General features: G+C 45.6%; 3 protein-coding genes across 12 annotated transcripts; 2 read left to right on the plus strand and 1 right to left on the minus strand.

Moving 5' to 3' along the window:
* The first annotated feature begins 4,205 nt into the window (after nt 1-4,205).
* On the plus strand, nt 4,206-16,938 carry thrap3a (thyroid hormone receptor associated protein 3a). 8 transcript variants are annotated; one of them, XM_076050943.1, is made up of 12 exons: nt 6,042-6,165; nt 8,077-8,188; nt 8,326-8,470; nt 10,444-11,325; nt 11,632-12,282; nt 12,417-12,589; nt 13,149-13,260; nt 13,574-13,658; nt 14,670-14,851; nt 14,951-15,125; nt 15,198-15,344; nt 15,557-16,938. In XM_076050943.1, the coding sequence occupies exons 3-12, from the start codon at nt 8,349-8,351 to the stop codon at nt 15,788-15,790; spliced, it is 2,763 nt and encodes a 920-aa protein (XP_075907058.1). In that variant the 5' UTR covers nt 6,042-6,165; nt 8,077-8,188; nt 8,326-8,348; the 3' UTR covers nt 15,791-16,938. The 8 variants fall into 8 exon arrangements, with proteins under 8 accessions (XP_075907057.1, XP_075907060.1, XP_075907058.1 ...); XM_076050942.1 differs by lacking the exons at nt 6,042-6,165; nt 8,077-8,188 and adding an exon at nt 4,206-4,269; XM_076050945.1 differs by lacking the exons at nt 6,042-6,165; nt 8,077-8,188 and adding an exon at nt 4,206-4,269 and having other exon boundaries at nt 15,201-15,344.
* A 1,184-nt stretch (nt 16,939-18,122) lies between these two features.
* sh3d21 (SH3 domain containing 21) lies at nt 18,123-27,560 on the plus strand. 2 transcript variants are annotated; one of them, XM_076050977.1, is made up of 17 exons: nt 18,123-18,298; nt 18,846-19,003; nt 19,116-19,173; nt 19,395-19,504; nt 19,850-19,940; nt 20,043-20,104; nt 20,209-20,248; nt 20,628-20,722; nt 21,103-21,204; nt 21,512-21,563; nt 23,482-23,532; nt 23,618-23,735; nt 24,465-24,633; nt 25,492-25,557; nt 25,670-25,863; nt 26,201-26,264; nt 26,373-27,560. In XM_076050977.1, exons 1-17 carry the CDS (start codon nt 18,295-18,297, stop codon nt 26,403-26,405), a joined length of 1,467 nt encoding a protein of 488 aa, XP_075907092.1. In that variant the 5' UTR covers nt 18,123-18,294; the 3' UTR covers nt 26,406-27,560. The 2 variants fall into 2 exon arrangements, with proteins under 2 accessions (XP_075907092.1, XP_075907094.1); XM_076050979.1 differs by having other exon boundaries at nt 18,124-18,302.
* A 1,389-nt stretch (nt 27,561-28,949) lies between these two features.
* Nucleotides 28,950-40,730, minus strand: eva1ba (eva-1 homolog Ba (C. elegans)). Of its 2 annotated transcripts, none has more exons than XM_076050966.1 (4): nt 40,382-40,730; nt 31,877-32,038; nt 30,009-30,123; nt 28,950-29,922 (listed from the first exon to the last, which is right to left on the minus strand). In XM_076050966.1, the coding sequence occupies exons 3-4, from the start codon at nt 30,073-30,075 to the stop codon at nt 29,486-29,488; spliced, it is 504 nt and encodes a 167-aa protein (XP_075907081.1). In that variant the 5' UTR covers nt 30,076-30,123; nt 31,877-32,038; nt 40,382-40,730; the 3' UTR covers nt 28,950-29,485. The 2 variants fall into 2 exon arrangements, with proteins under 2 accessions (XP_075907081.1, XP_075907079.1); XM_076050964.1 differs by having other exon boundaries at nt 31,886-32,038; nt 40,382-40,729.
* Between the last annotated feature and the right edge of the window lie 16,101 nt (nt 40,731-56,831).

Here is a 56,831-nt window from a genome sequence, read left to right on the forward strand (position 1 = left end):
CTGGCCCATTCGGTGCGTTTTTCCTTTTTTTGAGTGGGAAACTTCTCTTTCACAATCTGATCCCAAGCCAGAGGGTGCTTGGTTTCAAAAAACTGAACAGACTATCTCCTCAAAGACTAACTTACTGAGCGCTGACTTCTATTTTAGGTTACTGGAACTGTAATTTGGAAATTCAAAAATATGTTTGGAGGTCCTCACAGAATGTACTTTCTAATATTCTTTGATAGGTGGCTGAATGGAAAAAAAGAAATCTGCTCACTCACAACTGGAAAGTGCAACGTATCCCCACATGGATCATTATTCACTGCAGTCTAGACACAGACAAGAGCAATGGGAAGAAGTTTAAAAGGGATTTTACTCCCCTTTTGGATTCTCCTTCTGCTTTTAAGTACAAATCTTATCTCTAAAGCACACATAGGATCTCTGTCCCAAAACATGTTTTATGTGTTTATTTAAGCTAGTTGACGAGTTGATTCCTATCTTATTCAATTAAATAGAGGCCCAAATACCAATTTGATGTTTTCCATCTGACCTGATTAGACGAAAGGCCGCTTTAAATTATAGTTAATGTAAATCATATACTCAATTTAAGCTCAATACAAAATAAATAGTGATGTTCTGTAAGCAATTTAAAGGCAAATTTGTGATCACTATTTCCGACTCACTCACTACTATCTGAATATGGATAAATTGGTTACGTTACAAGTTGGGCCTCACAGGCTTTATTTATTTATGTTGAATTTTGCGGTTGTCACTGTCATTTGTCAATAGCAGGCCTTGATATTATCATAGCAGTCAGACCATAAGATGAAATCCACATCCCCACAAAACAGCTACTCATGGTGAATCTACAAGTGAATCTAAAAACCTGAGTTGTCGTGTCGAGCCAGGGACGTTGTGTTCTTTCTAAAAACTACACCGCGCTCCATTTTAACAAGTTTTGGGCTCCTTAAATCGTCGGCTAATCACCGCGCGCCCACAATCGTAACATTTAAAGCTGCTGCGGAGCCAGTTCTCACCTTTCTCTTGTATCGCTGACACCGTGTCTAAGGGGAACTGGGCTTGGAGCCCTGCAGGATCCAGGGGGTGATAATAGGCTCTGGACAGGGGGGTCATGGAACCCTTTGGAGGCCCTCGAGGGCAGCTGTCTTCTCAGATCCGGCCAGGGCGGCTCGATTGGCAATACAGAGGACCAGAGAGACACTTGTCCAGTGTCGGTTTAGCTGATATGCAAGTTGATGGGCAGCATGTATCTACTGTGGGTGGTGGGAGCGGAGTGAATGGAAGCACCAGAGTGACCTGAGCATTAAAACCAAAAATATAACGCTCGTAAACACGCTGTGGTTTTGACAGCGACACAGGAACACCAGGATTTACAGGTCTTGGTATGAAAAACAACAATGTTTTCCATGAGCCTGTTCCCCACTGATGGCGACAATCGAGAGTATTTTCTTGGCAGTTTGTGAAACAAGAGCGCTGTACAGGGAGGAATCGGATCTGAAAAGCTTGACAAATTCGGAATCATTCGAGGGATTGTGAGACTTTGAGGATCCTCGGGAGCGTCTCCAAGGCGGCTCTTCAAAAGAGTTTTCCACATTTAAATCTTTGATGTGTGATGTTGTTCCAGTCTGTGATTATAATATAGTGTAATATTTCCTTATATGTGGATTAAACAGCTGTGCAGCCACCATGCCCAGTTTTGATTCTTGACTGCGGACAACCCTGAGAATTCCTGACGCTCAGTCATTCCAAACCCTGCCGTCACCTGCTGCCCCTCATGCATTTCTTTACAAGCAGTAATTGGACGTTAGGTGCAAGCTCTGCGAGGGCGGGCAGCATGACAGCGTGAACAGGTGGGGCAGATACGAAGAAAGGTTGGTGGTGGTGGATGTGGTGTTGGTGGCGGCGGAGGGGGAGTGGGGCAGAAACTCTTTCATCCCGGCACAGTGGCAAAAAGTCCTGTCAGAGGGATTTCCCAAAATAACTCGGCTGGTGCGCGGAGAGCGGCAAGAGAGATGGATGGGGAGGGGTCACGGGGGCCAGCGACCGCCGTGCCAAAGAAAGGCCACCAGGCCGGCAGAGACGGCGTCAAGGTTATGAACACAACGTGACAAACGTTCCACTCTGTTCTCCGTCCGCTCGCCGTCCTCCCTCCACCGTTCCCACGTTCACTTTGCCTACAGCAGCTGAGGCGTGTTCTCTGACCTGTCCACATCCTGCTAATCATCGTTTGAATAAATCAAATAAGCACCTCGGAGGCCCGCCTAGGATGTATCCGCGGTGCGTGTACGTTTGGGCTGTGACCATGTCGGGTTATTGTCGTTTCCAATCTAAATGTTTGGTTTGCCTTGAGAGACGGAAAGAGGTACGAGACACGTTTCCTTGTCGCGGGGGAATTGTGCAAGTGCTACATAAATACTGCAGCTGCAAAAGCAACAAAACCAACCAACAATGAAGGCGTTTTTTTTTACTTTAAATGAGGATTGACTCAGTTGGGATGTTTCAAATTTACCCGTTGTGATGCAAATAAGAGACCTCAAAGGCAAGAGCAGGTTGGGACAACTCGGAGCAGAGTGGACGCTGTGCTTCCGTAGAGAACACTGACACATAGACTCACTGGCCACTTTATTAGGTACATCTAAGGGGAGAACAGAAGCAGTGCAATTCCAGGACAGGGATAAATCCCCAGCACCCCCCCCCCCCCCCCCCCCCAAAAAAAAAAATAAATCCTACAAAAATCTCAATAAAACCTTTGTTATACCAACAGGGACCTTAACTTTCAACAGTATTATCACCCCGTAAATTCTTTCTCGGACACTGAGAATTATGTTAATGGAGGATGGAAAATTACAAACTGAACAGGATGTCTCGTTTGGAGTCCGGTAAAACCCAAAGCATGTTGTTTTTCTTTCTTAGTTTGGCTACCCTGTGTGCATAAAGTTAGTCAGGAAGATGTGATTGTTGTTCTAATATAACTGTTTCATCCGTTAAAATGACAAAAAAAAAAAAAAAAACCACCCAAAAAACAGGAGATCCTGGAGTCACGCCTTGCTCAGTTTCCAGCAAACAGACGCCTCAAAATAAATAAACGGTGGAGGGAGGTTGATGGACCTGCCTTCACGAAACAATCATATGAGTTGCACCAGCAACAGTGACGTGTGTACTTTTAATAAGTAGACAGAGTGACCATGTGCTTCAACTGCATCCACACACTGGTTCATGCGTGTATAAAAATAAATGGTTGATATACACGACCAGTAAAAAGTTTGGACACACTTTCTGTAATGGAAAATAAGTATTCTTGTATTATTCTTTTATTCTGTTTAGCGTATGTTATCCACATACTCATTCCTAGTGCAAATAGCCTGTTGAGTTCACAAGTATAACAATGAGATCATCACCCTTTTGACCTTTGTCTCTTCTCGCTTGCACTCGCATTCACTTGAGCGCCTGCACTTGTTCCATCTGTTTGGTTGCTTGTACTGTGCCTGTGTCTCGGAGCTCCAATCATTTATTCTTTTTCATTAAAATGCTTATTTACTCAGTATTTCTGCATCAGTATCTTTACTCTTTTCCACAACACTTTCTCAAGCAATTTTTGTTTTTATCTTTAAAACTTTCTACACAGCAGACAGATACTGAAGACATCAAGTATACGAGCAAGATATATGTAATTAGGTAGCAAAGAAAAACATATTGTTATTATTGTTTCCTACATAATTCGATGTGTAATCATATGTAGTTTTGATGCCTTCAGTGGGAAACTGCAATGTCAAAAGTCATGAGAATGAAAGAAAAGATTAATTTAATGCATGTGTCCAAACTTATGACTGGTAGGTAGTGTATGCTGTTTTGGTTTTGGAGCTTTAATAAAAGTGAGCCATCACGGCACCCGTACTCATGACAGAAACTTTTTCCTTTCTTTTTTTTAAACTTACGGATTAGATTTTTCTGTCGTGCAGGGGTTCTCCCTGTCCTGTGAGGAGTAGAAGGAGGAGGGGGAGGAGGAAGAGGAGGGAGAGGAGGAGGACGGCGTTTTCCTGTAAATAAGGAAACGCGAGCCTCGGGTCGGAAAGGGCCACGCCCACCGACTCGCTCTAGCTCCCCATCCGCGCCTCCCTCTGCACGCGCCGAGCACACCGGACAAGCCGGCACGGGCACACGCGTGCAGGAGCTCGCGGCGAAAGTGTTTTTTTTTTTTGGGAAGGATCGCGGCGCTGCTGCTGCTGATGGATGTGAGGCGACAAGACTGAACCGCGACGTCAAACGGTGAGTTTGGGACTTGTCATCCTTCTTTTAGTTTCTTTCCTTCATCTTTTTTTTCTTTTAAACGAAAAGACGCAATTTATCAGCTGTTTATGTTGGGGTGGATGTGTTGGAAGGTTCTTAAAAAAAAAAAAAAAAAAAAAAACACAAAAAAAACCACACAAAAAAACCCAAAGTATGACGGTTCTGTTGTCACTTGGAAAATGGAGTGAATCGCGTGAAAACGGCCGTTGTGCGAAACGAATGTTCTATTAATAGTTTTAATTCTTCTATTATTTATGTCGCTTCCTCTGTGGACCCTCTCCACTCTCCATCAGTCTAGTGGTTCATTCATTCCGGAAGTCACCTTCCCTCCCCAAACACACACAAGTTTAAATGCCTGCTACGCTAAATTAGAACGCCACATCAAATCTAAATGTATTAATCAGCTAAAGATACAAAACGACTCGCCTGCCTAAGAATAAAGTATGTTGCCGTGTTTCTGAAAGCAAGTTTACGTTGAAGTTGAATACTAAAAAAAAAAAATCTGACTCAGGATATCCCTACAATCACTGGAACCAACTGTGTGTTTGTGTTGTTGGAGCTCTGCTGGTGGAGATTGTGTGGTCCTAGACCTCCAGCTTTGCTCTCATTATTATTACAAGTGGTGTTTCTGTTGAGAGCAGTGCACTTAGGCTGCTGGGATGTAGCTTGGCAGCCCGTGGTCCTGATGAGGGGACGTCGCTGAAAAGTCCTCTCACTGTTATTGCCGGTTCAGCACTTTCTGACCCGCCTCTGTCATCCGCCAGCAGTATCTGTCGCACCGCAGCCAGTTCTCTGATTTCACCGCTTGTTTGTTTGGCGGCTGTCTACAGCGGGTGGCTCAGTGACAGACTGACCATGGCTGGTTGATAAAGTCGTACCTCCACCCTGTTAAAATGGCAACATCATGAAACTAAGTCTCGCTTGTATCCAGCCTGACAAGAGCTTCCTGTAGAGTTTTTCCAAATTGTTAATTGTTTTTTGTGCGCGTGGTTGTGAATGGATCTCCAAAGGTTGCAGAGTTTGAGCAAGGCGGGGGTAAACATAATAATTGGATAAGTAAGAAAACATTATCACACAATTTCCTGTATGGCTGCCGGATCCTGGCTGGAGTCCATTCTCTTTAACAAACACCAGCTGCACCAAAGTACACACTGAGTGAAAAGTTGTGCCGATGATGCTGATGAAGACGCACATTAAGTCGATTTACTTAGCATTTGCATTGGACTGCTGTTTTTTCTGCCAACGTGGCTCACTTGTGTCTGTCATTTTGGGCAACCTCACAAATAACAACAACTGCTTACTGGGCCAAAAAAAAAAAAGGATGTATTCTGGTTCTAAATATGTCCACTGAGACATATACACCAACTGTGTTTCTGCCCCCCAAGTGAGACCCAACGTTTGTGACGAACTAAACATTCGCAAGACTGTTTGTCAGCTGACCGAAATAGAGCGGACCTTAAGCCGGTGACCAGATAACCGCGAGCAGCAGTGTTACTCAGACCTGGTGATGACAGACGGCCTAGCAGCAGGTCGATGTGCAGATGCCACTCAACAGTTTGTCGTTTTCCACACAGCCGGGCTGTGGTAGACGTCTCACTGCAGCAGCTGAGGCGAGTGATAAGAGGATGAATTGGCCTTTTTCAAAGAAGAAGAGTTTTTTTTCTCTCTCGTTCTTTTAATAACTCCACAGAGGAAGCCCGGGAAGGTTTATCCCATCTCAAAACAGCTCTTTGGGCAGCAGCTCCCATTAGGCGGAGTGGCTGGAAGTGTCTTTGGGGGATACTGAGAAGGACCCGCTGCGTTTCAATAACCTCACTTTGAGCCAGTGGCAGTTGCTGCGGCTTTTCTGAAATAGCAAGAAGGCTGTCTCGGGGGGTACGTATAGATAGCAAATGTGATTCCAGCTGCCACTGTGGCATCTCTGTCTTAATGATAGGCCTCTTGATTGAGTAGTGTTGGGGGTCCGAGCTGTGTATCGAGTTGCTGGTCCATTGTTGATAGAAGCTACTATTGCTGTTGCAAAAGAGAGGGGGAGGAAAAAAACAACAACAGGTGACGAGGCTGATGTGGGTGTCGTGCAGCTCTTTGAGACGGACTTTGAGTGCTTTTTTTTTTTTCTTTTTTTTTTTAATTGATTGTTTCTTTAGTTTTTTTTTTAATTTTATGTCAGCCTTCCAAGGAGCATTTGGCTACATTTTTCTTTTGAAGTACAAGATAAACTGCCAGTAAGTGTGAAATTCACAGGCTGAAAGCAGAAAAAGTGTCTTTAAAAGAGGGAAAGATTGCCCTAGTGCTGTGTGCGACCACTTACACCTCGTGTAGGATTTGATGAAGAAGCAGAACTTGGAAACAACAGTAGCCGTTTTGCTCTGCTGCCTCACAGGCAGACTGAGGGGACTTCAGCAGAGGGGATTGTCCACATCAGCACGTAGCACAGAGGGGGGGCGGACAACGCTCAATTAAACCATCGCAGGCGTATCAGGCCGAAGTTTGTGTTTGCATGCACGTATGTCAGCGGCTGCGTGTGCGTCGGCAAATCGAGTGGCGAGTGATTAAGGGCTGCGCGGGCTTACCACAACCTTTTAAAGGGGCTGGAATCCCGGTGATTAGGATCACCGACCCGAGGACAGCTGCAGCTGGTTATCAAGGCTGCCTTCAGAAAGAGGCTGTCTAAACACAGCCTACTGTTCAGCTCCTCCAAATACAGGTCATCGGCACATACGCAGCAAGAGCAGCCTGGGGAACGCGTCCTTAACACGCACATTTCTATTTCTCCTATAGTCGAGCAACACCACGGTCGGCAGCTCCCTGCTCACACTTATTGCTCACAGTTTCATGGAAACTATTTTCAGCCATGTAAAAATGTCCGAAACACAGATGTGGTAGCGTTTGAACCGTTTCTGTGCGACTAACATGGAAACTTACTCAACTCACAAGGCACTGAAAGCCAACCAGTTCAGTAATAATGTTTCTTGATTGACCCCATTCTCACATGTGGCAAAGGGAAAACCAAAGGGACATAAAAAATAAATTAATTTAAAAAATCCACATAATCTTTTCTTTTTTATCTGATGCCAGTAATTGAACTAGGAAAAGTGGAATAGTTAGAGAGGAAGTGGAAGATCTCTTTTAATTCTCTTGAGAAACACTGAAGCGCCTTGTGAAGGCTTGCGCTGCCTCTGCAATCTCTCACGCATTGACTTTAATTTCCTTCTGCCTCAAACTGTCTGAAGATGCCTTTCTCGTGAAGAATGATCAATTATATGATCCTTCTCTTGGAAGAAGAGAGACTCTTTCTCGAGGACTGTAATAATATTGCAACAAGCACTCAGTGTCATCCAACTGTAATGTCAAAGTACTAGGACGCTGATGAAGTTCACATGCGAGCAGTCCCAAGAGAGCGTCATTTCGGGTAACCAGTTCACACCACAAACAGATGCAGTTCAGTGAAGCAGTTAAAATAGGAAATAAACATGAAACCAATAGTGCAACAGTGAAAAAAGGCTTAAAAAGTTTTCATCTTGGATTTAAAGATCTTAATCATGCCCCCAGTTTCACATCAAGTTTTTTGTGTGTGTTTTTTATTTCTTTCTAGACTCTGAAATACGATAATAAAACAATGTGCTGCTAAGTCTTCCTCACGACTGTGTCGAGGTGTCGGCATTAGCAATCTAATGACCGACGATTTGAGACGGCCCCTCTATGCAAATGACGAGCGACTAAATAAAAGTGCTTGTGTTCAGATGTCGACACTTCCACACAGATTGCCTCCTGCCTTTTCCACAGCTGCTTTCCTTCTTCACTCTCACTCCTCTGGAAATGCATCTCGGACGGCTCATCTCCTTCTGGATATTGTGTTACGGTTCTTTGTAGCTCCCGGTTAAACAAGCTGCCGATGGTGCGGAAGCGACTACGCACTGAATAGTTTAAGACAATGATTCGGTGACTTGCTATTTTGTCACAAACTTCTCTCCGGTTTTCCAGCTAGTTCCTGAATCCCTAACTGGAGAGTTGACCCTCATTTTTGTGTGGCAGTTTGCCATTGGCCGGCTGAAGTGATGTCCAGATCCTTGAAGTCGTCGTCAAAGTCCCGGAGCCGCTCCAGGTCCCGGTCCAGATCCCGCTCTTCTTCTCGCTCTAGAAGCAGGTCCAGGTCCCGGTCCAGGAAGCACCGTTACAGGTAAGTGTTGCCCTTCACGTAGCCTGAAGGGGCTTTCATATTGGCAACAGTGGATGGCAGGACCTTTTTAAATAATTGTGTTATTTCAAAGAGGCTAAGAATGAATATTCTTGGCTGCTTTGGCTGTGATTTAACATCAGCATTGAAAGCAGCTGGAGCAGATTTTGTGCTTCCTTTGCACAAAAACATCTGTTTTGAAGTGAAAAATCGGCGTCATAAGCGAGTCGATTATCAATATAACTGTGTGGTTTCAATTTGCCTTGACAGACGATGTGATTAATGAGTGCATTGCTAATACATATGCAACAGGTGATATTTTTCGATGCATGCATTATACAACATTTGATTTTCATTTGCAAAGTGCCCACAGCTTCCGTGGGATTGCATTGACTCACTTTTTTTTTTTTTTTTTTTTTTTTTCCTAAACTCTGAGGTAAACAGACCCTGAGTTCAGCATCCAGAGGAAATTGATGTTTGCAAAAGAGTTCGGATGCAGGTTAGAAGACTTTACTTGAGGCAAAGTTAATATTATTGCAGTTTGCTTTTTGCGTACGCAGCAATTTTGAGAGCCGTCCAACCCAGTGGCACATGACGCCACTTTATGTGGCGTTCGAAACGACAGCAGGGCACGTCAGAATGCGGTGTGGATTTAAATACAAATAAAAATAAAGGACGCTTCCCCCTTCTGATGCTTCACTGTTGTTTCTGGCAGAGCCACCGTGGCAATCATGGCAATAAAATATCAGGGCGGCTTATTTCCTGGAAGCAGTGTGCCATGTGTTAACTAGCATGAAAAAGAGCCATGGATGGAATCCAGTGGTCCACTCTTTTTGAAGTCACCGCGGACAATGTGGTGGAAAAAACCTGGCATGTCTGGGTGCTCTTCTTCTTCTTCTTCTTCTTCTTCTTCTTCTTTGTTTTTAAAGCACACACTTTAAAAAACAAATGTACAGAAAATGTTATGGAAAGGGCTTTGGACCAACTAAAGACTGTCTGTGTGCACAGTGTGCTGAAGCCGAGCCCTTAGGAAACTCTTGGGCAGCACATGTAACCACAGCCTCAGTGCTGTTCCAGCCCCATTTCCCCACCTACCTCTCCTGCGGTCCATGTGACTGTTGCTCCACCAGGGCTGGCCAGAGGAGATGTAGTGTGTGCATTGCGCGTTGCGAGTGTGCAGTGCGAGCCGGAGCGCTGCCGCTTTTTTTTTTTAACTCTGTATTCCAATGAAAAGACATTATCGGTGAGTCTTGCGCTTTTTCTGCTCCTTCTCCATTAAGATTGTGCAGCGTGCCTGCAAGAGTGACTTGTCTTTTGCTCTTAGTTAATGATTAACTTGTTTATCTTATTTTGATGGAAATTGATTCGCAATGCTGTCTCCTGGTTCAGCTATCAAACCGTTGTTTAATACATTGTTTACTGTTCTAGAAAAGTTGCTCGGAGTTTAGTGGAATGCACTTGAAGCAAACTTGTTCGAGGTCTGCACTTGGCAACCGTGATCTTGACGCTGTGCGAAAGGAAAAGAAAAATGGGAACGTACTCATTAAATTCAGATACATGCTTTGCCTTAAAAGCCTGATACTGTGATTGTGCCATTGATTCGAGGAGATTTTACCGTGTCATGGATCTTATTTAAAGACATTGCGAGGGCTCAGGCTGAGCCGCACAGGAGATGAAGCGCAGGAGACCCACCCTGTGGTGAAACGCCGGCCTTGCAACCTGGCCCAGTGCCAGATCTCTGTGGGACGTTTCCGTGTACAAGCACATTAATTTGCAATGCTCTCTCACTTCACGTGGACGACGAATACAACATGCACACAACACATGGTTTTTGGTATTGTGACATTTACCTTGAAAATGATGACGATTCAGAAGCAGTTGTGTAAATAAAGTGCACTAATATTTAATATCAGCATTCATGAGTTGGGAGGTAAATGAACATATGTTCCGTATTCCCGCTGCTTTTGCCCCTGAAGCTCAAGATCACGCTCACGCTCCAGATCAAGATCTAATTCTCCGCCTCACAGCCGGGAAAAGAAGTATCCGAGGGGCTACCAGAACGACCGGGAGTTCCGGGGCTACCACCGCGGCTTCCGGAGGCCGTACAACTTCAGAGGTCGAGGGCGGGGCTACTTTCAGCGGGGGCGGTACCAGCGTGGTGGCGGCGGCGGCGGCGGAGGCCGGGGAGGATCCTACAACAATTACAACAACAACAACTTCCGGCCATACTGGAAGAATCACAAGCAGAACCTGCACAAAAAGCAGCGACAGCAACAGCAGAACTGGCCGCAGGCCCGGTGTAACAATCCCCAGAAGGTCTCAGGAAGTCCCTCTCATGGCCCCTCTCACCACTCGGACAAATCCCCCTCGCCTCAGTCCAGGCTCTCCCATCATTCGTCCTCCTCCTCGCACTCGCCCTCCCCCAAAAGCAAGCCGCCCCTGCTGTCGGTTTACCGTAACGCCAAAGATGTGAAAGAGGGCCGCTCAGCTTCTGCTCAGGTCCAAGATGGGGAGGTGGAAAATGGGGCCGTGGAGGAGCTGGCGGGGGCGACGGTGGGAGACACCAAAGAGGGAGGAAGCGGCGATGGGAAGCCGGAAGGGAAGTGGCGGAGCTTGACGGCCTGCAGCAGCCCAAAGAGGAAGAGTCCTCAGGCTGTGAGTGCAGAGCAGAGCAGCCAGAGCGCCACCCGGTCCAGTCCCTCCCCTAAAAACAGCAGCAATGGCGCCCCCTCCTGGCAGGCATTATGTGGTTTGTCCTCCCAGGAGGGTCTTAACGCCATGCTGTCCAGCTTTGACTTCTTCTCTAACGAGGAATACCCCGATGGAGATAAAACTGCAATCTCCATCGCCTTTGGAAAGTAAGAAAGACTGTTCATACCGCCTTAAATCAGTCATGACACTTATTGAGTAGCTGTATATGATTCATAATTCAGAAATGAATTCATACTGTAATGCTCTTGGTTGTATCATTTTCCTCACAACTACTTGTATTTTAAAACGTGTCTCAGATGTTTTCTGTAGATAAATTACTCTATAGACAAAAAAATGATTTCGTTTTTCAATGATATTATTTTGACATTGTGTTATGTGACAATGTTACATGAAATTGTCTTGAAATATTCAAGTGTAATATAACTTTTCTTGTTTTTTTCACGTTTTTTCAGGTTTCTAGAGGAGCAATCTAAAAAAGCCAAAGGTCGAGAAAATGGCAAGAAAACACAAACAAGTAATGATGACCAGGGACGAGTCAATGGGCAGGATTGCGAGGTGTCTCTTAGCAGCCTTTTGAAAATGTCCCCGTTTCTGTCTACTGATGGGGGAGAGGAGGAAGAGAAGGAGGAGGAGGTGGGCGAGGAGGGCGAGGAGGAGGAAATGGCCATCAAGCCCCAGTTAAAAGTGCAGGACAAAGGTTGGCAAAATGAGGAAGAGCTAGCCAAGCTAAAGAGGGCTAGCTGCTCGGCACGCCAGCTGTTTGAGGAACGCTCTGCAAAGAGTCAGAAAGCAGCCGTCTCGCTGGGAGCGACGGAGGAGGATCCCTATCTCAGTCGAAAGCTGAATTACCCAGCTTCCATTGCTGCCACCGCCCCCGCCCTCTCCAGGAGAGAGCTGGTAGAAAAGTTTGAGGACGCGGCTCTCAGCACCAGGAAGATGGAGAAGTCTTCCCCCTCCTCCGTGCTTCCTGCCGCTGCAGCAGGCAGGAACTCCGACAGAGATATGTTTGTGATTCGGAGCGAGGATTCGCCACTAACAGGCTCCAGGAAGCAGGAAGCAAAAGTGAACGTCAGAATGGATTTTCTCAGAGACAGCCTGCTGAGGTGAGCATCACCTATAGGTTTCACACAGCTCTTGACCTGTAGCGATGTACAAGTTTAGTAACAATGCTCTTATTTTGTATCTAATCTGATTTTGTGAGGTACTTAATTTCTTTCATTCTGGATTTTGATTGCAGCTCTGCCGACATCCTGGCTGCGGAGCGGCAGCTGTCTCATGACCTCGGGCAGACCTCCAGGAGGGACAGTGAGTTCCGCTCCATCTTTCACCATGTTCAGAACGCTCAGCCACAGAGGAGTCCCTCAGAGCTGTTCGCTCAGCACATTGTCACCATCGTTCACCACATTAAAGGTGAGTCTGCCAGACAACAGAGTCGGTATCCAGTTGTCAGAGTCAGTTAAAAAAAAAAAATCTTGGAAAAAATGTATTATGTCTGTTTGTTGGGTACAGAGGTGATATATAAAACACAAAAGCATGCCCAATATTCAGCATAATTAAGGCAACAAAGCTTCCAATTCAGGTAAATTGTAATTGAATTGAATGGTTGAATATATACAGTGTATATATGTATATATGTATATACATATATACATATATACATATATATATATACATACATGTACACGTTTGTCACACTTTTGTGTTTCTCACACACATGACGTCAAGATAGAAAAACATTTCTACAATTAATTTTACCTTTATACTTTTTGGGGATGTTGTTTCAGGTGGTGTTGGAATAACAGACATGTTGTCCTTTTCTGACGTGTTTTTTACATTTCGCACACTCAAATAATCTTTAGTCAAATCAAATGTAAGAAATTAATCGATAGATTAATCGATCACCGAAAATAATCGTTGGCCACGGCTCCCAAACTCACCAGCGGCTCCGCTGCACCTTCCTCTCTGACAGCTCAGCACTTTCCGTCCTGTGGAATGACACTGAACGAGCGATTCACCCTCTACCAGCGACGAGCCGCAGAGAAGGAAACAGCGAAGCCCAGGAAGAGCCCGGAGATACACAGGTAGAGTTGCCCATCATGTGACCCCATCCCCCTCAACTTCAGTGTGCTGTGGCTTAACATTCTCTTCAACAGCTTCCTGGTTTTTATTTTTATTCATGCGCTCTCTCGCCTTGTTTTTTGGTTCTGGTGCTTGGTGGTGGTCAGGTATTGGGTTTTTTTCACCTATGCTTCTCTATTTCGCCTCATTTTTCTCATTGCTGTCTTTGCAGCTGCTGTCACCTGTCGCTCACGGCTGACGCGTCCTGACACCTGTCCTTTGTTCTGGTTTTGTCACACACACACGTAATGGTTTTCTGCTTTCTTCCTCTCTCAGGAGAATCGATGTTTCGCCCAGAGCTTTTAAGAAACACGCTCAACTTTTTGACGCAGTAAAAAACTCAGAGGATGGCACTTACAAGGTGACTGAACACTTTGCCGAATGAAGTATGTCGGACAGAACAAACAGCGAATGAGTGAGCCACATGCCTTTTAGACTGCCCTCTCTTGACGCGCGTTGGCGTTCCTCGACGAGAGAGAGAGAGGTGCTCAAAGTCTAAGCAATGCAAGCGCAAACTAAGGCATTTTGAACTCGTTACATATCACCCTCACACATGGTTTTAGTCTGTGGGCACAAGCCTGAGAAAGGCTGATGAATCTCGTGAGCTCTGAAAAAGGAAGCCACTGTGCCGAGGAACTCTAAGAAAGGATCTTTGTAAGTATTCTTCAGAAGATGCGCAACGGAAATAACCCACAGCAAGCACCTAATGCACCCGCGCTTTCATGCTATCCAAGTCAACCCCTGCAAGACGTTTTTTTATGTTGATGTGCATGGAAACAATACAGCGAAGCACTTGCAGATCTTAGATATAAGAAAAAAACAAACAAACACAAAAACGGTTCTAATGAAACCCTGCCAAAGCAAAATCTGCATGTCGTTGAGGAACAACTCTTGTGGTATTGCCACAGTTCTACTTAACAAGGAAAAATGTGACGTTCGTTCTTCACAGCTACTCCACAAATCATAACACAATTTCTGTCAGTCATTTCTAGGCTCCAGGGCAACTGTTGCTTTGAGTTCATGTCATGTGTAGTATTCCAATCAGTTCCCGCTGGTTTAAAACCTGAAGCTGGTCATTGAACACAGCATGATGGTCGCATATGGACGACAGGCTAGAAACATTTTTATTTTTTTGAATAACAAATGGAAAAAAAAAGCTGCCCAAAAGACAGAAAATAATTTCTCTGAAAACACATTGTCGAGATTTTCAATCTACTTGTTTAGCCCTTTAACTAATGGAGAAAATGTCTGTCGTATATACAGAGGGTTTGGGTATTTTTGCAAGTGAATCTAGTAGATGACGGAATGAGGGAAAGTGAACGCTAGTCCAGATTCTATCCACGACATTTGTGTCTTCTTCCAAATTGCTCAGGACAACGGAGAAAAAACAAAGGGGGACCCCATGGACCTTCGTTTGGATATCGAACACCGTAAAAAGTACTGCTGTCAAGCTAGTCACTGCAATCACGATCATGACAGAGACAGGGGCGATTCCCAGGCCTGTGGCAGAGAGAAACCCGCAGAGAACTTGTCCACGTCCCACGAAAGAGCAAAGTGCGTTGACCTCCCACTCCTATCAATCCAATCTGACCGGCCACCGACCCTCGGTGGTAACCCATCGATTTTGTCGGCGTCACCTGTCGTCTCTTCTAGGAAAAGTAAGAAGAAGCGTTCTCGATCAAGTTCTTCCTCGAGCTCCTCTTCATCCGAGCCCCAGCAAGAGGATTCCTTCGCCGCCAAGTCTAACCCTGAAGACAAAAGCTTCCACGTGGCCCGAGCTGGTCAGAACGAGCCGTCGCTAGAGAGAGGAAAGCCACACGGAGGAATAGTAAGTCCGCCAGTGGATGTGTTCAGTGTAATTGTTCAGAGAGGTGTTGAAGCCCTAATTATCAAATCGCAGCAGGTTCGAGTTCGCGGAAGGGGATGGAACAGAATCAGTTTCCAAGGGAACTCCTCACATAGTAACAACGTGACAAACATGTCAGCGAATCCAAGCAAAGTGGAATGGGATCCAGAATACACGCCCAAGAGCAGGAATTACTACCTGGTACAATCCATCTCTTCTCCATCGAATTTTACGCATTGTTATTTTTTGCATTGTTTTTAGTGCTACAACCACGTAGTTTCCCTATTTGGGATCAATAAAGTACATCTATTCTACTCTATTATAAATGTTGCTAAAAGGGAAATGTTGTCCAAGAGTGTCTGTCATTTTTTTGTTTTCTTTCATTCTTTCTTATTTATTTATTTTTTTACAAGCATGACGACAGAGAGGACGAGAAGGACCTGACCTGGGGGGAGAACCGAGGGCGAGGAAGAGGAACGTTCTTGCGTGGGAGGGCGCGATTCATCATCCGTAAAGCCACTGGAGGCCCCAACAACGCCAGTCATAAATGGGCCCACGACAAGATCCAGGTCGCTGGGAACCAGGGGGCCATAAAAGCGACCGGGCAGGACCACAGAGAAGGGGGAACTGTTGGAAAGCACACTTGACAAGTTGTCTGAACCTTTGTATGTGTGGGTTTTTGGTTGTTTGTATTTTTTTTTGCATTGCTCTGTGTTCGTAAAGGTTTGGAGTTTTATCCGTCAACAGGATTCAAACAGCCAGCTGGTAGAATTGTGCTTCTATGTCACTTCACGTTGCTCCTTTTCTTTGTTTTTAAATTCACAACTAACACGAATTAAAACAAACAAACAAAACAAAACAAAAAAACAAAAAAAACACTGTTTCAGAATGAACTGCTGTTAAAAAAGGAATTCACATGATTTTCTATGTACACTTTAAAGTTTAAAGTTTTTTATTTAGGGAAACTTTTATGGCATTTAAATATTTGTGTATGTAGTTTAAGTCGCACAATCAACTTTAAAAACTTTGTGACTGTGTGAAGGGGTAACAATTAGCAGTGCTGTGGTTTTTAATGCAAAATATATCAATATTAATAACGTTAATGATGAAAAGAATTCAAAATACCGAGTTTCAAAAATCAGCATTTTGTGTCTTTTTTTTTTTTTTTCAACTGTGTGGTTTCAGGGTTAAAATAACAGCAATAAATACACTGTAGTCTGCAAATGACCCTCAACTGAAGATGGGACCAAACTATTCAGGGTCAAAGGTGATGCTTCTCCACTCTCGCTAGGGCAACAATTAAGTGATCTCTAGCACTTGGACGCTCTTAAAATTTTCATCAGTTTAGTACCACTTATTGTATAATATTTTAAAATGTTCCTTTTAGTTGAGTTTTTTTTTTTTTTTTTTTTTTTACCTTCCTTGGCGTTCTGTTTCATACAATGGTCTTGAACTATGGTGTGTTTCACTTGTGAAATGGTTGCAAAACTCTGCAGCTAACTGTGTGGATTTGGCCAAATATGTGATGGAGGAATAAGATTAAAATAAATGGTGTAAAGTGTAACATGTATTTTCCTTTTGCTAGAGAGAAAATGTGCATTTTGGCCACGTTATTCAGCAGCCACTGTGTACCTTGCAGTGCACTGGGGACTTCATGGTACAGGCCTGCAGAATGAAGTTGATATTTCATTGTTTACAGTCCGTCTGTGTGAGGGCTACACTCTTCTGAAGGTGTTTTTGTTTGTTTGCTTGTTTTCATTTTGACTGTAAATTAAAGAAATGCTGATAAATGTAAGCATTTGTGGGTTGTTTTTTTTTCCTTAAATTGTGTTTGTTTGGGGGTTTTTGATGGCAAATTGGCTGCTGCTTGCAAAGTTCACACCTGAGAAAATTTAATTTGTAGGGAAATTATCTAAATGATGTCTCTTAAAAAAAAATACATTCTCGTGTCTTTCAACTGGCTGGAAGATTTTGGGAATGGCAACATATTAATGTCAAAAAAAAAAAAAAAAAGGAACAAAATATTGCACATGTAAAATTAAAGAACAGCACCACGCCATTAACACCAAGGCACCCTGTTCGAGTTCATTCATACGTGCATAAAACCAAAAAACTGTCTAATAATCTCAACATTTCAAAGCGCTGTCAAAGTCGGTTGTGCCCACAGCTGAAGAACCTTTTAGAGATGTTGAGCATATGCATGAGCCGACAATCCACACTTCATATGTCCTTCTCTTTTCCTTTTCACAATAATGAGAACAGGAATCACTCTACAGGTGCCCTTCAGGAATCACTGTACAAAAGACTGAAAGAAAGAAAGGTGTAAAACAAACATTTGTTTCAGATTCATATATAAGTATGAACCTTTGGCCCTTTGGCTGAGCCGAGCCAATCAGGACCCTAAGGTCGCATGTGAAATTATCCTCCTTCTTAATTTGTATTAGCACACACAAGGGTTTTGAACTCTTGAAAGGTAAATCATGCAACATCATAACAGGAAGTACGTAAGAGGAACGCGTCGACCTGCATAGCAGAATTTCTATGACAGGAACTGATAAAAAAGAAAAAAGACTAATTAACGAAAACATGGGCGGGTCTACTTTCTGTAATTGACATGTTGCAGAACAATATTCTCTCTCTCCTTCTCTCCTTCTCTCTCCTTCTCTCACTCACACACACACACACACACACACACACCGGAAAAACGTCCATACTCCCAGCAAAGACAATAACAATGGCGTAATTTTGGGTTTCACCTGACTAGCTAACTTCGCCATGAACCAAAAGCCAAATCAGTTTGGTGTTAGCGCCTGTCACGACAACTTCACCTGCGTCACACCGGACCAGCTGTGCTCTCAGGTCGACCTCCGCGCCTGGCTCACTTCGAACTTTGTTCCTTGACAATAAACCCGTCTTACCTGTTCTGCTCCCTCCGTCCCCGCCTCCCCCGTCCCCTCTGCCTGTGCACGCGCCATCCTACTTCTTGCCGCGACTAGCCTGAGGAAACGTTGCTCAATGTTAATGTTTGACTTGGAGGAAGGGGGCCGTCTCAGCAGCGCCTCAGACTCGCGACACGACCGCAGCCTCCCAGTAGTTCTCCTTCCACTCGCGCCTTTGTCAGCCGCCTTTGAGGGAATTGCAGCGAGCCGCCATGGGTGAGTCGACAGTATCACACTCTCTTTAAAATGGTTATTAGATTTGATTAAACGCGCGGGCGCGCGCACACACACGCACACACACACACACACACACGCAGGACAAAACGACAGCAGTAGGGAAATGCTTGCAGACAGAGGAACGTGTGGTTTCTAGGGAACTTGAGCAACTGCTTTGTTGTTGTGTCAGTGTTAAAAAAAAAAAAAAGAAAGAAAGAAAGAAAGAAGAAAATCTGTGTACTGCTTTAAATTCTCACCTTCCCCCTCGTCCTCCACAGTGGACACTATGCTTTTATTCCCACCCAGGGTGTGATTAGTAGTGTAAGAAAGCTGCGGATGTTGGCTCAATGTCAAAATCCACAATTGTCGTGTCCACCTTAACAGGGAGGGTTGGTGGATGACTTGACAATTGCTCTGTTGCCCTTTATTTTCCCTTTTTTTTGGGGGGGGGGGGCATGTCAGGGCAAATCAGTGTGAGCCAGCCTTGTTCTCTGCTGCGCCGAGATATCAAATTTTTTCTGCCCCATTTCCCGCCTGCCTGCCACAGAGGTGCTGGTGCTGATTGACTTCAAGGCCACCATGCCAGACGAGCTGACAGTGGCGGCGGGCGACGTGGTGAAAGGCGTGAGCAAGGCCGGAGAGGAAGGCTGGCTGCAGGGCGAGCTGGGCGGGAAGAAAGGCATCTTCCCCGCAAACTTTGTCAAGGTGTGTCTGCGACGACGAGCTTTGGCAGTGATTTTTTACCTCCATGCTGGCTCACGTGGCCTTGGCTGTAAACCGCTTTTTTTTTTTTTATTATTATTATTTTTAATGAAAGGAGGTGCCAGCATACCTGACCGGTGACAGCAAGAGGGAGCCTCGGAGCATCAGGCAAAGTATGAAAACTAAGTGCACAATTTAATCTGTCTGTCTATCTATCGTGAAAACATAAGATAGCCTGTGGCGTATTTGCAAATGTATTTTTTTTAATTTAATTCATCCTCTCCATAGCTGCCGTGATTATAATGTTTTGTATTGCCTGTCGAGTTTCTCCATCGGCACAAACTGCTGTTGACCCCTGGTGACCTCTTTGCTCTTCTCCTCGCTGTTTTTCCAGTAAAGAAGCCCAATTCTATGAGGCAGTGCGAGGTGACGTACGCCTACACCCCCACCAATCCGGACGAGCTGAAGCTGGACGTCGGCGAGATTCTAGATATCATCCGAGAGGTGAAGGCTCCAACTCTCCGTCTGTCTCTCTCTCTCTCTCTCTCTCTCTCTCTCTCTCTCTCACTGCTGATCCAACCTGTAGTTTGTCACCCTTCAACTTTCAGTTACTGTGTCAACACTGTATGTAAAGCTGACTGGAAACAATGACAACGCTCGATTGCGTGACACTCGGCTGGCAAACACTCAGAGACGTGCGTTCAACCAGTCCTGCAGCACTAATCAGTTCATATGGTCCTTTAACTTTCATCTTCTTTTTATAGTTCAGGCTCACAGGCCTTGTTTGAACTGCGTCTGCGCGCACCCAAGGTTGCTCTCTAACTAACTACTATAGTTCTCGCCCAACAGATTGAAGACGGCTGGTGGATGGGGATGAAAGACGGCAAAGTGGGAGCCTTCCCCTCAAATTTCGTCAAAGAAATTTTCGTTCTCCCGAAAGGTTGGCGGCCTCTTTCGTTCACACGCAGTCGGAGCCGAATCCTGCAAAGGCTTTGTTCAACTTATTGTTGCAGTCGTGGGTCACACTTCCTTTTTCTTACAGATGTCAAGCACGGCGAGGGCAAGGTCAGGCCCAGGCTGGCTGATGCAGTTTTCAACAGGGAGGTACATATAGCGTTACTTATTTTATTTTTTTGAAAAAATATATTCATGTCATAAGAACCTTAACGTATTTTGTGGTTTCTTTTTTTTCTTTTTCCTTGGTAAAGAATTCCCAGAAGGCAAGTGTGAGAAGAAAAGCAAAAAATGGTGAGTCAGTATGACGTCATTTCACATCTTGTTGTGACGTCTCCAGTCTTTTATTATGAAAACTGTTTGCTTTCTTGTGCATCTTTTCTATTTAAAGAATGACACAGAATTGACAAGTAGTTCATGTCTTTGTTTCCTCCTCCTGTCTGACTTACCGTATGAAGGAGTCTGTCACTTGCTCGATGACTCAAGTTAGAGGAAAATCCCTCCGGGACTTGAGCTTCTTTTACTTTAATCCCCACATTAAGTCAAAGAATACATCCAAGCTTGATAAATCCTCACAGTTGAAACATTTTATCTCTGAAAAAAAAAATCAAAAAAAAAATCAAAAGGCCCAGCCATCGTGTCGCTCACGCTTTCAGCCGATGTGTCTCCGCAGTGACCGAGTATTGCCAGGTCATGTTTGACTACAAAGGCAAAGCCGAGGACGAGCTGGACCTGAAGAAAGGAGAAATTGTCGTGGTACTGAAAAAGGTAGACTTGTTTGTTATGTTTTGTTTTTCTTCCCTTTTGTTGACACGTTTCTCATGAGGTTGTGCTCTTTAAAACAGGATCACAAAGTCCTTCGAGGCTCACATTCTTCCCCGGTGGCGGCAGAATTATCGTCCCGCTCTTCCGGCCAAACCGGTCGAGTCACTTTGGGGAAAAATGTTTCTGACCGAGATTACGAGATGATTCACGTTGTTGTTTGAAAGGACCTGCTGCACACTTGGCAGTCGTGAGAAATTATATAAGAACAACCTGTTTTGCTTTCTTTTTTGAGATCCAGGCTTAATTTGTGCCTTCGTTGTCCATCACCGCAGACGCCGGGACTTTGTTTGAACTTATGCTTTGACTCTGATCTGTTTGTGAAGGACACGGAGGATGAAGGCTGGTGGCAGGGAGAGATAAACGGTCGCTGCGGCTTCTTCCCCGACAACTTTGTCATGGTGATACCGCCGATGGAGAATCTTGAAGTGAGTTGTTGTGCCCCTTTGTTGGGTCCGACCCTCACCACCTCAGAACTCAGTGTCTGTGTTTTACCCCAAAATGAAATCCAAGTCTCGTCTAAATTTTATTTTGAAATCGTCGTGTGGTTGCAACTGAGTTGAACCGCAGCCACAGAGCTGTCAGTTAGTGCCTGGGTTTATTGCTCTGCCCAGGAATGACTCACTAAAGTTTCCCCGGTGGAAAGAGGTTGTAAAGTGTCAATCACTGCCAAGGAGGACGTGCTAGCCGTGCTAACCATGCTAACCTGAGCTTTTTCTGTCACGCCTTCTCTAGTCTGGAGACGCGAGTCAACTGCCTGCCCGAACAATCGACAGGAAGCCCACAGGTAAGTCAATAGCATGCACTGATACGTTATGTAATGGTGATAGAAGGTAGTGTCATTTACTGATACTACCTGATGCAGTGATCAAACACCGCTGTTGCTATTGCTGTGGCTACATCTTGCACGTTGTCGCTCCCCTGAGGTGCAGCTTCTTTTTTTTTCTCAGTAGTTTTTGGCAGTGTGAGGAGAGTCTGGGCAGGCTCGAGATGAGAAAATATTGTACATAAAGCATAAAACAAAAAAAAGGCAAAAAAAAGGCAAAGGAAAGGCCTTTGTAAAAAGCTAAGTCTTTTTTGTTTTATCGACATAACACACGCACACACACGCACAAAGTAATGCTGACTATTAATTTAAGAGGTGAGCAAACAGTTGAAGCAGCTCAGCTGGTGTTGCGCAACTATTGAGATGGTTACTTTTTATGGACAGGTGGTTATACAAAATAAAAAAAGAAGTAAAGTGAAGGAAGTGGTAATAGAGAGGAAGTGAAACAATGAAAAATTTTCGCTCAGCAAAATAGGATTTCAAGTTGTTGTTTTTTTTTTTATTATCTAAAACAAATCTTCCAGGTGGCTGAGCAGGGAGTGGCTTCTCACCGAGGTTCATGGCAGGTGGTGGCAAGTGTAGCGTAACTATGTTTTGCAAAGAGCAGCCAAAGCCTATATATATACAGTATGTATGTGTAAAGAATATATATATATATATGTATATATATATGTATATCATATATATTTATATATTTATATATGCATATGTACATATGTATATTCTGATAAATAATAATAATGTAGGTCAATATTTTTAATATATGCCTCCTCTGTATGGATAGAATATTGTTTTCTCAGGACAGGGCGTGAAAGGACGTTGTCACAGTAATACACACACACACACTCACACACACACACACACACACTACCACAGGGCCAATGGAAGATGTATCGCGGCATAATTTCCGAGCGATGCCACTCACTGCAGATCACAGGAAGTCTCAGACTGAGCTGGGGGGAGGGTTCCACTGGTCATGTGACCAGACTCAGGAGTCTTGGAGGAAACAGCAGCGGGGGGTGGGGAGTGTGGTGGTAGCTCTCTGCCGCTGTGATTTTCACTACAAACCCGAGGAGCGACGCTGCCGTGTGGAGGTGCAGCCTCAGTGGGAATGTTACACAATGGTCGGAACGCTGCAGGTAGGCCCTCCGTCTTCCCGTCACCTGCTTGACTTGGCTCCTAAAAGCTGTGCAGTGAGATTTGTTCTTTATCCGCGCATATTTGCCAGAGCTGAAACCTGAGCGTCTGAGATGAATGGCGTGATGGAATATGGTCATGGGTGGAATTTCCTTTTTGGTTGATGGAGGATTTTGAACTGGGATAACCTGCAGCGACAGTCCCGTAGGAACTTGTAGGGATCCTTAGGAGCTGCAGCGCGATTGGACGCAGCTGTGACCCGATCACCTCCAGTGATGTGCACGGCTCACCGGTGCGACTGCTTGAACACAAAAGCGCTGTTGCAATTGAAAGGAATAGGAGTCTATGATAAAAGTATATTTTCTTGGCGTTTTCTTTTTTTTTTTTTTTTACTCTACAAAAACATCTCACGCAACCTTTCACTGGCAACCTCGCCGTACTGACTGTTGTCAAAATGAAAGTGATCGCACAAATGATGTCATTGAAAATGTTGACGTTAATGAGGTAAAAAGTGTCAGTCGGTTGAAGCCTCCACTGCATGAAATGTGGATTTTTTTTTTTCTGAGCAGAGCAAGAAGGCGTTTGCTGCTTTCTAAATATTCTATTACAATTCTTATTTTGAAATAAAAAAAAAAAAACCTGACTTATTTAATATGCGATTGGATTTTTTTTCTTTTCTTTTTTTTGTGCAATTTTAGAGAATATCTGGCGCTTTGTTTTAACGTTCATGTTCCCTCCTCAGTGAGGACAGTGGCCCCGGCGATGGATCGAGGCGGCCTGGCAAAGACGAAAGGTGAAAACCGTTGGGTCGTTTTTGTCTCATGTTCTTCCTTAGAAAAGCCGAACGCAGCAGCAATGTGGTTGATTTTGCTCTGCAGATGACAAACCTGAGGCCAAGGACCTGAGAAGCAACCCTCCCACCAAATTCAAGCTGCCGTCCTTTGGCAGGCCCAGTCCGCCTCCCGTCAAAGACAAACCCGGCAGAGTGCTACCAAAGTGAGTGGAAATAAATTTAAAAAAAACCCCAACAACTTCTCACTGTGGACAGTGTGTTACAGCTCACAGACGCACACAAACAGTGACTCTAGTGTGCACACGACTGGAGTAGACGGGCCTTTGAAAATATATGAGACGCTTTTTCTGGAAACATCGGAAGCGTTGGAAGTTTTCAGCGTCCGCCACCAGTTGACGCAGCGGCGCTAATAAAAGAGGGCGACAGACAGACAGACAGACAGACAGACAGACAGACAGGATGCCCGACCTTTCAGACGCTCTGCTGGAAACTCTGGGATGAGTCAGATTGGGCCTGAGCGAGAGGAGAGCGGCCCATTTCCTGTTTCCTGAGCAAAAAAAAAAAAAAGGCCGACGTAGGCTGAGAAAAACAGAAACTGCCTTGTCTCTGTGCTAACGGCTGGCAAACATTTTTTTTTTTTAAACATGTCTTTTCGGGTTTTCCCGAAAAACCCTTGTGAGTGCTCATATAAAGCTCCCAGAGCTCGGAGCCCTCAGCCGTCTGTCAGACGCTTCTGCAGAAATCTACACAAGTCAAACACCTTCACCGAAACTTCCTGAAGCTTCCGTGCTCTGCACCTGCAGCCGCTTGTCAGAAGGAAACCACAAACCAAAAATGGAGCTACCCCACTACCCCCCCCCCTTTTTTTATTTTCTTTTGAGAGTGTGAATAACACCTTGTCTTTTTCTAAAAAATGTTGTGTTGATGTGCAGAAACAACGATGTCTTGGCAAAGCAGCAGCAGTCGGAGGAGGAAGAGGAGAAGGACTCTGAATTTTTCGATACCATGGATGGGCCGACGGAGAAGCTCAGTCACCTGACGGCGAACAGAGCCAGGCCTCCGCAGAGGAGACCACCGTCAGCCCTGGTGACTGCTGCCCAAGTTAGTCCCGTCTAGTAATGACTTCGCTAGGAGGGTGCAGCAGGAGCCACTGACAAAACCACATGGTGGTTCTTTGTGTGAATGACCGTGGACTTTTACAAGATCGGTTGACAGGAACGGCGACAGGCAAAGGTTCTCGCTTTGAAAAGTTCTCCAAAGTGTAAAACACGCGCTAGCGCATATAAGCAAAGAGCCGAGTAGCCTCGTTCAAACGTTCCAAACACTCTCGCTGACAAGTTTTAGATTTTAGATGTTTCAGATTTTTCTACCTGACGAATCAAGCAACGCACACAAGTCTCGTTACATTCAGTTAAACTGACAGGATCTGGAGGGTTTGGTTCATTGATAGAATATCTGTGTTTCCATTACCCTCTAGAATTGCGCAAAACCTAAACATTGCAATAAAAAAACAAGTCATGGAAACTCCTAAATTTCAAAAAACTCTCAATTATGGCTCGAACTGGAAAACCCACCTTGGACGGCAGCCAAAAAGTGTCATGGTTTTTTCACACTGTTTTCGCATTTACATATCACCGGGGACGTGACGTACAGGGTCACGAGACCAGTTCACTTTAAGTAAAAAAAAAACGGACGGAGGAAGAGGAATATTTTTTACAAGGAATCAAAGAGAAAAATATAACAACCATTCTTGACAGCAAGAATGGTTGTTATATTTTGAATTTTGCTCCAACAAGACAATTGCGGCTTATGCGCTTCACACCATTCAATGAAAACACATGCAAATCACAGTTGTCAAAATTTTTCAAATTTCCCTGTTATTTTGCGGAAAAAAAAACTGCGATGGAAACGCGGCAAATGACACATAATGAAGGCGGTGGTGCCATTTTCCAATCCCAGGGTGCCGTTGAAGAGCCAGAGCCGGAAGCGTCGCCTCAGAAGTCCCACACGCCTGATTTGCCAAAGGTTTGAAACACATTTGTAACAAACAATTGCACTACCAGCCAGCCTCTCAAGGCGAAATGAAGTATTTGCATTTTCACGCGGTTGACCCTGTACGCTGTTACTTCCACTGCAGGCGGTGGACCATTTGGTACCGATGACAGCCAAGCCCGCTCGGCCCAAGACGCCTCCAGCAGTCCGACCGCCAGCGCCCAAAGTGATGGTGGACGGCGAAGTTTTGGTGCACAAGCAGGAAGTGACGATGGAGCAGCTGCACGCTGAGATCAAAGAGCTGCGGATGGCCATGGAGCTGCTGCAGACGCGGCACGAGTGAGTTCGGCAAAAACAAAAAATAAAAAAACAACCCTGAGAAAACGTCAGCAATCTCCCACGACATGAGAATTTTTTTTTAAGACTTGAGAAAACATGACAATTTACCTCCTTTGTTTTTTGCTCAGGCACAGCCCTTTGTGATGTCACAGAGGCTGATTTACAAGGCCATGGAACGAGGGACTGTAGAAATAAAGCTCTGAAAAGGGACCTTTAAAGACAAACAACATCAGTGCAAATGTGAAATTTAGACCCAGCATTCTTATTTTTTAGGAAAACAAGAAGAATCCATTTATCTATTTTTTCCTTTTTTGATTGTTTTTGTGTCATCAACCAGGAGAGACCTGGAGGAGGTGAAAGAGGAGCTCAGGGAGGAGCGAACCAGGCGACAGGCGCTGCAGGTCAGTGGACGACGAGAGTTCAACCGCCCGCTGCGCTCCCTTTACGCAACTGATCGTTTTTCCTTTTTTTTTTTTTTTTCTTTCTTTCTTGTTAAATTGCCCATCCAGGAGGAAGTGCACAGTTTGAAGTTGAGACATTAAGCGTGACACTGGCTGTCTGACACAGACGTGTGCACCGGAACTTTTGACCCAAGTGTCTAAAGACCGAACGGAACAAATGAGGCCGTAAGGAAGTCTGGTCAGACGTGGCACCAAGCTAATCCTTCACTGGACTGGAGAAACTTGATCGGGTCTACTTCACTGGTGTGCTGTACTGTTAAATTTTACATACAGGTTTGCTGGAGCTTTTTTGGTTCCAGAAATGATTTAGAATTTACACTGTTTTTACTCTGTCTCAGACATTTTCTTGAGTACCAGAACTTAATGTGCTTTTTAAAAATATATTCAGTATAAACACCTCAGCAAGACATGTAACATAAATGTACATAGCAGAAAAGTGTTTTAAAATGACTTTGAATACAGTGTAAAGTAATTAAAGGAGGTGTTTTAATTTTAATTTTGATACACTGCTATCAAAAACAAGGACTGGAGTGTCTTTTTTTAATTTATTTTTTTATTTATCAAACGTAATATTTTATTGATCCACTGGGTGTCACTGTGTTTATTTTTTTATTTATCAAACGTAATATTTTATTGATCCACTGGGTGTCACTGTGTTTATTTTTTTTATTTATCAAACGTAATATTTTATTGATCCACTGGGTGTCACTGTTGGCGCTGTTCAGTGAATACTGAGTTTAAACGTCTGGAATTTTTCCCCATATATAAAAATGACTCACCATGAAAACTCATAACACTCATTCACTGTGTTGGATGTGGACTTTTGAAAAAGATTATTTGCATCCAACAACGTTCGGTCGTTGGACCATGGAGGCTTTCAGGGTAAAAAGATGCACAGATTTGGTTAGCAGCCACTGCCCACATGTAGCCTGCATCTGGAGCTCATCAGAGGGCGTCTGCTCTTGAAACTGCCATGGGAACATTCTATTTTTAACTGCTGCTATACGTTGAACAATGGTCATTAAGTACATCAAGGAGGGGGGGGGCGGGCAAATTTAAACAAAACCTGCAGCGTCTCATCGAACATCACGGAAACAACCTGCCAGAGAAATGTTGAACTTTGGTGAATATTTCTTCCAATGGCTGCAGCTTACATTGGAAGCAGACTTCTAAATTAAACAACTTTCATTTATAGAAGAGTTTGAAGTTATGAACGTTGCCTGGTGGAATTAAAAAGTCTGAATATATCCTAAAATATGGAAATGAAAAGAAGAGCTGCTGTGATTTAGAGCTTCAGTCAGAAATAGAGGGCAGGCAGGCAGAAATCAAATGCAAGCTGACACCATGGTCATAAATCAGCTAACTGAAAAGTACCCCTTTAAAACAGCAGTGGCTTTCATATGGAGAATGTTGGAGGGAGGAAAGTATGTATGTATTGACAGCAGGTCACGGATACAGAGAGGTGGGAGGAGTTTTACCTACTACTTCTTTCTAGGATCAAATATCAGGTCAAGAAAGGGAAAACAGATGAAATGAGTACTCTATATATAGTTATAGAAAACATGGCATGGAACTGCTGCAGACGTTGACACACTACAGTTCCGCTGTATTACCGCTAGAGGGGGCTGACAGATAAAGGTGAAAGCAGGGCGGCATGCCTTAGCAATGTGCAAGAACAATAACCCTGTGGTTAGCGTGCCCTTATCTTATGTATATAGATGACGCCATTAATATTAAAAACACATTTTTAACCCCCCCAAAATAAATAAATAAATAATTTGACATAACAGTTTGTTTTAGTCATTGCTAAAGTTAAAGGTTTTGGAAAAAAAAATGAAAATTCCCTTTAACAATTCTCAATAGCTAGAGTGGGAAAACACTGAAATTCACTTTAAAACTAAATTGAGGGTGCACAGAGCTTCTTTGTGTGAGTTTGATTGGCAAGCATTACAGCCAATCCGGCTGAGACCTTACCTGATCTTGTTGGGGTTGGGGTAAGGCTTGTTGAGAAGGGTCAAATGTTATCAGATGGATTAGGTTACCAAGTCTCAATTATGTTTTAGCGAGGAGTTATTCACATTTGAAGTTTTCCCACTGAGATGAACAGCAACTGGTAAAATGTGAAAATTTTGTATGGTGGACAAAATGTTACTCTGAAAAAGTGTTTAGGAGCATGTTTCATGTCATTCTGAGTTAATGGGTAGCTATTTTGCTAGAGATAGAGTGAGGGTTAGAGCTGGAGTTGGGCTTGTGGTTATGGATAATGCAAGGATCGGGTTTAGGATTGGGGCAGGGTTACAGCTGGGATTGGGGTTAGGGTTGTTGTTGGGTTTGGGCTAAAGGGGGGTTAGGGTTGGGTTAAAACTGAGATTGGGTTTGGAGTTGGGTTAGAGTTGGGTTTGGGCTAAAGGGGGGTTAGGGTTGGGTTAAAACTGAGATTGGGTTTGGAGTTGGGTTAGAGTTGGGGTTTGGGTTGGAGTTGGGTTTGGGCTAAAGGGGGGTTAGGGTTGGGTTAAAACTGAGATTGGGTTTGGAGTTGGGTTAGAGTTGGGGTTTGGGTTGGAGTTGGATTGGGGTTACGGTCAGGGTGAGCTTGGCTTGAAGGTACAAATAATCATCTGAGAATTAAGAAAAATAAGAGAACATCAAGTTTATTTATTTCCTTCCTGGGAAACAGACAGGCTTAGTGTACTCATAAATTAAAGAATTTGAAATGTTTTCTTTTGTACTGCATGATACACAAGTTCGCAAGTCTCAAGGATCTTCATTCCAACATACAATGTATACATTTTCCTTACATATACCATCCATCTCTCACCTATTTCATACATAGCTGTGTGCATTTTTGTCATTCAAAAAAAGAGAAAAAAAACAAACTTAATCAGTTCAACTCACTGCATCTTTCTGTACATTTAAATGAGTCTTTAACACATTTTTTGTATCAATGATGTGTTGTCACTGTGTTAAAAAAATAACACCGCTACACAAGAAGTGCAATATCATGTCATTTAGTTTGTGTCCGGCGTCGTAACGGCAACGGGTGGCATTGCCGCCGTCCAGCTGCCGTGATGCCGAACCTGATCCGACCTGGAACGTCAAGTCTCGCGGGCTCTCACGGGCACATGGAGCCGTTTCCCAGGTGAACGCATCCCTCCTGCCCGCTAGTAGTAGTGCACGCGTCCGATCGTCCCCGTTCCCGAGCCCAAGATATCCGGCTGCCCGTTCCTCCAGATCTCCCTGATGATCCTCTCCCTCTCCTCCAGCCGCTGCGCTCGCTCCAGCTCCTCGGCCGAGGTGAACACGTTGACGTTCAGCGTTCCGTCCGAGTGGCTGCTGTGGTTCCCCACTGGGATGATTTCCGTGCTGGGCAAAATCACGGGCACCGGCGCGTCGTCTTCGTCGTCCTCGCTCTCCTCGTCCTCCTCCTGGGTGTCCTTCAGATGTTTCTTCTCGGTCGGCCAGGAGGTGGCGGCGCCAGCGGTGGCGGCGGCACGAGTGCGCGGCTTGCAGGAGATGCGGATGACCAGCAGGCAGAGCGTCAGCACCAGGCCGAAACACACGCCCAGCACAAAGTACAGGCCGAAGCTCTCTGGGTTGGCTGAGAGGGGACAACAGAGAGGTCAAATCACATTCATCAAGTCAGGCTGCAGTTACTGTTTGGGACCAGAACTCAGGGGGAATCACCTTTGATGTGTGCAAACGCAGCTATGCTGTTGCTCAGAAGGTCCATTTCCTGTCTCGTCGATTCCATAGCGAGGTTGGCTTTGCTTTTAATTTCCTTTTTCCCCCACCTTCACACCTGAAAGACAATGAAAACATGACCCGCTGCTTGTATGTGTGGCTGCCGTCCAAGGTGGGTTTTCCAGTTCTACCATTCGACGGGTCGAGTTCTGCAGAGCGACTGAATGCACTAATTTTTCTTCTGTGTCTTGGAGGGGGCGGGACGAGGCCTACGGGTGTCAGACAAAAGCTGCTCTGTGTCCTCCGAAAACCGTCCACTGGGATCTTCATAACGCATTTGGCACATGGCACTCCTCCTTCTGATATTCCCCCCCGAGCCGAGCCGACCCGACCCCGCCCCCACCCAACCCGATCCCCATAAAAGAGGCCAACGGTCAATTTTCCAAGTAGCCACGGAGGACTTTTTTCCAGCCTGATGGGACTCTCGCATGGCGGCGAGGAGCCCAGACTGAAAGGCCAGTGTGATGTTGGCTTATTTGCACTGTTTGGTTACTCTGTATCCATGACGTTTAGACTGTGTGTCCTCATTGTCGGACCAAAACGCTTCTGCCCTGTAGTCATGACACCAAACAAACTCAAAGAAACAAAATTTAAAGGGACCAGATTGTACCCAGTCAATAAGTCGTAGAGGATCTTCACTTTTCCTCTACGACTTATTGTGTGTGTGTGTGTGTGTGTGTGTACGACAGGGGAGAGGTTACATGAACAGCATGCAACATTTTAAAGGAAAAGCAGTGAAAAAGTGAGGTTGTCGTTCAGAAGATGCTCCTGTTCACTTGCATGAAAAACTATAAAAAGAGTCCAAACCAGAGTCGATGCCTGCAGAGACATATTATTATTAGAACACAATGCTAGAGTGAATTTTGCATCATGTGGAACCTTTAAAAGATTTGAAATTGTGTGCTACTCAAGAATACGTTCCACACATGGTCCCGCCTACTGTTTTTTTTTTTTTTTTGCCATGAGGAATAATGTGTTGCTGTGCTTCAGAGGCATTCACTCCGCCAACCATCTGCAGCTTTTCTTTTTTCTTTTTTTTTCTTTCCTGCGCTGCCTTGTCCAACTTTTTCACAAACTTTCGCCTCCCTTTCTTGGTGACCTCATGCTGTTTAAGCAGACATGTAGGTTGTTCACAGCAACAATGTGAAAAAGCTGTTAAAAAAGGCAAGAAGCCTTGATTTCTTTCATGAATTAACATCTAAATATTCAATTATTAATCATTATTACTACTACAAATTTGTGGGATATTTTCTGGGCCTTGGCCCAGAAAATATACTTAAAATATCCTAATGGATACTTAGCGTGTCAAACAGCTCCCATGAGTCCATGTTGCATCCACATAAAATGTCAAACAGCATGTATTGTTTGCCTTTTTCCTTGTTTTGATGATCAAACCCCTCACGGAGACTGAAATGACAAACTGAGGCTCTTCTGACGTGCTTTGTGTTGTGGCTGGCTGTGAAACGGGACACATTCTCTTCACGTGATATCACGACCAACTCGGACACCGCCTGACTCCAAACCTGAGCGTTTCAGCTCTGTAAGTCGAACCACATGTCCTCAAAATTGAACCAACCTCAAATTTGTGTTAGCATTCGCCCCATGAGTAGAACCACTAACCTTTTTTTTCGCGTGATATGAAAACCCACATTATTTATCAAAGCCATCAATCTTACCGTCTTCAACAAAGTCAAACATTAACCACGTCAAACAAGTGCAAACTGTGTGCAATGTGGCCCGAATCACGGGAGAACAGAAACAAACAAATAACAAACCAAGAGTAAGCAAGAAAGAAAAGAACCAACACTCACGTAACTCACCGCTCAATGAAACTGCAAAGACGGCGCTCAGTCCTGGATCATTGTGCGGCGAAAAGTTGGAGAATGGATGCAAAAAACAAAGATTCAGGATCCTCCTCTCTTCTCCTCTCTCCCTCGCTGCCGAATCAGGTTCTGTGATCTTTGATCCTCAAGCTGAAGAGACAAGCGCAAACACACACACACACACACACACACACACACAGAGCAATATTAGATCCAAACTCACTGAGGCGTCTGCAGTGCAAACAATGACAGGGCTATTGCAGAATACACAGGACTGGCAGGCGGCTTTTTCAGTCTGTCAGGAGGTTTGGACTGGGGTTGTCTTGGACTCACACACTTGGTGTGGGAGCAGAGGCTGCTATGACACAGAAGCCAGCGGGGGGACTCCTTGAAAACATCTAAACTTTTATCGGTATCGGAAGGTCTTGGTTTGGAAATTTCTAAAAACACTTTGGTCTTGTTTTGAAAATATAGTCGCTTCAATTTTTGCTCCTGTTCCGTTACAAAATCAACAAAAAAGACAACTCCAAATCAACGATCTCACTTTAAAAAATGTGACTGTCAAACATCAGGGAGGTCAGAAAGGTAAAGCGGAGGAGCCAAGCGCAACAAAACCTGCAGGTTTACTGCAACTCTGAGAGCCAAACCGTGTCCCTGGGAGCTCCAACCCTCAGCTTCGCCTCGCTCTATAAAAACCTTGTAGCTTGCATGAGGTTGTTGCTCTCGACGTGCCAGGTGGACGACTCGGGGAGGGGGAAAAAACAAAAGAATGCTGCGCTGTGAAGTTTCCTGCCTCGCCGGCCTGTTTGGGGAAGCTGCTCCTGTGCCAGCTGCGGTTGGTTTTGCAGAGCCCCTCTGCTTTTCCAGGCCAGATTCTGATCTTGCTGACTCTTGCCAGAACCTATGTACACTGCACAGCGCCTGGCTGAGGCAGTGCAGAGGGTAAGCGACGGTCGCCATGGCGACGCACTTTTGCCAGGCCACCCCCCCCCGGCTCCCGGCGGGGACGAGGTGACTCTGGCCACCAGTGGGGACGGACCTCCGCGCTGTCTTCCTGGCGAGCTTCCTCCCTTCCTTCCTTCCTTTTCAACGATGAGCAACTTCCTATCCTCCCTCCTGCAGAGTCCTGGAGCCTCGCTGCTCATAGAAGCTGCACGTGGCTGTCCAGGGCTGAGGAACGTGGGTCGGTGACTGGAACCAGCCAAGGTCAAAGTTAACGACCAGACTCCTGCCGAGCCACAAACTTGGGCCAAGCTCCCGAGTCCTCATCAGGAGCCAGGAATGTGTTACTGCGGGTTCATAACAACTGGAGACGGGGCTTTAAGGCCTAATGTAAACACTAATTACCCTGCCCTGTTGTTGTGTTGTGTTTTTCTTTCACCCCCACAGAGGAAATCAAATCCAGACCTTCTCCTGCGCCCTCTGTCCTGTGACTCAACTTGCAGTCGCCTTGTCCAAGTGACCCAATTTGCTTTGTCATTTTGCAGATGCTGCTGGACTGAAAATGCTGCAGGTCTTGAGAAGAGGGTGGGTTGATCGCAGAGAGGGACACAACGGGCTGCATCACACACCTCCAGGGAAACACGGCTGTTGGGATGACAACCCAGCACGCCTTCCAACCAAAACTCCAAATAGTCTCTTCTCATTGTGTGTGAAAATGACCAGGCTGTTCGTTCTGCAGCTAGAGCCGTGCTGCAACTCCAGTGGTTGGTGCATTAATTCCAATTTATGGGTTTGTAATTTTCCTCTGCCTTCCATTGTTAAAAGTTCCCAAACTACACCCATTTTCAGAGCTTTGTTTTTCCATCTTGGACTTGCATCTGGTTCTTCTGTTTACGGCCTCCAACAGGAGTGCAAAGTCCCACAGGAGGCTAAAAAACAGTTTAGAAGGGGACTAAAAACAGTTGGGGCCCAAAGAGAGGAACCAATGCCTGGTTGGGGTCGTTGTCGCAAAACTTGGGTGGAGGTAGCAAAGCTATCTGCATCAATCAATGAATCAACACTACCTTAAATGAGTAAGTTTTGCGCAATATAGGGCCTTTAATCAGTAAGAATATACACACTCGACCACAAACAGCATTGTAACCCAGCCATAATCACCACAATCATGTCTCGGTGTTCAATCTGAGGTCCTGTGACACGGAGGCTGTTTTTCTCTCTTCTATCTTATCATCTGTCCTCTCTTGGTTCCGTATCCTGAGAAAAAACCCTTCCAGACATCCTTTTTTTTTGAAACGGAAATGGTTCCAGAAAGTCTTATTCTCATACAGAAATCCAGACATAGAGTGACCTCAGATGAAGCCACAGCTAAACTCTTCAGTCAGCTTTTCCTGTCAGATGGTGGCGGAGCGTGCGCTCGCGCTAAAGCCATCCCAAGCACATTGTGGTGCGGCTGCGCTGCGGCCGTACAGGAGGTCAGGTTCTATTTCTGGCCGAGCATTGTTTGCTTTGGTTTGGATGCGGGAGCCCAGCGGAGGGGTGAAAAAAACAAAAAGAAAAACAAAAACTCTGAGCAGTTATGTAGCGTGATATTTTGGTTATCATTCACTCCGAGATAACCACAATGGCCTTTCCTTTCCTTTCTTTCCTTTCCACAGCGCAGCTCGTCCCTTCCTGTAAGAACAACATCCATGTTGACGCCTTGCTCAAGCATCGCTGCCAGTGTCTGAGATAAATATGGTGAGATTAAATATATCAGCTGGATACTGGTCGTCTAGATGATTTAAGGGGCAACTGGCCACTTGGTTCCTCCAACGATAGTTCTCTACAGTGCTTACATGATATCAAATTATGGAGTACCACAAAAAAAAAAATCCAAACCATGAACTTTTAGGGGTATTCTAAAAGTTCAGAGTATTTGAGGGAAAGCAGGCCTGTGTTGTTCCCTTACACTGTGGTCAAAGAGGATAAGGTATGTTTTCTATATATTGGATTTCTGTGCAGCTGTGATAATTATTTCCAAGCACACACACTCTTTCTCTTCTGTGCTGCATTAATGTGCAGAGTCCTGACAAGCTTGAAAGACAGAATTTTCATTCATTCAGTCGTATGGTTTTTGAACTGCAAACTGTGGTCCTCATCAAGGGGATCCCAGAGAGTTTGTTTGATTCTCCAAAACAACTCCAAACGAAATCCATTAAAACATTCCTGCTTTGAGCGGGTGGCTGCTGCTAAGATGAAACGTAATCTGGTCTTAATGTGCCACCACAACCAGAAACAAACCTAAGGTTGTTTAATTCAGCATTTTGGAGCACAATGTGAAATGTTGCCCCTTTAAATAAATATACTGACTCAATCCTTTGTTTGTTTTTTTGTCTTTTTAAAGGCCCAGTGTTTGAGATTTAGTGACATCTACTGGTAAGACAGCAGATTGCAAATGTGAATGCTTAATACTAGCAAGTGAAAACAACAGTTTTTTAGTTTTATCTGACTAAAAACATTGATATCTTCTTCTTCCCTGTTGGCAACAGGGGGCAGCAACACCCTCTATTTATTCTGTCATATTTCAGGCTGCAGCCTCTAAAAAGGGCACAGGGTAGAATGGGATATGCATTTATTCATTCTGCTTCATGCCAGTAGATCGTTACACATTAGGCCGTTAAACCGAGTTCAAATTCTTTCAATAACTGATGACAGCAGCCTTCAAGTTGCCAAAAAATCTGAAACTGTATTACAAAAGTTTCCTCTGGATTTTTGCTGCAAAGCCTCTCCGACACCTGCAATCTATCCAAAAACCAAATCCAGAAAGTTCCCAGTTGGATTTGCCTGGGCAGCCTCGCGCATAACTGCTATTCAGCCAGAAAAGTGTACAACAGCTTAGAAGAAAAGAAAAAGTAATGGGAAATCAATTTCTCCCACGCAACTGAAGAGGAGCAAGTTGGTTGTTTTGCAAGCACTGAACGGTCAGATTGCTAAAACTGCTGAACAAACTATTCGAAGTCTCTGCAAAAGTGCTCTGGGGAGGTCCTCGGGGCGGAGGTGATTTCTTCTGGAGGCTGCACTGAGATATCCGTCACATCCGAGAAGGTTTCATAGGATGATCCTGAAGAAAACGTATGTTCTTTTTTTGCGTCCACTGGAGATGGGAGATGGGGGGGGGGGATCAAGCTGTTCGGGCTGCTTCTATCTCGCCAAGCATTGCAGGAGCATAATAGGGATTGAAAGGAAAAACAGTTGAACTTGGACAGAATGGGCATGTGGTTACCATCAGGGAATGAGAAGTGGAATTTCAGGTGGGCTGAGGGAGTCAGACCCTGATGTCAGAGAGTGCCAGCGCACACCCAGAAAGGCTCCAGCAAAGTTCACGAGTCAGAGCTACAAGACTCAAAGATGAGCCATTGAACCCGAACGAGCTGCTGCCGAATATAAAGTATAATGCACTGAGGTGATGCTTTAATGCCAGTGCTGTTGCTCTAATGTGTGGTCAGGGCATCTGATTGGACCTTCTCTTAAAACAGTTATTACTTGTGAGGAGCCTCTGGTGAATGTCACACTCTTTCTGCACTAGTTTCTGTTGCAGCTGATGCAAAACACAGCAAAGGGTCTAAGTGGAGGCCCTCACGTGTTTTTGCAACGGCTGTGGCGTGACGTGCCGCAGCACGCGGTCATTGAAAATGAATCACGGAGGGGATTTCGCCTCATTTTCTGACACTCAAACGTCAGGAAAATCATTCACCCTCTGCTAAGATGCTAATTCAGAGGCACCGGGTGATTGGCTGATCTGGCGCAATTGTTTTCTATTGGTTAGAAAAAGAGCCTTGTCTTTAATGTGGAGGCCAATCCCATTCACTACTGTTGTTTTACAAAGTATGATGCTTCCTCCTGGTGCAGGCAGGCATGACTGCCAAATAAACAGCAAGACAAAAGGCCATCCAAGTATCTTCTTCTACTTCCTGGTCTTCCTCATTGGTTTCGAATACGGTTCATCCCACCTATCATCTCGTTATCTGAGCAGGAAGCTGATTGATTATGGAATCCTATGAAATGTCGAGATCCATCTGGAAACACTGCCTACTGGAAGTTGGTTCAACGGATGAGCTGATGATTTGGAGATGTATTCCCTACAACTGCAGTCTCCGCAACAAGTATAATCCAACAACCATTGAGTTTTATATGACGATCATATATACTGTAGTCAAATATGTGGACATCTGGATGAAAAGTGATCTTTTATTTTGACCTGCACCGTTTGTTAAGGATTGCAGTCTTTGGCGCCTCCACTATCGTGAGTGTTTGCTGAATATGGCCAAGTGTTTGATGGAGCTCTGAAAGAAAGCTTTGTTTCCTTTGTTTTGATTTTTTTGTTGTTTTTCTTTTTAATTCCTAGCTCTGATGTATTTGACTGTGAGCATGTTCCCTATTCGACACGCATGCACTCAACAAACAACAGCTTGGCAGGAAAAAAAAAAAGGAAAGAAAACTTTTCCAGTCAGCGGGACAAACGGAGAAAGGTTTTGGAAGCTTCGTGCATCATTGCCTTGGAGGAAAAAAATGAACGCATTTGCACGATGGAGCATATTTTGCTGGTCATGGCATATAATGGGAGTGTAACGGTGATATGGGGACTAAGCAGGGGCAAGTAGATAATAGCAGCCAGATGTGTCCCTGGTGTCAGGCGAAACTCTGAATGCTGGGCTGTGCAAATCAAGCGGGGATATCCTGTGTGCCATCTTCGTGCGAGTGTTATCATAGTAACCAATCAGGCAAACGGGGCTACGCTGGTGGCAGCGGGAAGCCAAACTGGAACCACAGGTGGCTTTGTGTATGTGTATGTGCGTGCGTGCATGCGCATGTGTGCACACTGCATACAAACATGTACAAAGGCAGAGACGTAAGACAAAGACGACAGATTCAGCGCCCGATCTTTTAAAAATGCTTTAAAGTTTTAACTTTTACTCCCATTTATTGGCAAATGAAACAGAAACACCAACAACGCCACCAGGGTGGCCCGGGAACCTTTTATGTACTTTTTTTTTTCTATTTTCACTAAAGATTAGCCAACAGAAGCTCTGACAGACACGTCTGCTCTCTCTTATCCCTTAAAGAAGAGCCAGTGGAGCTAAATGAACGGCTTGTCATGTGGTTTTGGTGGTAAATAGATGAAAGATTGTGTTTGGCAGGCTAGTTAGAGGGTTGCGAGGCAAGAAAATAGGTCTCAGTGCTGTGGGGTGACATTGGTTCTTATCTTCAGAGACATCCTGTTTTTTTTTTATCCCCTTTATTTTCTGTTTAGAAGCGACTCCAGACTGCAATTAATCAACTCCCTTTGGAGATTAAGACTTTAAACAAGCGGATTTACCTTTTACGTTCACCATCACCATGCAAGTCATTTCCTTGTGAGCCAATTTATTTCTTTATCTGGAGTCTGTTTGTGTGTGTGGGAGAAGAAGCCGAGCTCAACATGTCAGACCTACAACATCCATAAAAGACCAATTCAGAGCAGGAAGGGTTGCACTAGAAATAGAAAGGTCAGCATCCACCAATGAAACAAAGTTTGCATCACAGTTCCTCCCTGTGACATCCATCCTTAATTTTGGTGAGATCAGAGCTGTGGCGGGACAAACACACAATTCCGTCGTTTAGGTGTTTGCACGACACGGCTCCTGTCATTATGTCACTGACAAACAGCACCGCATTGTCAAAGCTGCTGTGATTCCTGCTGCTGTGAAACACTTTGTGTCTCTACGGAAAGCACCTCCAGGAGCATCAGCAGCAAAAGAAGTCCGATGTTTGAATGGACCACTGTTGTCGGCCAGAGTTCTTTCACAGAGATCAGCTGATGATCAGCTCGTGTTGATCAGCTGATTATCATGACAACACCATGCAGCCGCATCATAATTCTTTCATGGTTGTGCTACGTTCGTAATGCCAGTGCTGTCTTGAGCTGCAATCAATTGAGGTTCCTCCTCAGCAAAAAGCACCAGGAACCTTTAGTCCTACTATTCCAGCTGGGACCAAACAGTTGCTGTGGCCAGAGGCATGAGTTCAAGACAGAAGCCTGCTGTAGGTTTTCCAAAGTAAAAGGTCACACCTTTGTTGAATTCTGTCAGTAAAAAAAAACTATTAAAACCCATTCCTTCAGTTATTCCCGGCAGATTTCCATCCTGTTAAAGAGGCTCTTTATTTTTAAAGTGTCCATTAATGGTTTAGGGAACATTAGGGAACATTAGACTTTGGCTGACAGCAAATCTTCTGATGGAAAAACAAAAATCTAATCTGGAAGTTTTTTAAGGATGTGGGCTGTTTTCTGTGACCTGACCCGACGGGTCATTTGCGAGGGGGGAGGAGCTCCGGACAGAGTGGGGGCTGCCGAGGTAATTGAGGTAAGTCAACGATCGGCCGCGGGGCAGATATACAGACAGGGCCCAGTGCTGGGCCGGCCGCTGGGAAAAAGGAAAAGTCCAGCGGCCTGATTAGCACACAGAGGGGTTCACCGAGGAGTCAGAGCTTCCCGGCCAGCCTCCGAGGGGTTTCTTCACTCTGGGGTTATCAGATCGGCCGGAGGAGGCACAGCTTGAGAGCCGCCAGTCCACTCAAGAGTGTAAATTAAAGGAGACCCCAGAGAGGAGATCAGGTTTACACCCATCACCTCCCGCTGACTGATAAGGAGGCGCTGACCGCAAAACGTCCGGCGGGCAGCTGGAGGAGACCAGACGCAAGTTCTCCAGCGTTGATGGAGTTTAGGAGCCGCGGATGAAAGATGTGACAAAACAAAACAACAAAGCCATGATCAAACCATGTGCGCTAAATCCGCGTGAGACTTTTTTAAGGCCATCTCATCATCTATCCAGTTGTCTCTGGTTTCGTGATGTCAGCGCTTTAGGCCCGCTGCGGAGCGGGGAAACAAAAGCGCAGCAGGATGTTTGCTTTGATTGTCACAAGGCGACAGGTATTAACGGTCACACGGCACCCCCCCACCACCACCACCACCACAACAACAAGCGCCGCCGCTGCACAGCTGCACAGGAAAGCCACCCTGCAAGCCCCGGAGTGCTGCATCAGCTCCTTTTATTTAAAGCTCTTCCAGTTCACTGGATGCATGTTCAGCTGAAGCCGAGCTGATGAACGCAAAGATCCAACGGCAAATGGGGTGGGGGGGGGGCAGTTGACACTTTGCAGAGTTGTCGGTCTGTCAGTAGTAAAAACCGCCTCACCTCCGTGTGTGTCAGCAGAGTGTAAACAACAACACGAGGATTTCATGATTCATGTGTCGTTAACAGCTCACTGGAGCTGCACTGATGGGAAACAGACGTCTAAACTTTACAAGACATGGAAGCTTTTTTCCTTCTTTCTCTCTCAGTAACACACTCGCTACTCGTCAGAAAACTGCCAAAACTACAGCCGCAAATTAATACGAAATGTGTTTAAACCGTTCATGTCCAACGAGCAGATCAAAGAAACTGAAAGTAAAGAAACACAAACAGAGGAGCATCACTTGTGAAAATGACAGAGAAGCCACACGCTTACAAGAAACAAGCTGTCAAAGTCACTCACCAGTGATGTGATGAAGACAGAGGCACCTCACAGGGAACAGAAAAAAACAACAAAAACTTTAAGATGACTGCAAACATCGGGCTTCTTTTTTCCCCTTCCAGAGAATTCCTGAAAAACTTCTGTTGGAATCAAAGCGGCACGACGAGGAGTCCCGACTGTTTCCCTTCACTACTGCCTGTTTCTGCTGTGGGCAGATCCTGAACAGCGTGAGTGAGTGTGAGTGAGTGGTGTGTGTGTGTGTTTGAGCGTATGCGTGTGTGTGTGTGTGTGTGTGTGCAGCGTCCAGGGAAGAGGTGGTAACTTCCTCTCAAAGTTAGAGACAGAGTGAGTAACAGAGTTTTCCTCTCTCTCCTCGCTCACTCCCGGCTCCAATCCACGAGAAGCAGGAAAAGCTGTCATACTCACTCCCCTCCCCCTCTCCTCTCCTCTCCTCTCCACCCCACTCCACTCCTCCCCCATCCAACCCCCCAGATGGAAAAAAAGAAAGGAGAGGAACAGCCTAAAAAGGGCAGGCAGTGGGAAGAGCGGAGGGAGGGAGGGAGGGAGGGAGAGCAGCGGTTTTTGTGACTGCATCCACTGTGTGTGTGTGTGTGTGTGTGTGTGTTGGGGGGTTGGGGGGCTGTTCCCTCTGCTGTGAGGGGAAACAAGTTCAAAACCGAGCGCTGGCAAATTAGCCAGAGTTTTTTTTTCTTCCTTTCTTTCCGTGCAGCGCGACAGGATGGAGGCGGCAACAAAGAGGCCGCTGTTTGCGTTGCAAATGCACATATTTGCTCTACTGTGCAGCTCTTGATCATAAAATTCGGACCATTCTCTCACGAACTCTCAGCTAACAGTCAACAGTTGGCGGGCTGCTTCTCGCCGGCCGTACGTTAGCTCGACGTTCCTTCACGGCTACATGGTTGCCGTGCAAACATCTGAAGTCGTTTTCAAGACCCTGTATGATGAAGTTTCTCAGTTCGGGTCCCAGACTTTCAGAACTTTACTTTCACTCACACGCACACACACGCACGGACCTACGAAAACCGCCGATGTGCAGAAAACAGCAATGTCCCCCCCTGTTTACAGCCGTCTGAGGCTTTGTTGACTCTTCCAGGGCACAAAGCGACGTCAGAGGGCACCTGACTGGGGGTGTTGTCACTAATCTGGGAGAGAGACCAGTCTCCTGTGTGACATCACAAAGGGCTGTCAGGTTCGGCAGACTTGTTGAAAAGGGGACTAGGGATGAGCAAAAAAGAAAAATACTGGTTAGCTTATTTTTTCGCCCATTATTGGACCTTTAAATGTCCCGAAGCAGGATGCTACCACTAATTGTCTCAGCATTATAGCATTTTATGCAGCCCCTTCACCGCCTCGTCGTGCAACCACCCACAAGCGGCTGCGAAATGAAAAGGCAATATTGCTGTGGTGAAAGCAGCCTTGCACAAAAAAAAAAAAAAGAAAAAAAACCCTCTGGTAAACATGCAATCACAATAATATCGCCCGCAGCTGCACCACCCCTCCCACCCCCCCGCTGTCGGTAACCCCCCGCACCGGCGGGGACGAGGCCAGCGGTGTCATAGTGTTCCGCCACCGCTGGCGTTTTTTTTTTTTTTTATCAAGCGACTCTTTGTGGTCGAGCGAGAAGAAGAGTATCTGGCTGGGTTTCATAAGGACCGCAATTCGGTGCAGAGGGCATGGTGACATCTCCCATTAGCGGAGAGTTGGAGATGGGAAAGCGGTAAAATGGGAGGTTCACTGGGGGGCTTTTTACGAGCAATCTTTCTTCTGTTCTCTGTGGTGCTAATGTTGTTAGCGAGCTCCTGCTTCTTTAAAGGCGGCGTGCTTCAGGTGTTCTTCTTCTTCTTCCGCATTCAAGGAGTAAACTTGCGGCGCCACACCAGGCCTGGCATAGGTACTACATCATTTTCAGTCGTTTCCAGCGTACCTGTGTAGACGTGTTTTTTTTCTAGCGTTTTCGAAAAATCCGTCTCAGTGTAAACGGTCCCTAAAGCATGTGTTTTCACATAACACATCCCGTGATACATATATTTTCTCCTGTGAGGTGGGTCACCACAACACTCCTGCTCCTGGTTTTGCCCCTAGTCAAATTTCAGAACCCATTGTGGCCCATAGATCAGAAAGTTTGCCCAACCCTGGGTTAGAGTCAAACTAATCAAGTGCAACTGTAACCAGCATCCTGCACCTCCAGGTTCCAGGCTCGTCACTCCAAACCAGAGCAGGTTTTGCAGGCTGGAGAAGGCGTCTCAGTCGTGTTTGAGCTCAAGCATCTCTTAAAAAGCCCTCTTGGCCAGCTGGCCGGCACGTGTCCACCTGTTGCTGCGCTGATCCAAACTGAAGCAGCGATGAAGGTGGATGACTGAGGCCCAGCGGGACCAAGAGACTTGAGATAAGACAAGAGATAAGACTCCTTTTGTGCGTACAAAAGGAAAGTCGTGCAGGATGGAGGTTGAGAAAATGGAGCCTAAATAGAAACAAGTGTGTCTTAATGACAGGGCAGTGACTGGAAGGTAGAAGCCCCCCCGACTTCCCCCACCTCCGCCCTCGGCCCAGATCAGAGCAGATAAACTGGAGCTTTATCTTCAAATAGCGACAGAGAAACAGGAAGGGATGTGAGGCAGATAACCAGGGAGCGTCTGCAGGTGTGCGAGGGATGAAATATGTGTGTGTGTGTGTGTGAGAAAGGAGTGAGGGCGGTGAGATTTGAACAAGATAGCACTCGTCCCGCTCTGCGCCGCTCCAGCAGGACGGAGCCGAGCGCCGTGCTCCAAAACAGGGACAAAAGCCGAGAGCCCTCTTTAATCTTGAATAATTAGCTGCGGTTTGATTTCCCGTCAGGATTGGCCCCGCCCATCTGTTGCGTTTTCCAGCGGTTCGCCACGCAACAGGCCCTTTTGTCTGCAAAGGGATATGTTTGTTCTCTGACGTGAGGACAAGCTTGGGTGGCAAAAAAGGGAAGAGGTGCGATGAAACACAGCCTTCCGCTTCGGGAAACAGCAACAATCGAATTGAGGGGGGGGGGAAAGCTGAGGTGAAATATTGCAATGACCTCAGCGGAGAGATGTAAACGCCACCCATGGATGACTCATCCTCACAACAAATGCTGAAACTTAATACCCCCCGTGTGTCCAGAGAATATTAGCACAAGCTATTTTCCAGATAACAAAACATTGTTTTTCGTGGCGTTGACGTCATGAGGCAGAGCTAATGAAAGAACAACACAGGGAATCTGGACGGAGCCAACGAGGCAGTTGAGTAAGAGGCTTCACAGTAGCATCAACCAGCTTGTTGAGGCAAAAAAAACAGCGTTTGGCATGGACAAGCTGCTCATTAAAACCTCTTCCTCAGCAAACACCCGGCGGTGGATCCTCTCTGCTCCTCAAACACCGACAGGTACTTTTTTAAAAGTCTCCGTGTCCTGTTTTGGTGCAAGAGAGCACATGTCTCCGCACCCCCCAGTCTCTCCCTCACCTTCAACCCCTCCCCCACTCATTAAACGGCAGGCTGGAGGCCTTCGGAAGAGCTTTATGGGGACAGATGGGAAGGCAGAGCGGCGTGCTGCTGTGTAAGGAGCTTCTTCTACGTTTTTTTCCTCAGTCTGATCTCCTTCCTGTTGTGTGTTTGCTGCACCATAAACAGTCACCGTGGCTCAGGTAGGCGGTCACACAGCAGGAACGCCGGCAAAGAGGCGCGCTGAACTGGTGACCGATCCTCGCTCTGCTTTTTTTTTTTTAAAGACACGCTCATAAAAGTTGTCCTCAACAATGAGCTTCAAGGTTCTTTGTTTCTGCCCGCAACAGTAGCCACGTGCGACGTCACTCATATCTTGTTCATGTTTGAATCATATGAAGCCTGCCTGAAGTATCAAGAGGCATCACAAGTTTCCATGCAACAATAGTTTGCAACTTTGCAACAAATACACCCGGCTAGTCTCATACTTTGCCTTTGCGGAAGAAGAACCCACTGATTCCGGCTCTCGGCCTTCGCAGTCGCTACGCCTCTCCGGCTGCAGCTCAGCCAACTGGAACCGGCAGATGAGCCGCCTTGAACGTGCTCGCGCTAGTCCGATAGAACATCTCCGGCAGCTCTCCACACCCTGCTCCTGCACCGTGTCATTACTTCAGCCATGAAATACGAGCGTCATTTCATCAAACTGAGGTTTTCGGAGCTGAGCGGCCAGCAGACTGCCAGGCTGTCGACGCCCCGGTGCAAGTCCCTGCAGGATGTTCGACGTGCCGAAGTGCACGCCACATTTCCCGGTTGCTGGTCGAGGTCGAAATTTCTACCCGTGGATGTCATTTGGACGTTGGGTTTGCAGCTCCAGTCTGAAGCAGGGCCTGACGGACACTTGAAATATGTCATGGACGCTGTCTGCAGCGATCGGACCCCCTCTCTGTGGCCCCCCTGTGTTCACCCTTTGACCCCCCCTCCCCCCGCAACCTGCCCTCTGTCACTCTGACACATCATTGTTGACATAGGCTGAACTTGGAAAATGAAGGAGCGGTGGCGGAGAGGTGAGATTACATAAACACCACTCTGGACTTTTCTCTCCTCCCTCCTCCAACTTTTTTCCACCGCTCTGTCTCCATCCAGGACGGCGTGCGGCCAAAAGTCATGAGGCTGCGAGCACTTTATCTGCTCCCCTCACATTCCTGCTGTTCAGCATGTCAGCGTGATGATAGCCCCGCTGTCAAGTTCCATGCTTTAAGGAAGACTAGGGTTCTATTTATTTAATTTGCAGAGGATTCCTCAGAGAGAGCGAAGACGGTGCTCTCCTCAGCAGCTATTACTTACTCGGGGTGCGGATGATGAAGGAATGTAAACTAATGTCTTCTTGGACCATTTCTAAACTAAGCTAAATTTGGCCATTTAGTGGAGAAATATTGCAATGAATTTGAAGAGACATTCATCATTTCCAAAAGATACTTTGGTCATCCACCACCTTCTGCTTCTGCTGCCACCGTTAATTATGCAAACTGATGCAGACTGATGATGATCTAATGAGCTCATGTAAAGTTTCTTTGCTCAAAATTGGGTAAAAACTAAATTGCTTGTATATAAATGCAGTTGCCAAAGCAGGGAGCTCCATTAAAAACCCCAAAACACCAGTGTGTCCCTATATCACATAGACTTTGCATCGTGCTGATATTCATCCTCAGATGATCTGAATAAAAAGGGTGTTTTCAGCCCACTTGACTCTGAAGCTCGCTGCTATTTAAGACCCGCTGCGATTTCTTCTGAAGGGAACTTGGCGCGTCACATAAACAATATGTCTGCGTGTGACACTTTCTATAAATAAAGGCTAGAATGGCGCCTTTTAGAAACGTCTTTCTCCTCTGCATATCCAATCCAAGAAGTGCTCATTCTGTGCACGCAGGAGAGTGCCAACATGGAAACTATGTCTCTGAAAAGGGGCTTTGGAGTGTTGGCTGAAGAGGAGACTGTGTTTGTTCTCTGTCCCTCCACAAACTCAGATTCAAACAGCAACTTCATAAAAAGTCACTCATGCCAATCCTGTGTTAGTCCGTCCAGGGCGCAGACACGGGTTTTATGTAGCGAAAGAGGGAACAGGGTGAGCTGCTGCCCGAGATAATGACTAATTATTTCCACCTCTGGTCGTGATTCGCAGCTGCGCCACTCCTAGCAACACCGAAAAATCTGCTCCGTGTAAACACGAGGAATAATAACTTTGCACTTTTCTTTTCAGGAACCTGCAATGCATGCTGAGGGCACTGCCCAAAATAAGCAGGAACAATGCTAAGTTGTGTTTGTGGCTTTCATGTAGAAAATTTCTCAGACCTTACGGGCAACGCTTGGTGGCTAAAAACACTGCTTACTATTCTCAGACGGCTGGTCAAAAACTAAACAACTTTGGAAAGTTCTTGGCTCAAACTTCTTCAGTCGTTCATATGCATTTTCAGCCCACCGCATCAAAAAGCAACAATGGAGTTTTGCGATTGCAATCCACGCCCCGGCGGTGACTCCTTATCATAGCTGTGTGCTTTTTTCATTAAAGCCGCAAAAAGACTTTCTTTGCAGCTGTGTGATGGAGAACGCAGAAAACTTGGGACAGAAATCAATCTCAATCTCGGAATTCCGGCTTGTAATTGGATGAACACGTTCACAATAGCAAGTGTGACTTCTTCAGCAGCAGCAGACCAGTTAGAAAGAAAACATTTCCCGCTCTTAGCTTCTTCATCTGACTTCAGTTGCGCATTTTTCAGCTTTTGGCCTCCCAGTGCGCAAGTAGCCACATATACAGGCTGTCAGATTACGCCAACGCAAGAGATGGCGCTGTAATCTTAAAAGGATAGTTCAACATTTTTGGCAAATTCGCCATAATCCCCTAAATCAGATGAGTGGGTAGATTCCCTCTAATCATCAGTGTCTGTTGTTTTGAGAAACTCAACAAATACACAATCCAACAACTCCCAAACAGTCTCCATACAAGTTGTGACCTGCACCCTTGCCATGCTGTCGCGTGGGAAATACGGCGATATTTTTCCAAATTAACATTCGCACAATTTTTCACACTTGCATGTGTGTGTTTGCATGAAGCTTTTGTGAAAATACGAGAATAAAAAAAACAAGCTGCTGAAATGAAAAGTTCCAGGACACCAGGACGAATGCCCGAGGTTGAAGATTACAGCCGTTTTTACAGAACAGCGGAGTAGTATTATGGGCCGTGTAACCACGACCACCAACACTTAGACAGGACTGAATTTGAGGCTCACACTAAAAACAGCCCAGAGCAGTGATTATGGTTTGATAAAAGCATGTGTCTCAAGCTGGCTGGAGCCGCTTCGCTTGAATCTGCTGGTCGCATACAACTCACACACACACACACACACACACACACACACACACACACACACACACACACACACACACACAACTTGTTGGGGGGGGGGAAGAGTTAAAACTATTATACATTTTCTTCCACACGTAAACTCAACATAAACTGACCTCCACGTACCAGAACCAGAACCCCAATCAAACAAGTGGCACTTAATTACTTGGTCTTGAGATTTTTTGAAGGTGTAGAGGAACACACAAAGAAAAGTCGGAAAAGTCCCTCTCTGTAACCCGGCCCTTGACCCGACCTCTCGTTTTACTTTATCTCTTTGTTGGCTCCAACATAACAACCCAGAAACTCTCCTGACACGGTGATGGATCGATTCTTAAGAAAAAAAAAATAATAGAAACTCAATCACAAATCAGTTTGACAAATGGCAAAACCATAGAAGCGGGAGTACAGAAAAAGCTCAGATTTCTTCCCAGGCTATTGACATTTTTGTTTCCTAGCAACTTTGAGTAACGCAAGACCGAAAACGGGGAGTTTCTCAGCCTATTCTCTCCACTGAGAGAATAAACTCAGATTTAGCAACGCGCATGAGGCATTGATCAGCATTTCTCTGACGGTTTTTACTGCGGAAAACAATCAGATGCATCTGTCACGGTTCATTTTCCCATGCAGTTGGATTAAATTGCCAACAGAGGTTTTATTGTCCACATGCGGCGCACTCTGTACGGTGTTGTGCTCACGCCTCCGAGTTAACAACTTCCATGGAATAGAACAACAAAAAAAAAAATCCCCCACGTTAAAAACTGAAGTCTATAGTCACAACTTCACAAGCACTGCATGACATCAATTCATTCTGGAAGAGAAAAAAAATATTTTAGCTGTAAAAGCCTCATGATGACGCAGAAATACTGGCCCAAAGCAGCTTAATGGGACTTTTTTCTGTTGTCTCAAATCAGTTCACCTACATTTTCTCTTCAGTAATGGCAGTTTGTGCAAAGAGATCAGGTGATTCATTGCAGGATGTGGAAATATTTCCGTCCTATTTCACCCTACCAGTCTCTCCATCTGGCCCCTTGAAGCCCTCTACTCACCAGTCAGGTGCCAAATAAATCGACAAATAAAAATAAAGCTGCTGGAGGAATCCCTGAATCACAGTAATCTCCTTTCTAAACATATAAGAAATAGTACACACACTGACAGATAAACTTTTTTTTTTCTTTTCAGAACTGAGCTTGAACTATCCCACAGACGCGGCCTAAAAATACCCGACCTCGCTGGTATTTACGGCCGCTGAGAACAGGCTTGCGGGGAAAGAGGGAGCAGAAACGAGGGGAGACGTCACTGTGCAAAACATTGCACTGCCTTGGGAGACTGTGCAAGCTAACACAAACTGGAATTAATAACATGACAACAAACAATCTGTTGCCGGCTGCTGATGGTTTTCCCACAGTGATGGGCTGCATGTGAGAATGTGATGAGATCAGCAAATGCACAGTGGACATTTTTTTTGAAAAGACCCCCCGCCGCAAAACAAGTAAGCGGACAATTATAAACTTTGGAGTGATACTGGACCCCCATTCAGAGCATACTTTAAAAAGTTATAGTACCATTAGTTCTGGTAATGTCAGCCAGGACTGTATGGAGCCCTGTGGAACTCTAAGGTATTATTTTCCTAATAAATCGAAGAGTGTTTTTGGATCTGTTTGTAGATTATGTATGTGGATATGTGCCATGTGCATGTGTGTGTTTGGGTGTGTGTGTGTGTAGGCCCGGAGTGCTGGATGCTGCCTCTTTCTTGTTCATCCCCCTCATTAAGGTGGTGCAAAGTGGAGAGTGTGCAGGAGGAGGGTAATGGAGATAATAACAGCGCTGGCGTAGAAATCTTTCTGACGGGGGCTGTGGAGACGAGCCCGGCTGGAAGTCAACACAGCTGCACCGCTGCACATTCTGGAGACAGGACCCAACAGGCTGGGGGACAGTCGACAAATCTGAAAGGCCTATTATCAGAATTGTGCATTTTTAAAGAAATATTAGAATGTTTACAGTGCAAGCAAAAGATCGCCATCAAAAATGAAAGAGTGAAAGGCAAGGCTATTATGTGCCAGAGCTCAATTAAAATGTTCCCTGATTTTTACAAGAATAACAATACGATTAATATGAATTATTATTATCATTCTTCCTCTTGTTATTAAAGTATTTTCAGAATTATTCCATACAACGCAACTAAAACATCTCACATTGGAGTTTTGTGAAAAATACCTTGAAATTGATGTGTTATTATCTTGTAGATTTTTCAGTCTAAGCAAAATTGGAGCTATTTTTTGCGGCCGGAGTGGAAGTGGAAGAATTTGATGGTTGGCATATTTCAACTGGCACTTTCTTGGACAAATTTCTCATTACGTTTCAGTTTTCATTTCAATTTCAAATATTACAGTTTTTCTTTGGGGTTTTCCCTGTGGACTCAGGCTGCTACCAGTCAAGGGGTTTTGCAGCACTATTCCAGAAGTTTACCAAATAAACGCTGCATGCGGAGGCTGATTAAACGGAAAAACTAATGCCAAATGATTTCACGCTAAAAATAACTTACACAGCCCGGTTTGCACCACCGCTCACATTTTTGCCTCTCTGAATCAGTCAGACGGCCACTTCCTGTTTGCCTTCGTCCCAAAAGGTTAAGCCCCGTGTAATCGTTCAACGCCGCTGCACTTCCTCTCTACTCTCCCAGCTTCCTGCCAGCCCCTCCCAACTCCCCTCCCGCTCACTGCGGGGGAGGTGTTGACTCACGCTTCACTGGACCAACACTCTTAGGTTCAAGGCATCCATCTGGACCGAGACGCCACTGCGGCCTGCCGGTCATTCAACTCTCCAGTGAAACACCCCCCCGCCCCGCCGCCCCGCTGTCCGAGTCAACACACGGTGACACTTGTGATAACAAGCAGAGACGCCTCTCGTCAGGAAAACAAGCACTCTGACACGGCCGCGCAGCAGGCAGAGCAAAAGTTGGTGTCAGTATGTGAATAAGCAGCTTGGAACAAGCTTGTCTCAAGTTCTGTTTTCACAGCCAGAGGGTTTTTTTTTTGTTTGTTTTTTGTTTTTTTTTCTAGAAGCCGATGTCCCTCCAAGCTCCACCTCCCACTTTTTGGGGGGCTGGTTGCAAGCTAACAATGACCTGCGAGCATGACAGATTTTTCCTCATCTTTCAGCGTCGGGATTGGGATGTGGTCGCATGAATTCTCGCCCTCCTTTCTGAGCTGGCAGCTGAGCTGCTTAATAATTAACTCCGCTCCAACAAGAACCGACATGCACATGGGGGGGGGGTAAAAAAAAAAAATCCTTATCTTTTCTTACATAGTGGACCCATATCCAGGCTTCCCTTCACATGCAACTGGTCTGTGGGGGCCACCGGGTTCGGGAAGCGCAGAGATGAAGCTCATGCGGCGGCAGACTTTACCACTGCAATTTTCATCCACAGTTGAAAAGTGAGAATTGGTCAAGTGCCTTGTGCAGCTGTGAGGCCAAAACTGCGTCTGCAGTGCAGCTGGATAGACATGCAACCAAAAACCAAGCAGAGGACGGAGGACGTGACACCAACTCTCAGCAGCAGTTTGCTGCCATTGTTGCGGGTTTGCTTGGCGCTATTCAAGGCTGCAGGCAACAAGACAGGATGCAAAGCTACATGAGGGACGGAGTTGAACCTAGGCGCAAAAGGAAGGAGAATTTTAAAATTTTGGGTCACTCAGACAAGCTCGATTCATCTCCAAGACTTCAACCAAACCAACCGTGAGCAGAATGTGTAGTTGTGAAATATCTCAGGATGCAGATCAGACGCAGCCTGCACCTCTTCATCCTGCATGTCAGCTGCACAGATGGGGGAGTGCAGCAAGTGGCTGCGTGTGTGTGTGTGCGTGTGTGTGTGATGGTGTGATGTGATGTGTGGGTGCAAATGCACATGTGCATTCTCTGGCTCTCCCGTGACAGTGCGGGGAATGTGAAAACACGACTCCCTCACAGCGGGAGCCATCTGCCCGGCCTGTAATCAGCGCGCGCCGTGTCAAGCTGTTTACTTTGAGGCCGCATGTTCGGAAGCAATCAAACAGGCAAGACTTCATAAATCAGGTTCCCCTGGAGTTTACGCTACTGCGGCGGTACAGTGCGATTCTTATCACAAAATAACTGACGTGCAATCTTTGACGCAACCTTTTCCTCAACATCGTTTGCAAACGTCCCCAAATATATCTACATATATGAATAAAAGCAGGAAGGAGATCGACATCAACTTTTTTTTCCCCTGTTTTTATTTTCTCGACTCAAAATTCCAGCACTCCAGCTGTGGATTCTGACTTCAAAACCAGCCAAGCAACTCTGCATGAATCCCTGAAGCCCTCTCCAGAGGTTTCACCTCTCTCACAGTACGTAGCCTGACCTGCCTGCCCGCCTCCCGCCCCACACACACACACCAAATGTGCTGGATTCAGTCTCTGGCGCTGCAACACTAGCTGGGAACACGAGGAATGAATCCTGGCGAATAAATGGGAAATTAAGCTGCTGGAATGAAGCTACGCTCGCGGCATCCAAGAATAATTACTATACCTTAAACAGTCCTCTGTGCTCACTCCAAATCAAACTGCTTCCTGTGATTAGGTTTCTCCACTGAGTGTAATTATAGATTTTCATTCTCTTTAAATGACCTCATTAATGTGCATTGTATTCCTTTTAATTCCAGCTGCTCTTTCAGTGGAAAAAAATAACTTTTTCATCCAAAAGTTTTTTTTTCTTCAAATTAAATTCAAAAAGTCATCTATTAACATATACTGTACATACATACACAAAATTCACATGAACAGCTTTGGTTGGCTGGACGGCTGGACTGGGCAGTAGATATCTTGCCTGGATGCTCAGTGAAACCAGAAGTGAAATCTGGAGGATTTGACAACAAGTTCATTGAGTGGGGCATTGAGTGGGGCAAATAAACTACAGGCTCACAAAGTATTTACTGATTGGCACAGTGTGTGTGTGTGTGTGTGTGTGTGTGTGTGTGTGTGAGAGAGAGAGAGAGAGAGAGAGAGAGAGAGAGAGAGAGAGAGAGAGCGAGAGAGAGAGAGAGAAAGAGAGAGATCCGGAGGAGAGATGATGCATGCAAGTGTGCAGTGAGAACAATAAACACAGCTTGAAGCCTTGAACTCTAAACCCCAGGCTTTTAGCCCTTATATGGAGCATAAATAAAGATGACAGCTCGTCAGAGTTGAAGGCTTTTGCACAGGGTTCCAAAAAAAAAAAAAAAAGAAAATGAATGAGGGAAACACACTATATATACGTAGAGGTATAGAAACCTCAGCCTTATCCTTACAAATTTTGCATCTGACCTGCAGAAGGGCTGGAAATGTTCAACTTTCATAATTCTTTGTGGACACTTTCAACCTCCTGCTGCTCATTCTGATGTCCCAGGTGCACGCAATAAAAGCTGCGGCTGAGGTGGCCAGCATGCACTTGGTGGAGGCGATAGATCAGGCCCAGTCAGATGAATAACAGTCAGGCCCTCTCAAGACGACCCTACAGTAGAGGGGATAATTTACAGTGGGTGCACTGCGGCAGAATAAAGTAGGGGGCAAAGCGTTTCTGCAGCTGGAAGCTCCCAAAACGGGTTCCTGGGTTTTTACTGCGATGGTGCGGAGAGAATTCAGACATTTCAGTCCTGTTTATCGCCAGCCAGGGTGATTATTTTTCCAGAGAAGCTTTAAACACCTTGGCTTGTAAAGTGCCTATACCAGAAGTGAGCAAGTTGATGTGACACCTGAGTCACATTTCAAAAGAGTTGTGGAAAATCCGAGTTGACAAATGGCACCAAAATGAACGGCTGCGGGTTTTTAAGGTAAGAGCCCAGTCCAAATATTTGCAACTGGACGTCTCAACACCCAATAGATCAGATCAAAGTGTATTTTGGCAGTTGAGTGAGTTGGTGCCTTATTGCACAAAAATGCACCTTTTAAATTTTCAGAGTAAACATGATTCAAGATGCCAAGGGGAGTTGGAAGCCTCCTGTTTACAGCAAAGACTCTGCCAGCAGCTGCTGGATACAGATGGAGGCCAGTCGAGATGTGCTTAAAACGGTCACATTCTGTCGATCTCATCGATCAAAGCTTCGGAATCATCAATCATGTGACTCACAGAGGGGCTTACAAGTCATCAAGTTCAGTAGGGTAGCAGCTCTCTTCATCAGAGGAGGTCAGAGAGACGGCTCACGTTGATCGGCCAACAACACTAAAACCACTGGCAGGTTGAGCCTGGAAAGACGTGACAAGGTTGTGAGGCGGATTTTCTTTAAACTTCATATCAGGCCAAGAAAGCCCCTCATTTCAGCAGCACCTCGTAGATCTAAATGGATAAACGGAGCCGAGACAAACTCGGTGTCGAGGATGATCTGGCAGAGTGGAAGGTGACTGGCTCAGTCCCTTCTCACATTTAAGCAGACCAATCAGAAGTGATACAACTAGGCACGCTGGAGCTCAAGGCTTTTTATTGGTGCAACAACCAGCATTGGCCAACCTCACCTCACTGTGGCTGGCTGTAGCACCACCCCTGCAACAACACACGTTCTATGCTGGTCCTCAGCAACTTGAAGCTTTCAACTGCAGTCTCGCACCTGCTCATGACTCTTTAGTTGATTCATTCCGAATCCATTAAATTTACTGCTGAGCGACACGTCACAGAATAAGTCTGAGGCTGGTACCATTCGATGGCCTGACATCGAGGGGGCCACAACAATGTGCAGAGAAGTTGGAGCTGTTCCCAAAGTTCCTGGTGCCCAAAATTCAATTACCGCAGGAAGAGATGCTATCAGTGTATTACCGAGGCTTCTGAGGCTGCTCTTTTATCCATGTTATTTCAGCGCGCTTTACACAAGAGGCTCAGTGCGTCACTCCTAAAGAAGGAGAAAAGAAAATCATGAAATGATATATCTCAGCCGCCACATATTTCAAATGCATTCATTTTCTCAGCGGGAAAATGATAGAGTGCTGGAGATTTCAGGCGCTGCTGCCTTTTAAAAAAAAAAATAACAGTCTTGTGTGTGTGTGTGTGTGTGTGTGTGTGTGTGTGTGTGTGTGAACGGCAGTCTGTTTTTTAGCACGTCTTAATTTTCCCCACTACACACAGCCAAAGTAAACACACCCCTGTGCGCGCGCTGTAATTTGTGCTGTAATCTATTTCGACCGTGATGTGAAGTGATTCAGGATACACAAACACTGCGTGCTTCTCATGAACCGAACGCGCAAAGGTGACCGATACCTCGGCCACAAACAAATCTCTGGCCTGACGAGAAAATGTGTTTTATGTTTTTACTTTATCTTGATATAACGAGGCTGTATTAAACAAACACAAATGAAGGAGAGGAACCAAGAGCCAAGTTCACACAGTGAAATACTGTGTCAGTAAAGCTGCTGCTGTACAATGACTGAGTCAGTCAATACATTTAAATGTACACTAATATGATAATTTCAATGACTATTTGATGCAAATCGTGTAAACAGCAAATTCCATTTGGCCTCTTTATGAATTTGGTATTTTCTAGTGTGAGATATGCTGATAACAGAAAAGGATTGGGGCAATTATGTGCGCAGACACATGAAAACTGTGCTTTTACAGAAGTGTCGTGGCCTTTTGTAGCAGTGACACATTGTTCTTTCATTAATCATGCACAGTCTAGGAAAGTCCAGCGGGACATTCAAACATTTTTCAATTCATTCTCCATCAGAGAGCTCAACTGTCAGAAAGGCTGCGTTCAGACTGCAGGCGAATCAGATTCAAATCAGATTCCTTCCCAAATCAGAATTTTTAGGGCTGGTTGTCCACACTGATTTTAGCAAGTGTCCCAATGGGATCTGGCTCTGTTCTGACTGGGGCACATTATTGACCCATCTGACAGGTTGCCGTAGTAACGACGTTGGAGCGGAGGTGTCGTCCCAGCGTAGCGTGTAGTGTGTGATGTCATATAATTGCGACAGCGGCACTTGTTGGGATACATGGCCTGGAGCTTGGCTTGAATGGAGCTGCAGTATCTCCCCAGACACTGATGAGCCAATGAGTTTCCTCCTCTGTCCAGGGACTGCTGCTGTTTTCTATTTCTTCTGTCTGCTTCATTACGTTACAACTACGCACCTGGAATGGCGCCCTCTGGTCTGGCACATTGGCTCTTGCGTCGCATCTGTCCAAATGTGTGAAACTACCTCCTGAAGGTGGTTTCAATCCGTTTTGCAAAAATTGGATTTGATGTGATTTGTGACTGTTCAGACTACAAAAGAGCCATCCGGTTTCAATCTGGATGGGCTAAAAATCGGATTTAGGCTGGCAGTCTGAATGCGGCTAAAAGCATCTTCATTTGAAATCTGCGCGTGGCAGCGACAGGCCTGTTTCTTCCGCGTAGCAAGAAAAAAATACAGGGTTGGGTTGGAGAACGTCATTATGAAAAAGACAATAGAGGAAAAACACACACAATGGAAGCCACATGACTGCAGGTATGCAGAGGACCCAGAGAAAATACAGGACGCTGTCCTTGTTGCTGTGATCTGAATCTGGATTCAGATCACAGCAGGATTGAACAGGGATTCTGCAATATTTGCAATATTCACTTTTGGCCCAGTCAGTCAGAAAGAGTCTTTAGCAAAAAAAATAACCTTCAAAATGACAGGCAACAACTGCATCACTGAAACCAGAGAAACGTCCAGCCCACCCTCAAGCAGAACCTGACTGTGCTCCAACCTGGGCGACCTGCCGAGCCACGGCCACTGGAAGATAAAAGCCGGAAGGTGATTAGACAAACTCGCTGTCCATCACAGTCCAGTCAGATTGCATCCCCAAGTCAGTTGGAAACGGGTCAAGCGAGTCAGACTGAACATCTCGCAGCCCCCGTTGCAATCAGCAGCATTTGCAAAGTCCTAATCCTCTGCAAGGACTACCCATCGCTGCCAGAACCAGGTGGGATTCATGGAGTCGCCGGATTTGGGTCCAGACTCGTTTCCTCTCCACTGGCGTCTGGCACCAGTTGGAAGTCCACGGTTTCTGGCTTGGCAGCGATCGGCGCCCCACCCATACCCCCCAGCGGCTGGTGGTAAAAGGCTCCTGCCGCAGGAATTTTATCCCATTCGAGTGTTTGTCACCCAGTTTCTACTATAAGAACCGCCGGGTGCCCGCCTCCGTCCTGACGGAGCGAGAATAGTCCTGAGCGCGCCAGTCAAGCGTGACCCCGCGAAGCCTCTAATCACTACCTGCCGCTCTGTTTGGCTTCGTGTGGGAAGAGTGATGGCTCAAGGGAGGGGAGGAAGGTAGGGGGGGCAAAAAAAAGAGACGTTTTTAGATCAGTTTCAGTTATTGAATTTCGCTACTATTTCTTTCATGCGCTGATGCAGCGTCAGGGAATTTAGTGCAGCAGGTCACGTGGTCAGAAGTCCACAAAACAAAAAGTAAAAATGGGAAAAAGGGCAAAAAAGTGAGCTGACAGACCGAGGGAGTCGCTAGGTGCCTATTGGAGCATCGTCGCTTCATTTAATCAAACTGATCAAACACTAGGGGGTCTCATTTTGTTCTTAATAATGCAGCTTTCAAAAACTTAAATTGACACCTTTGGTAAGAAAACCAATCTGCAGAAAGAAAAGA

Source organism: Nelusetta ayraudi, unplaced genomic scaffold (assembly GCF_046127955.1).
Source record: "Nelusetta ayraudi isolate G7.1 ecotype Tasmania unplaced genomic scaffold, CSIRO-AGI_Nayr_v1 ptg000131l, whole genome shotgun sequence".
Classification (NCBI taxonomy): Eukaryota; Metazoa; Chordata; class Actinopteri; order Tetraodontiformes; family Monacanthidae; genus Nelusetta; species Nelusetta ayraudi.

Excerpts from the sequence above, each read along its gene's own strand:
- thrap3a (XM_076050942.1), top strand. The coding sequence starts at position 8,349 with ATGTCCAGATCCTTGAAGTCGTCGTCAAAGTCCCGGAGCCGCTCCAGG. Across the intron at positions 11,326-11,631 it reads ATCTCCATCGCCTTTGGAAA|GTTTCTAGAGGAGCAATCTA; the intron begins GTAAGAAAGACT and ends ACGTTTTTTCAG. Across the intron at positions 12,283-12,416 it reads CTCAGAGACAGCCTGCTGAG|CTCTGCCGACATCCTGGCTG; the intron begins GTGAGCATCACC and ends TTTTGATTGCAG.
- eva1ba (XM_076050966.1), bottom strand. The coding sequence starts at position 30,075 with ATGGAATCGACGAGACAGGAAATGGACCTTCTGAGCAACAGCATAGCT. Across the intron at positions 29,923-30,008 it reads TGCGTTTGCACACATCAAAG|CCAACCCAGAGAGCTTCGGC; the intron begins GTGATTCCCCCT and ends GTCCCCTCTCAG.
- sh3d21 (XM_076050977.1), top strand. Across the intron at positions 20,249-20,627 it reads GAGAAGAAAAGCAAAAAATG|TGACCGAGTATTGCCAGGTC; the intron begins GTGAGTCAGTAT and ends GTGTCTCCGCAG. Across the intron at positions 25,558-25,669 it reads ACACGCCTGATTTGCCAAAG|GCGGTGGACCATTTGGTACC; the intron begins GTTTGAAACACA and ends CTTCCACTGCAG.